Here is a 72,089-nt window from a genome sequence, read left to right on the forward strand (position 1 = left end):
CTGAGTTTTGTCTGCCCACATACATATTCCATAGTGGTTGAATACACAGTATTAGGAAACACTTTATACTTACTGGACATGTTATACTCATTACATACTGTATATAAAATATGACCAAGAATGTGAGACAACTTTATAGAAATTCATATCACATCTGTTACTGATGCCATTTGTCATACTTTGTTAAACTCACACATAATAAAGTTCCAAAACTTCAGTTGGGAACAGAGACCACACCTTATCTCCCCAAGGCAATTTCCCATCCAATAGGTGTGCTATATAGGTGTGTATAACCCTTTCTCCCGTCTGTTACTCCCTCTTTCAGCACAAGAACCAGAGGGGGATTCAATGGAGCCTGAATACCTGCACTGAGACCCTCACCCTGCACCCTGAGTCTCAACTCTGTGTTTTTCAAGCCTTTCCCTGTTTTTTTGTATTAAACAAAACATTAAGCTTTCCCAATGGTGTGGTTTTCGTTTTGTGAAAAAGTGCAAATGCAGTGTTTGTATATAATTACATCACATATTTTTTTGCTGTTGGTCGTGAAATTGAATTTGATAGTCACCTGTCGGTCTCCTGTCCTTTCTGAAAGCCATAAAGAGGACATTAGTCATTTAGATAACTTGTGTCCTCAATTACCATGGGATTACTGAAACTACCATGAATTTAAGAAAATGGTAGAAATTAATCTAATCTGAATTTTAAAGCATTACTTTAGATCCCCTCCCGCTAAATAGATCAATAAACATTAGAAAGTGATGCTCCTGACTACCATAGAAGTTTAAGAAGATAATATTGGTTTTAAAGAATTCAAAGCTATACATAAACAACAACAGGCTCTTTAACCAAGGCACTGTTAGTAACATGTAAACTAGTTGTTCACACTAATCCTAATATTATCACTTAATATTAGCAAATTCTATTATTTTTTAAAACATATTGATGTAAATACATACACATATCGATTTGTTGTATAAATATTGCAAATCAAAACCTTTATTCACTAATAATTACCAAAAATCATAGTTCTATCTCCTGTTATCAATGCATTCACATTGTCCGCCATGAACATCCGGGGAACGATCCTCGTCTACATAGATATATATAAACACTAGATGGTTCACACGCGCTGCTGGCCAATAGAGAGGCGAAGTCCCTCCCTTTCCGGGAGCCTCCATGGGACCCCGGAAGCGTAAAATTATACATTGAAGTCAATGGAGAGAGAAAGGTTATCTTTTGATCCTGTTTGAATTGTGCCACGAATGACACATATGATGTTTGTCGATTTAAAAGAATATTTTGCAAGTCAAAAAAATTAAAATGTGTCTTAAAACTGTGAAGTTACACATTTTTTTGTGTGAAACCGCTGAGTGAACTACAGGTCTCTTGGTCTCGCACAATACGCGTCACCATCACAAAGATGGCCGTCACGTTAGCAAATGTCACCTGTTTCTTTCAGAATGAGAATAAAAGTATAAAACGAGGTGACTACAAGTCTGGACACGTTGAGAGCTGTACATACACGAAAGGGGAGTTATTCGGTTCTGTAAGAGCAGCGGGACCGGCTTTACAAGATGTTGGTGAGTAATATGAGTGCAATGTGTAACGTTAATGTCAGCTAGCTAACATTAGCTAACAAGGTACACTAACGTGTTTTGTTTCAGTAACTAGTGTTCTCCTTTAGAACTTCGTGGTCTGTGTGTGCTGTGGATAACATTAGTGTTCACAAGAACAAGGTATATTTTAATTTTTTTAATTTATCCTTTATTTATCCAGGAATGTCCCATTGAGATACAAGATCTCTTCTTCCAGGGAGTCCTGACCAACACGGCACACAACACGTTTCAACATAAAACAAAGGCATTAAACAAAAAAAACATACAATTCAAATATAAATACAGAAGGCCATTTGTGCAGTGGCAAGAAACATAATCACATCAGCAATAGCATCAGGTAAAACAGTTACATGTTTCATGAAGGGCTAATCGTAGCATACCTTTAAAACAGTAGGAAGTGCCTCTAGACAAAGTTTTACTTGCAGCGTATTCCATAAAAAGGGAGCATAGTGGGAGAATGCAGCTTTACCAAGCTCTGACTGCATCAAAGGAACATTTAAAAGCATCCCATTTGCTGCTCGTCTAGTATTAAAAAAGCAAGTATAAAATGACAGAAGTCTGGAGATATATAAGGGCAGCTTACCTAGCAATGACTTAAGGATAAAAATCAACATGTGTATACTCCCATGTTTTGTTTTAGTTGCTCTTCAGATTGAAACGGCTAGTTTTATATCGACTATACTGTATGTGTGATCTCCTTTTACATCTCGTTGTGTCATTTGAGTTTATTTGCTGTGTGTAGATTCAAGGGTTTTGGTTATCTTGTCAATTTGTTTGGTTATCCAGGCACAGCTGTGCGTGACTCTCTCGGGTACACTGGTATGTGTTTTCCTAATGTAGAGAGCATTGATTAATTAATAAACTACACACTGAGTCTAGATCCTGACCAAATCCTTTTTTATTGTTGATCAAATGTTTTTCAAAAATGTATTCATACACATTTAGAAAAATACAATGTACAATCACAACCAGTACAACACACATTACAAAAAATACAGAAAAAACAAACAATAACAACAATCAGACAAAACTATGGAAAAATAACCCCTCCCACCCCCAGATCCGGACCATCCTTGTATTATTGCTCATTCAATCTATTATAGCATGCTAACAAACATGGTACTTTCTTTATTTGTACAGATCTGCATGGGAGACGATGGCGCGATGCAGAGCGCTGTCTGGGATTGTGCACGGGGGATGTACAAATGCAGCCACGCTGCAGCATTGGCAATATGTGCCATGTGGCAGATCAGCTCCACAGATGTTGAGTGCCAGTGGAGGAAGCCTGGCACTTCCAAAGTAGTCCAGTCGGTGTCTCAACTTTACCAACAGTGAGAGGAGACATACAACCCACTGGCCAGAGACATCGCCACTCAGGATGTAGACTGGTTCAGGTCTGCACTGAGGGGCGCACAGTGTGGCATGGCATGGCTTTTGTCACCTGAGCCAGAGCCGCGGCCTCAACATCAGGCCATTGTCACCGTGCCGGAGCTGGTGAAGGGGGTCGGGGGCTTGAGGCAATTCTTGCCTCAATGCGACTGAGCAGAGACCAGCAAGCTGCCATCCAGACAGCCACCGGAGGACAGCGGACAAAGTGGCAGTTACACAGGCGGGGCAGGTTGACAGCCAGCAAGTTTGGTTCTGTGCTGCGGTCGGGACTTTCATCCACTCCATGCGCGTCCCTCATGAAGAGGGTGCTCGGGGGGTACAACTTGGACGGAGTCATGGCTGTCAACTGGGGGGTTGTAAACGAGGCCGAAGCGGTGAAGGCTTTTGTGCAGGCCTATCAGGAGACAGTGTTCGAGTCTGGTCTCTTTGTGAGTGAGTCGGTGTTTTGGAAGCATCCCCCGATGGACTTGTGCAGCCATCTGCCCTGCTGGAGGTGAAGTGTCCACCATCATTATACATGATGGTGTATATAGGATATATATATATATTTGTATACATATCTGTAAATTGTATAATTTTATTTGATTTAAAAGTATTTTTGATCTCTGTCTATAAACACAAACGGAGTAAGATTGACAATAAAGTTGACTTTGAAAAATATATATATTCTTTATGAAAATAGTTGACTGTTGGAGAAATGAATCCAAATGAAACGTTGGACTGAACTACAACTACGCCTTTAAATCTCTACGGACTGTTTTTCAGTGGGATGGCAAGTTCCTATCTTTAAACATTTATTAGTTTTTTCTCAGAACAGATTTGATTTTCTGAAGTTAATTTAACTTAACCATGTAAGGTCATTATTAAAAAGGTACAATCAATTTGTTTAGGGTTGAATAAAATAATGATAAACATTTCATTTGGATAATTTACTGACAGAATAAGAAACTCAATAATGCTCTACTCACCTGTTCCTTTTTATAAAGTGAAACAGTTGAAACGATAGATTTTAGTAAACTTAAAAACAACCTTCTCCAAAAGCTATCAAGGAATATACCGAATACTTGTTTTAGAACTTTATTACATATTTTTATATAAATAGTTTGAGTGATCCATAATTGACAGAAGCTTGTGTTTACACTGACCTGTCACTCATATATTAATGTCTTTGTAACTTCAGTAAACCACTACCTCACTCATTTCTTTCATCACGGTTCAGTAAACTAAGTGACACATGAACCAGTTTAATAATTATAATAACGTAGGATTGCAACTCTTTGAAACTGTAGGTGGCTCTTAAAAGAGCCGTTGTATTTGGGTGTGCTGGTCTCAGGTCAGTTTAAGCCCTCTCTCCGCGGATGCAGCGGGCCAGCTGGATGTCCTTGGGCATGATGGTGACCCTCTTTGCTTGGTTCATCTTACTGGGGGGCAGCTACATGGATGTCGGTGCAGTCCACAGTCATTGTGCAGTTGAAGGCAGAATGAATTTATTATTGACTCCGAATGAAGCACAACTTCATGTCATACAACACATTGACTTTATTTGTAATTGTGTAAAAAAATAAAGCATTGATTAGCAAGCAGGACCTGCAGGAACAGAGCACGGTGATGGATGGAGCTGGGAAGAGAGAAGAATAAAGAAAACAGATCAACTTTATTATCGGATATTAAAAATTCAATTTCAAAACAAGTTGCCGCTCCTACAGTTTTCTAGTATGTAAAGATGATTTCACTTGACCTATGCACAATATCACACTCAATACATGTGTGTCTCTGGGGGGTGCATTGTGCCTTTGATGTATATAAATAATATACCATAACCAAATACTATTACGTACAGTGGAAATCAGGTTGCCAGAGCAGGTCAGTGGGCATGTTCCTCAGGGTCTCAGCAGTTACAGGTGAGGTAAAGAAAATAAAAGAGAAAAAGGTCAGTAAAGTAACAACACTTTGAATAATTATCTCTTTTAATAATGTTCTATCAGTAATCACTCAACTACTGTCTTTCCAACAAACAGATTGACTCACTATCATCACAATGAAACACGTCCAGAAGAATGGACCACAGATGGAAATTAGCTATTAGCTATAATCTGGCATATTGCATCTCTTCTCTTTGCTGAGATTAATGTTTGTGTATGCATGGTCCTTCTATAAATAAATACATGTCATGCAAAGCTGCCTGCCTGCCTTCCTTCGACTCTCCCTGAACTGCCTGATCTTTAATGTTCAATGTTAACCATTTGAGCAGATAGCATTAAGTAGAAAAGATCGCAGATGCTAATCTGCCGTTAGCCTACCTCCCGCCCCCTTAGCACCTGGCGATAGGTTCCTCTTCAAATGTTTCACAAAATACTTAACATCATGACTACTCTTACTGTTTAACATTTGGGTTCACTTCATGTTAAGGCTAATACAAATGACAAGGCTAAGTAATGTGATGCTAACTAACATGCTCGCTACTAGCTATGTAGCTAGCTTGACTGTGTTCCATGCACAACATGTGTATTACCTGAGATCTCTGATCCAGCGACTCCTGGTCCTTTCATCAGACGGGAAGCGATAGAACGAGCTATGATCTATAAGTATGATCACTTATGTGATTGCAACCTGGTACAAAGCACACAGGCATCTTGTAAAAGTGAATTTATTTTTAGCAATCTCTTATTTATTGGAGGGAATAAATCAGTTATGAGATCTTCTTCTTCTTCGCTTTAATTACGAGTCGCAACCACTTGGAGCATTATCGCCTGTGACATCACTTACGCGAGCCAGAATGGGATTTGTAGTCTTTGTAGTCGCGTATTTTTCATAGTCTTATATTTCAACAGTTTTACGACAAAATGTGACTTTTTTGACATGGAACTTATTGTTTAAGATTGACAAACATCATATGTGTAGTTCGTGGCACAATTCAAACGGGATCAAAAGATACGTGTTCTCTCTCCATTGAATTCAATGTTAATTTTTCGCTTCCGGGGTCCCATGGGCCGGAAGTAGATGGGCGTGACTTCGCCTCTCTATGGAGACCGACGTTGCCACTTGGCCGCCATCTAGCTACAGGCAGTGCTCTCATTCATAACATTTTGGGTTCTATTTAAATAACCATAGCTTGCTCAATTTTCAACCGATTTTCAAACGGTTTGGTTTTTTATAAACATCAAAGATGTAGTTATGATATGAGACTTTCATATGAAAATAACATTAATCAGATAAAGCAATAGCTATACACACACACACAAGGTATTTATATTAAATATTTGCCGGTGTATATATTTCCATTATTTTATTATATTGTCAATATTTAAAATAAATTATAAAATTAAAATACATTTATATTTTATATATAAAAATCGGTCTCATGTTACCACTCTGTAAACCAAGAGTTGTTAATTGAGCAATGCCTTAGCTTGAAGAACAGGGACACAACTAATGACAATAGCATATGTTGGTATATTATTTAGATATTCACACCTTTATCAGAAGAACCAAACCAACATAAAATGTGCTCACAGACAGGCCAGTTCTGTCTAATTTATCACAATTATTTTTGACATGAGATCTTCATATCATCCTAGTTTTGTATTTAGTTTCTAGATTTGTAAACAAATCCAGAACCTTTGAAATATGTTATTGAAAAAAGACCAATAATAATATAAACTGTACCATATGTCCTTCTGTAGTCCATTTGTGGTTTGTCTTGACTCACCCCGGCTGATATATCACAAAATCCACTGTTTAAATTGTTCCCTATATTGCCCCTATGCCCATGTAAGGTGTCCTTGGGTGTTATGAAAGGCGCCCCCCCAACATAAATGTATTATTATTATTAAGAAGAACAACTTGGTGTGGTGTGGAGGGGATGTAGGAAGCAGGAGCAGGTGGGGAGAGATGGGGCTTCAAGGTTCAAGGTTATTTGTTTTAAATGTGTCTTGTACACAATAAAATAAAATACAGTATACCACAAAACCAATAAGACACACAGTGACACATGGCACACTAACAATCAATCATCGTCCAGCCTCAGCTTTGGTATTCTTTCACAACCATATTATGGGTTTATTAGACTGAGCAAACATAAACATATGTGGTGATCCCACGGGTTCTTGTTTGCAGACAGCGGCGATTGGAGCATCCGTAGGCTACACAAAAGTCCGGCATAGTCAGGTACTTCTGTAAACACAAAGCCAGCAAATTCCTGTATCATAATGCAAGATGTTTTTAACAAGCCAAACCACTTGGAAGAAATCATGTGTAACTTAAGTTATGTTGAAAAGAAAGAGCAGTTCTGCCTCTCCCACTGGTGTAAAGTTGCTGGGTGAACTTTGTAATACTAGGTCTCACTGACAGCCTCTTGTTATTAGCCAGCTAATAAATACAACCACATACACAAAGAAAAGCTGCAATTTCAACATGTCCAAGCATCCTGTATCATAGCCATGCTAATAATGTTTATAATAAACCAAACCGTTTGTAAATCAGTCAAGATTTCAGCGAGTTAAGAGTATTTTTGTGCAGATCACTCACCTTACAACAGTTACCATAACACGAATCAGAGTAACTGTTGACTGTAGCAAGATGGCGGCCAGTCAGCTACGCTGGAAAATCTCCCATGAGCCATCTAGTGTTTATATATATCTATGCTCGTCTACAAGAACCACGTGACGATAACCGTTTTTGGACTTCCGTTGTCGTAACTCTTCTATTATACAGCTCTGGCCCTGACTAATCACAGGTTGTCAGTTGCATGACGTGAGCCTTGTCTGATTGGTCAATCCCTCAATTTTTTTTCACCAAGGTGCAATCTACTGTTTCAACATAACATCTAGAGGGGCGCTGTTTCACTCTTTGTAAAATACTCAATGAGAATGGGGCATGGAATGGGGGAGCAACACACAACAAAGAATTTCCGAAACTAAACTAAATGTTTTTATTTATTTATTAAAATTATAACTACAATCCGAAAAAACAGGGGAAGCCTGGCTTCCCTTGGCCTCCAGGAGAAAACGCCACTGCTCTCCAAGTAGCAGTCCACACTCCATATTTAGGTCTGGTCGGGGACCTATGTCGGGGACCCTACGGCTCACAATCCAAGCCCCTATCAATCAATCAATGTTTATTTATATAGCCCAATATCACAAATGTTACATTTGTCTCAGTGGTCTTCACAGTGTGTACAGAATATCAGTACTGACTGAGCCACTGCATAATACATCTCAATATATAATCGTTGGTTTATATTTATATTAAACAAATCTAAATCTGCAAGGTCACTAGTAACTAATGAAATACTTTTGTAGAGAGGACGTATACAAACTGAAACACTTAAACATCAAATAAACATCAACAATGTACTCATACTGTTAACTGTACGTGCTGTTACCGGCCTCGGCCGCTATGTGGCAGCAACTGTCTTTTGAGCTCAAACTAAAGAAGAAGATCCACTTCCTGCTCAGGTCTAAATAAACATGAAACATGGCTGCTTTCGACGAAATAAAACGTCTTGAGTATTTATCTTTGGTGTCAAAAGTGTGCACGGAGTTGGAGAATCATCTGGGAATATGCGAGAAAGACCTGGGGTAACGTAAAGCTACACAACAGCATTGTTTTCTTGTTAGAGAGCTAGCTCATAAGTTGCCATAGCGAATAAGAATCAGTTGCTACTGCCCAAGTTAGCATCAAAGCTAAACAACAGTTTATGTTTTACAGCTGAATTATCATCAACCTCGCCGAAAAACACACAACCTTTGAGGAATTTAAGACAGCTCTGTGTGAAAATGGAGCTGACTTTACAGTAAGTTTGCAGTTAAACACTTTTTTTTAGGGTTTGTAAATAATAAATTATGCTCTTACACTGAACAAAAATATAAATGCAACACTTTAGTTTTTGCTCCCATTTTTCATGAGATAAACTCAAAGATCTAAAACATTTTCTATATACACAAAATAACCATTTCTCTCAAATATTGTTGACAAATCTGAAAAAATCTGTGATGGTGAGCACTTCTCCTTTGCCAAGATAATCCATCCCACCTCACAGGTGTGGCATATCAAGATGCTGATTAGACATCATGATTATTGCACAGGTGTGCCTTAGGCTGGCCACAATAAAAGGCCACTCTGAAACGTGCAGTTTTGCTTTATTAGGGGGGTCCGAAAACCAGTCAGTATCTGGTGTGACCACCATTTGCCTCACGCAGTGCAACACATCTCCTTCGCATAGAGTTGATCAGGTTGTTGATTGTGGCCTGTGGAATGTTGGTCCACTCCTCTTCAATGGCTGTGCGAAGTTGCTGGATATTGGTAGGAACTGGAACACGCTGTCGTATACGCCGATCCAGAGCATCCCAAACATGCTCAATGCACCCATTGCACATGTCCGGTGAGTATGCTGGCCATGCAAGAACTGGGATGTTTTCAGCCTCCAGGAATTGTGTACAGATCCTTGCAACATGGGGCCGTGCATTATCATGCTGCAACATGAGGTGATGGTCGTGGATGAATGGCACAACAATGGGCCTCAGGATCTCGTCACGGTATCTCTGTGCATTCACAATGCCATCAATAAAATGCACCTGTGTTCGTCGTCCATAACATACGCCTGCCCATACCATAACCCCACCACCACCATGGGCCACTCGATTCACAACATTGACATCATAAAACCGCTCACCCACACGACGCCACACACGCTGTCTGCCATCTGCCCTGAACAGTGAAAACCGGGATTCATCCGTGAAGAGAACACCTCTCCAACGTGCCAGACGCCATCGAATGTGAGCATTTGCCCACTCAAGTCGGTTACGACGACGAACCGGAGTCAGGTCGAGACCCCGATGAGGACGACGAGCATGCAGATGAGCTTCCCTGAGACGGTTTCTGACAGTTTGTGCAGAAATTCTTTGGTTATGCAAACCGATTGTTGCAGCAGCTGTCCGAGCGGCTGGTCTCAAACGATCTTGGAGGTGAACATGCTGGATGTGGAGGTCCTGGGCTGGTGTGGTTACACGTGGTCTGCGGTTGTGAGGCCGGTTGGATGTACTGCCAAATTCTCTGAAACGCCTTTGGAGGCGGCTTATGGTAGAGAAATGAACATTCAATTCACGGGCAACAGCTCTGGTGGACATTCCTGCTGTCAGCATGCCAATTGCACGTTCCCTCAAAACTTGCGACATCTGTGGCATTGTGCTGTGTGATAAAACTGAACATTTTTAGAGTGGCCTTTTATTGTGGCCAGCCTAAGGCATACCTGTGCAATAATCATGCTGTCTAATCAGCATCTTGATATGCCACACCTGTAAGGTGGGATGGATTATCTCGGCAAAGGAGAAGTGCTCATTATCACAGATTTTTTCAGATTTGTGAACAATATTTGAGAGAAATGGTTATTTTGTGTATATAGAAAATGTTTTAGATCTTTGAGTTCATCTCATGAAAAATGGGAGCAAAAACAAAAGTGTTGCATTTATATTTTTGTTCAGTGTACTAAACCCATTTTCTAATTTCAGGAAACCTTTATTGCTAATTTACTTCGACTTATTCAAACTATGCAGTCTTCACCATCTACAAGTAATGGTACAGACACTTGAATTTATTTTATGTGTTTATTAGTGTAATGTTAAACTCTTTTCGTGTTTAACATCGTTATCTCTTCTTTCGTATGACTGAAGCTCATCGGCCAAGGGGTGAAAAGGACGAGTTAAAAGAGAAATATCCCGCTCTTTGTAAACCAGATGATCCTGTGTGGAGGGTATGGCTTCTTTAAAAAAAATGATGACAGAAAAGTAAAGCATTGTGCTTTTAACCTTTATGTCTTCTTGCAAACATCTAATGTAAAATATAGCCGTTTTTCAGTTGGAAAATAGTAACTAAATGTTACTTCTTCATCAGATTCCACCCGGCAACACAGCTAGAGGCGATGAGCAGGTAGCAGCAGCCGCCATGAAGGAGCTGGAGATGCTCATGCCTAACTTCTGTGGAACAAGCTCTGATAATGGGTAATTTAATAAAGTGTTGTGCCATTTTGAAAATAATAAGCTCTCACTGACAAAACATTGAATTATCTCTTAATAACCACAGCACATTATCAACGTTAAAGTAAACATTGTACTTCTCTTTTCCTCATTTGCTCCTCAGGTCAGACCAAAAGTTGCACAGTGACGGAGGTCAAAACACAGACAGACATGTTGGTGGTCATCGCAGTCGTTCGCCTGACAGAGAAACAATCCCAAAACCAAAAAGGAAACGTCGGTGGAGTGACAATCCTCCGAGTCCTCAGAAAGACGAAGACAACAACAACCAGAAAGACTCTCGCTTGCGAGATACAGCTGTAGATCGGCCTCCACCAGAGGAGCCCGTTGTGGGCGACATCTACAACGGAAAAATCAGCAGTATTATGCAGTTTGGCTGTTTTGTGCAGCTCGAGGGCCTCAGGTCAGTCGGATACATGTTTTTAATACAGCAATGGAAACCAATGCACACCACCAATGTTTTTGAAACATAGAATATAGACTAACAATTGTATAGTATTTTTTTTAATGATGTTCTTCTTCTATATTTTGTTTAGCTCTTTAAATCTCAGTTTGATTGCGTTTTCTTTGGACTATTCGCTATATTTGTATACCTTTTACCATATGGCACTTTAGTTGTCAAAACAGAAACATTAAGGTTATATTGTGTAACTGTGCAGGAAACGCTGGGAGGGCCTGGTGCACATCTCAGAGCTGCGCAAAGAAGGACGGATAGCCAATGTCGCTGATGTTGTTACCAAAGGCCAAAAGGTGAAGGCTAAGGTCCTGTCCTTCACTGGAACCAAAGCCAGCCTTAGCATGAAGGTGAGTCATGTGCAACACGGTAAGACACATCTATATTGTTGGTATGATGTGCGGTATGGAGAAATCCATTTACCAAAATGGAAACGGTGAGAAAATAATGTGTGAAGAGATGAAATCCTATCACTATGTCCTGTCTGTTCTTTTCCCCTACACTACTTTTTAGAGTAATATAATATTGTTTTTTTCTTTAGATAAGTTAGTTTCTAAATGGGATCATAAATCATGCATTGTTCTCCTCTTTTAGACAATGTAATACAATCAAATGTTTAGTACAATGATTTATGGTTATTGAAATGTGGATTACACTTACATTTTCTGAAAGCTGCTAGTTCCAATGAGAAACTTAGTTTGAGAAACTAAAAAAATAAATGTATTTGCATACAATCCAATAATTGGTTTGGCCAGAAACATTTGAATAATGTTTGACATGTTGCCAGGATGTGGACCAGGGGACCGGAGAGGACCTGAACCCCAACCGGAGAAGAAACCTGGACCCTGCGGTCGGAGAGGAGGCTCTGAGGAACCCAGACCGCCCTGTGGAGGCCATCGTGCTGGACATAGATGAAAACCCCATGGAACGCAAACGCCTCTCCAAGATAACTGACCTTGAGAAATGGGAAATTAAACAGGTATTCATTGAAAACATCTGCAACAGATTATTTCTTTCTTGGCTGTTTCTCTAAACATTCACTATAAAATGCTTTCCTCCCGTTTAGATGATTGCAGCCAACGTACTTCCTAAAGAAGAGTTCCCGGAATTTGATGAAGAGACGGGGATCCTTCCCAAAATAGATGAAGATGAAGGTAAAACTGAAGACCTTTTTCTCAAGGTTCTGTGAAAGGAGAGTTACACAGCATGATAATGTTTCCCTGCAATTATTCCTTCAACAAGATCAAGAGCTGGAGATTGATCTGGTGGATGACGAACCCCCCTTCTTGAGGGGACAGACGAAATGGAGTGCCAATATGAGCCCCGTGAGGATAGTAAAGGTATGTCTTTTTCTGTCCCACAGCAATTAAAGCACCAAATCATACACTTTATTATACCAGGCTCAGAATTGTGGTTTGAACTATTTTCCACAGAATTAAGCAATTTTCTCAGGTTACTTTATGGGGCGAACACATCGTATATTCTTGGTTTCCACTAGTGCCATTGTTGCTTTATTGTGTGTTTGGTGCAGTGCATCAACATCAATGTTCTAATCATTTACTAGACTGTAAGAACAAAATACCGTACTTTTCGGACTATAAAGCGCACCTGCATATAAGCCGCAGCAGCTAAATTGTCCGTCTGTCTTGCTCTCGTTCTGTCTCTCGGTTCCACTTTTACTTTGGCGCGCTACCTGTCTCACTCTTTTCCGGCCTCCAGCTTTTCCTGCTGGAGCCCGCCGCTTAAAGGTGGCGGGCGCGGACCGGTCATAGAGCCCATAATGTTAAAGGTGGTTAACTTTACCTGTAAAATCCATAGATTTAGGAGGTTCCCTAGTGGCCGTTAGCTGTACAAAAAAAATGGGGGAAAAAGTCGCGGCTTATAGTCCGAAAAGTACGGTAATATTAATTTCACCCAGAAAAAATATACATGTTTGTGGCATTATTTAAACAATATGGCATTTGTGAAAGTGGAAAATAATATTGTGACACTCAATTAATTCCTATTACCTCATTCACACCAACGCAACTCCGGTTCAAGCTCCGTGCTAGAGCTTTTCATGTTCAGAACCGGTTCTTCGGTTTAGCTCCGGCTCTTTTCACACTGCCCAGAGTCCGACTGGTGCTGCGTCATTGCGTCATCGTTTGCGTCATGACGTAACTGTTTACGTGCCTGCTTCATAAAGCCAAACCTCGCGGAAACCCCTCACAGCTGACACCGACAACAACAACAATGGCTGATTGTGCTCCAGCTTCCTCTGTACCTCTTCGGAAGACCAGATTCCCAGTAAGTAGTAGGTCTCTTCAGTTGACCACTGCTGCTTAAGTTTCTCCATCGTTGTGTACAAACTGGATACAACGCCGGCTTTTAAAACCCGGTGCTTTTCAAGCTCCAGCTCCGAACCGGCCCTGAAACACCGTTGGTGTGAATGAGGTATACGAGAACACCAGAGTGCAATGACTTTCATTGCCTGCAGAGGGTGCACTGAAACACATGCCTATCTGCACTGCAGTGCTAATCTACTGCTGCTGTCACTCTACTAACTTGACTACATGGATTTTTGGTTTGACTGGTGGTTCTGTAGTTGGATGATGAGGATTTATTTTAAATAATAGATTAGATACCTATGAGTACATTTGGATTTGTATGTTGGTGCTTTAACATACGATGCAGTTTTAAAAGATTGTTGTATTTGTTTCTCTTTCGCACCAACCACTGTTTTTATTCTGTCCCTCAGAATCCCGACGGCTCCCTCTCGCAGGCGGCCATGATGCAGAGCGCCCTGGCTAAGGAGAGGAGAGAGCTGAAGCAGTCGGTCCGCGCTGCAGAGCTGGACTCCATCCCCACCGGCCTGCACAAGAACTGGGTCGACCCGATGCCTGATTGTAAGCAATGCACATGTAATGATGAACACCCTGTCTGTACGTTCTACGAGCATCAGTGGACCACACATCTAACCGGACGAAACCAATCCGTGCTGAGTCAGAGATTTAAAATGTAGGAAATTAAATCTGTCTTGCCAGGCCTACTGCACTGTTACCATGGCATGGCTGGAGATGATTATCTAGCTTCCACACGAGTCTGCGCTGGCACACAAAGCAGTAATGCACTGTGACTCTGTCTCTCATAGCCTGAGGGGACGTCGGCTAACAAGTTTCTTCCAGCCCTGCTCACTACCTCTGACTCATGGTCTAATAAAGAAAAATGCTTGTTACAAGTTTACTATCATTGCAGTTCATCTTGATTAAACAATACAGTAGGGTCTTGCCGGTAACTTAACATCAGTCCCTCTTCCTCTCCTGTCCAGATTTAGGAAGGCAGATTGCTGCCAACATGAGAGGCATCGGCGCTATGCCTGCTGATCTTCCAGAGTGGAAAAGACATGCCTTCGGAGGGAACCAGGCGTCGTACGGCCAGAAGACAGAGCTCTCCATCCTGCAGCAGAGAGAGAGTCTGCCTATTTACAAGCTCAAGGAACAGCTTGTTCAGGTAAGAACCGTGGTAGTCACCAATGATTGGGAAACTGAATGAGCAATTCATGCCACACATGAGCAATCAATACAAACATGTTTAATTACAGCACTTATTATTTAATACTGTACCAATCATTGTTTCCGCTTTACAGGCTGTCCACGACAATCAGATCTTAATTGTAGTCGGAGAAACAGGGTCTGGTAAGACCACACAGATCACTCAGTACCTGGCGGAGGCCGGCTACACCGCCCGGGGGAAGATCGGCTGCACGCAGCCCCGCCGTGTGGCCGCCATGTCCGTGGCCAAGAGGGTCTCTGAGGAGTACGGCTGCCGTTTAGGCCAAGAGGTCAGTGATGTTCTAAAAGGGCAGTTTAATTAAATATATTTCCTCCTTTCACCTGACAAGTACTTTTTATCAATCTACATAGTTTTGCTTTGAGTTGCAGAGTGTTGGAGATATAAGCTGTACAGATGTCTGCCTTTATTTTCCTGCCTTAATATAGTTGAACTACATGACAACTGGTTTGTGTACACCCAGTCTCCCCAATATAATCCACAGACCTTGATGTGAGCTGTTTCATGTAGGAACTATTTTCCTTCTACCAAAAGACACTCGCCAACTGTAGAAGAAAGCATGCATCTACTCAGCTAGCTAACATTACAGCTCAGCAGAGGACGCCCTAAATGTTAACTTACTTGTGCGGTGGTATAGAAAATAGGTCCTGCTTCCCACAGAATATATATATATATATATATATATATATATATATATATATATAAAGTGATTAATTCTGGAAAAATACATTTAAGGATGAGTTCTTCAAATACATTGGGGCGCTTTGAGCACCACAGAGTGCCATCTAGTGCCATTATAATGAGAGAAGGAAGAGCTCTCCACGGCCAATATCTCCAACACTAACACAACAACAATCAGGAACTGTTTTTAATATGTAAAATAAATTCTTAGCAACTCATATATATTTTTTAATTATTATTTTTAGGTTGGTTACACCATTCGATTTGAGGACTGCACCAGTATAGAAACAGTGATCAAGTACATGACCCACGGCATGCTGCAGAGGGAGTGCCTGCTGGACCCAGACATGAGTCAGTATACCCTCATCATGCTGGATGAGGCCCATGAGAGAACAATCCACACTGATGTGCTCTTTGGTCTTCTCAAGAAGGTATTTCACATTCTACAAACCATGGATATTTTTTAAAGAATAGCAAATCTATACCCACACAATAACTTCCCATGTCTCTTTCAGACCATAAAAAAGCGCAAAGAGCTGAAGCTGATTGTGTCCTCTGCTACACTGGATGCCGTGAAGTTCTCTCAGTATTTCTGTGAAGCGCCCATCTTCACCATCCCAGGAAGAACGTTCCCAGTGGAGGTTCTGTACTGCAAGGAGCCTGAGACGGACTACCTGGATGCCAGTCTCATCACTGTCATGCAGATCCATCTGACTGAACCTCCAGGTACGATGCGGTCACAAACTCTTTTCCTTACACGAACATGAATAAGCTTTAATGTTAATGTAACATTCCCTTATCTGTTCTTTATCCAGGAGACCTCCTGGTGTTTCTGACGGGACAGGAAGAGATCGACACTGCTTGTGAGATCCTGTACGAGAGAATGAAGTCCCTGGGGCCGAATGTTCCTGAACTGATAATTCTGCCAGTTTATTCTGCGCTGCCCAGTGAGATGCAGACCAGGATCTTTGACCCCGCACCCCCCGGCAGCAGAAAGGTGATAATCTGCTCCGGATAAGAGTAAAGATGTGACTGTTGGGCAATTTATTGAGTGAAACTGATATTTTATAAGTAGGTTTCATTTTGTATTAAATTTAAAAGCTAAGAACACATCATATACCTGGAAGACTAAATTATCTCCTAACCTCGTACTTTCTTTACCACCAGGTCATCATTGCCACTAACATTGCAGAGACATCTCTTACTATCCATGGAATCTACTACGTGGTGGACCCTGGCTTTGTTAAACAGATCGTTTATAACTCAAAGACCGGCATCGACCAGCTTGTTGTGACTCCCATATCACAGGTTCATCCAATTTACCTGAATTCTTATAAACTTGAAGTCAAAATTGTACATATGTCCTACTTGGTAACCTCAGTGTTCTTATCTTTTTCTAAAAACCTTAAATTGAGAATCATTTAATTGACGGCCATTTCTTTAAAACTAATTCTCTACACACTCTGGATCTGTTTCCAGGCGCAGGCCAAGCAGCGGTCTGGGCGGGCGGGCAGGACGGGTCCGGGGAAGTGTTACCGGCTCTACACTGAGAGGGCCTACAGAGACGAGATGCTGACCACCAACGTGCCGGAGATCCAGAGAACCAGCTTAGCCAGCACGGTGCTCTCCCTGAAGGTAATGCACTGAGATTAAAATAATAATATCTTCCTCTCTCCAACTGCATTTGTGGTTTTGATAAAACAACATTAAACATTCTGTATGTAAATTATTGAATTATAAGTGTCTTATTGATGCTTTTGACTAGCTATAAACAATAGGCTGATGGATGGGGCTTACACATAATGCAGGGTCCTTCAACTTTTTTAATTAATAATGTATATTAAATATTCATATACAGTACATACACCCAGTGGTAGCTTCTTTAGGTGCGCCTTTATAATCTATTACAATACAACTTCCTAGTCTCAATAATATTAATACTATTCCATACAGTATCACAAGCTATTATGTGTTAAACATTTATTAACTAATCTTAAAAATGTTTGCTTCATTAATTTTGTAAAAAAGTCATTTATGATGCTCCAAATTCTCTACAGCCCTCCTACTGGACTATAGATGTGGTCATCTATGTTGCCTGATTATTATTATTTTCTTTTAGACATACGATTATATTTCTATTTTGTTATGTCCTTCTCTCTCCAGGCCATGGGCATCAACGACCTCCTGGCTTTTGACTTCATGGACGCTCCTCCCATGGAGACGCTGATCCTCGCCATGGAGCAGCTGTACACTCTGGGAGCGCTGGATGATGAAGGCTTACTCACACGGCTGGGAAGAAGGGTGAGGAGAATAGGAAAATCTATTTCCTTTATCTTTTTTATACTTAACCAGGAGATCTCACTTTGTTTTCTACAAAAACTGCTCTTCAGAACATAAAATAGTGAACTATGGTGTCCCCCAAGGCTCTGTGCTTGGCCCCATCCTTTTTTCCATCTACATCCTCTCGGTTTACTACTACTAATGAATAAATATCAATTAGGTTCCCATTTTTATGCAGATGATACTCAACTGTACATTTCTATTAAGCCGGACAACTCTCAACAACTGACACAACTTGAAAATTGCATAAAAGAAATCAAACTATGGATGTCATCAAACTTCCTCCAATTAAACACAGAAAAAACTGAAATGTAACTTCTTGGTCCACAACATATCGGGGACACATTCTGCGACCTCAGCCTGAACATAGCTGGGTCAACCATCCACAAAGTCCGTTGATCAAAAATCTTGGAGTTGTATTCAATCCAGATCTGGTATTTAAAAAATCACATTACCAACATCACAAACACAGCTTTTTTCCACCTTCGGAACATTTCAAAGATTCGTCCGATGCTTTCCTTAGTAGATGCTGAAACTTTAATCCACGCTTTTGTTTCATCTCGGTTGGACTACTGCAATTCACTTTTCTCCGGGCTACCAAAATCAACCACCGCCAAACTACAACTGGTTCAAAACACAGCTGCCAGAATATTAACCAGAACCAGCACATGTGATCATATCAACCCTGTTCTCATTTCATTGCATTGGCTCCCGATTCACATAAGATCTGACGTCAAGATTTTACTATTAACCTTTAAAATTGTACATGGACTAACACCTCTGTATCTGTCATCATTAATTACCCCGCGAATATCTACCAGGCTCCAACGATCACATCATGCAAGTCTCCTTTCCATCCCCAGAATTCAGAAATCATCCGTAGGTGGCAGAGCCTTTTCATTCCGAGCACCTCTCCTTTGGAATCGTCTTCCATTTCCGATCCGCGAAGCTATTTTCGTTGAATCCTTTAAAAGCAAACTCAAATCCCATCTCTTCGCATCTGTCTTCCTTGTAAACTCATTTCCATCACCTAGTTTCCGTTCAACATTACCATCACTTCAGTCACATGCTTTTATCACATGGCAATACTTATGTTGTTGTATAATGTTTTTATAATTTTTATGCTATGAAGTTTGTATTTTGTTTTTAAGGCCTTTCTTGTGATTTGGGGGTATAATACAGTTTGATTTGATTTAATACCTAAGGTTTCATATGTTTGTCTACACACATATTTTTGGGATTTGGGATATCCATCGTAGCCAGGGTTTACGATCAGTTTTTGGGTGATTTGTACTGAGGAACAAGTATCATATCACCGACGGGTGAAAAATAGTGTTTTGGTAACACGGGGTGTTCAGGTAACACTTAAAGACTTTGTTATGGAACGCAAAGCAGAGTAGGGGGCTAGTACACCCTCCTGAGGGTCCGATTGTGGATGTCATGCGAGCATAACATGGTGAAAACAATCAGTCTAAATTAACAATCGGGACGGAAATGTTCGGATTTCCAAGGGGAGGTTCTGTGAATAAATAAAAAATCAAGAACCGAAATAATTGAACTAGTCATATCTTAGACTGCACTGTAACTTTTATCTTTTAATGTTTATTTTATTAGCTTTTCTTTTTAATGACTGATTTTAAATGCCATTTTCTTAATGTCTTTCATTTTTTGTTTTTCTTTTAATGTTTCTTTTATTATCTTTTACTGTTTTTAAATGCCTTTATCTGAATGTCTTTCATTTTTGTAAAGCACCTTGAATTGCCTGGTGCTGAAAGGTGCTATATAAATAAACTTGCCTTGCACCTTTTGGTTTGATCTTCTGTTTACTTTGTTTACTGTCTGTATTTGTTTGACCAATGTCTCTGTGGTTCAGATGGCGGAGTTTCCTCTGGAGCCCATGCTGTGTAAGATGTTGATCATGTCCGTCCATCTGGGCTGCAGTGAAGAGATGCTCACCATTGTCTCCATGCTGTCTGTGCAGAACATCTTCTACAGACCTAAGGTATGTGGCTAACACACAACAGGGGTACAAGCCAGATAAGGCTATACTTACCAATAACTACTTTTGCCTCACATTTCAAGGTTAAAACATGCTTTAGACCAAGACATGTTTCAGAATCACTGTTTCTTCAAAATAGATATACAAACTAAATTAAATATCTTTACATTTTCAGGACAAACAGGCCCAGGCTGACCAGAAAAAGACAAAGTTCTTCCAGCTGGAGGGAGACCACCTGACCCTGCTGGCTGTCTACAACTCCTGGAAGAACAACAAGTTCTCCAACCCCTGGTGTTTCGAGAACTTCGTCCAGGCTCGCTCCTTAAAGAGAGCCCAGGACATCCGCAAGCAGATGCTGAGCATCATGGACCGGTAGGTATACACCTCAACTAAGGCTGCAACTAGCAGTTCATGTTACAATCAATGAAATGCTGGAAATAGCATTGGCATCAACCTCTTGTTTTGTCCCATTTTTTTTTTTCCTTTTCTTTTTTAGATCCTAAATAAAACCGAGAAATACAGGAATCTTCCTATTATAGAGGTTTACAACAGCTTTCTGACATTTTTTTATGAAGAATAACTTTAACCAATTATCAATGGCGTTGCCACTTATCAATGAGTCAACTTTTTTTCAGTTCTAATTTCGATCATTTGTTAAATGTATCTGTGTATTTCAAGGATGTTTTAAATGAGATGTTGGGTAACACTGACTTTAGATGTAATCATAGTACTTAATAGGCAGCAATTGATCTAAAATGATGTCAAAGTCACACATTTTTAACCTCGATCAACATAATCCTTCCATAATGTTTTGTGAATACAGAATACACATTTTGAGTGCTGTATTAAAATATTAACACTACATTTTCCTCAGACACAAGCTGGACGTGGTATCTTGTGGAAAATCTACAGTGCGGGTCCAGAAAGCCATCTGCAGCGGTTACTTCAGGAACAGTGCCAGGAAGCACCCCCATGATGGCTACCGTACCCTGATCGACCAGCAGGTGGTGTACCTCCACCCCTCCAGCACCCTCTTCAACCGCCAGCCTGAGTGGTGAGTCCTGCAGGGCTGATCCCAGAAATCTAAAATATATCACAAACATCATCTGGTCCTTACTTAGACCTTGGATTACTCGTTATTATTTTTTCTTAAATGAATCCGTTATTTTAATTCATTTATCAAGTAGAATTTCTGGATTTTCCTTAACTGTGATTGGCATGTTGCTCTTTTTTCTGGAAGGTTTGAATCATTGTATCTAGTAAAATAATTTGTCATCACGACAAATGATTAGTATTGAAGGTTTTTAGAGCCAAAGATGACGTCTTTTAATGAGTTACCTATCCAAAAAACCCATTGATGTTCAGTATTATGATGAACAAACATACACTTCAAAGTAGAGAAGAACTGGAAGCAGCGTATTTTAGTTGATTTGCCAAAGAAAAGTTACATTTGTGCAGAATCTTTGAAAGACTGTTTTAGTTCTTTTGGTGATTTAAAATGAATTATAAGCTGCAGCCCTAGTAAATGCTAACTGTATTTTCCTAATCATACTTCCTTCAGGCTTGTGTACCATGAGTTGGTGCTGACGACCAAGGAGTACATGCGGGAGGTGACCACCATCGACCCCCGCTGGCTGGTGGAGTTCGCCCCAGCGTTCTACAGAGTGGCCGACCCTCATCGCCTCAGCCGGCAGAAGAAGCAGCTGAAACTGGAGCCTCTGTACAACCGCTACGAGGAGCCCAACGACTGGAGAATCTCCCGCGCCTTCAGACGACGCTGAATACTTCCTGTGCCTCACATTATTATTTCATGTGGACAATCTGTGTAGTTAATACTGACTGAGCAATAGACTTAATATTGCTTTTCCAAAATTGCCTTTTCTTGGATTAGAATTTTATATTCATTCAGTAATGCTTTATTTAGCCTTGATATCCTTATCTTAAATTGGTCAACACTTCCTGTATTACATTTTCTATTAGGGTGACATTAGGGTGTTATTAAGAAATTGCAATATTGATAATTGTTTTTCGTAATTGTAGATAAACACTGGATGCACTTTTAATTGCTTTTGCCTCTTAATTGAATTACTTATTCAAAGCTGTTTTGATTAATGGAATATACCTCTTTGTCTGTACAGTAAATATAATCTGCTGATTAGCTTAGCTTTGCACAAAGATTAGAAACAGCTAGCCAAACGCTAACAAAATCCAGTGAGCCTCTTGCCTTTATGCTATGCTAAGCTAATTGGCTGCAAGCAATAGCTTCATGTTATGCACAGACAGGCATACAAATTCTCACATAACTCTCAGTAGGTAAGCAAAGTAGGTATTTTGTCGTAACATTTTAAGAAATGTAGTCATTATTACGATCAGTTTGTTTATGCTTTCCATTAAATTCCAAAATCCAGTCCTCACTTATAAGTAGGGTTAAAGGGGGTATCCATGAACACGTTGAAGTTAAACATTACCCACATTTGCCTCATAACATGAAGCAGCAAAAAAGACATGTACAAGAATAGCTTAAGAAAATATACAATACTAAGTATAGTTTGTCGAAAATATGCAGAAAACGTTCTATACTGTTTTTGCATACTTTCGACATACAATACATAAACATACTATGTTGTTTTTTTATTTATTTTGGACATACTATTTTTTTATTTATTGTGGACATGTCGTTTTTTTAAATGTATTTTGGACATACTATGTTTTTATTTTGGACATACTTCGTTTTTTGCATATTTTTTTGATATTTTCGTCGTACTATACTATGCAGTTTTTGGGAATATTTGGACGATGTCGTTTCTTTCAGAACATTTTGTAATTTCGATATTTCTTCAACATTATATGACGGCAAACATGTCGAAAATATGCAAAAGATTTATTGAACAACTGAAATTCAGCCATAAGGACCTAGTATATTCAAATAAATATGACTAACACAAAAACTGTAATGTATGGCGAAAAAATCATAGCAAAGTATTACAAAAATAACAATAAAAAATGTTTAAATTATTAGATAAAACAGCATAATAATACGACAAATATCAGATCACGAAATATTGCAGTATGTCGAATATAATTAGAAAAAATGACATCAGCAAAACCATAGTATAATAAGTCATGTGTTCTTAAAATATCAGCAAAAAAATTATATAGTATAGTTTGTCAAAGATATCAGAAAAAGAACCCATAGCATGTCGGAAAATATTTTATAACCTAATTTTAAAGCTTTACCATTACATATTTCCCACATGATGCTATGATTTTTTGTGACATTTTTATTACATACTATAGTTGACTTCTTAATAGCTTTTTAAAACATTTGGATGGCATACTATACGGCGATATGTGTATACAATTTGTATAACATAACTTTTATTTAATAACTTTTTCTTTTATATACTATTCTATAAATGTTTGACATTTTGACATGTTATGTTACTCATACCATAAGGCAGAAAAAAGAGCCTGGACTGCAGTTTGGGTATTATGAGTATTTATTAAGCAATCTCTTCAACCACAGTCATGTTTATGGATTGAATAGGCATCAGATGTGAAAGGAATGCAGCTCTTAAAAACAAAATAAAACAAAAAATCCCTTATGAGATTAATTTAAAACAAAAACACCATAGCCTTATTATATACAAGTGGATGGGGTGGGCATGTGCAAGAGGTGCATGGGGTTTCAGGATGTGTATGATGATGGGTTGATACAACAGGAAGATATCTGAAGGGGGGAAAAAGGAGGGAGGGTGGGGGCTGGCTGGCTTTAGTACATGTAGCCTTTGGAGTAGGGCTGGGGGCCCATGTTTTGGGGGGCTTGTTCTGTGGCGTAGGGCACTCCCTCGTCCAGGTGGGACAGGGGCACCGTGTCCTCCTCGTTGACGTAGCGCTCAAACTCGGCCTTCAGGCTGGGTCGCTGATTGTCGGGGAAGGCCAGGGAGATGAGAGCCTCGGGCTCACACACAAACTTGTAAACATAGCGCTCCCCTGCCACCTGGAGAAAGAGCAGGAACTTTAGGAATGCATACGAAAGAACACACTGGTGTACAAAAGTTTCCCTTGTCTATTTCAGTCACAAAAGGTGAAGGGGCTTATTTTTTTTATGGCATTTAGCATGTCACTTAAATGTCACAGGATTGGGTAATACATATTTATTGGATATATATTGTGAGTAAGGCATAAGTACCACATTAAAATGTCCTTAAACAAAGTTATAGTATAGTATGTAATGGCTTAAATGCCCTTTAATTGTGGTAATAAAAAACAAACAGCCTTAACATGTTCAACTCCATACTTGGGGGATAGTTGTAAAACCCCTTTGTGCCATGCTTAAGAAACTTCCACACCAGGCATATTGCTGTTTTTGCAAGTACGACAACAATAAATAATTTTCATTAATATTTAAGAACTAATCTATAAAGCATTAGCACATGATTAAACTGAATACATCTTTATAAAGGGTGTGTTAGGAAGAGAAAGAAAGTGGTACCATACATTGATAAAGGTGGACTATGGACTATGAACACATAAGGAGGATACACCTCAGCAATGCTGCTTTATCATCTAAAAATCTGTATTTATTTAAATTAAAAGACGGGAAATGGTTCTGTGTGTACCTTCTGCATGATTCCTTTCTCGTAGTAATAGCGCAGAGAGCGACTGAGCTTGTCGTAGTTCATGGCTGGACGGTTCTTCTGCATGCCCCACAGCCGGGCCACCTGAGGAGAGGAAGGAGGAAATGGATGTGGTTAAACCTCTGGCTAAGTTCAGCGTTGTGATGTTTCTATGCTTCTGACAGACTTCAGAATAAAGCATTGCTCAAATGACACCTGTAAAGAAAAGGAGCGTCTGCTTTAGTATTTCCCCCTTGCATTTCCTATTACCTCGATACTAGTTACTGTATGTTATGCTTAAACCACTAGGGGTCCTCGGTGATAAGCTAGTGCCCTCTTTAACTCGACAACATCAACATGCCAAGAGCAGGGCGAGTCCCCACATGTGGATTCACTTCCTTTTTATGTAACCCATTACCATTTGAATGCAACCAGAGTCCCACAGTGTTCACAGTGAAATAAGAGTCAGGTCTGGTTGTCAGGCATGAAATACACTCGCAGCCCAAAGCTGAACTCTCAGCTGACGAGGCACCGCTACATTCTGATCAGACATTAGTGTCTGACAACCTCACACAGGCAAGGCGCAGTAAATCACATAATTTTCACAACAGTGTATGATCATAATGTTGACAAACATCTAAGATAGTGGAGTAAAGTATAAAGCTGGGGGGGGGGGGGGGGGGGATTCATGACTCAGGTTGTATCCCACAGTGGCCATCCAGCCTGCAGCCCGGTTTGATCTCTGAGTGTGCTCTCAGCCCTAATTGCTCTTGTAAAACTCCAACCCCATTCATTTTTAATGTACAGTAAAAAGATAATGGAAAACACACTGTAGACCTCTCCGTATTAGGTCCCACCTAAATGGATGCCGGCTGAAACGTCCAATCAAATTGCAGACTTAAACATTGCCAAAAGAGATGGCTCGACGTAAGAAATGTGAGGAGGTGAGAGAGAACGGGGGTGTTGGGTGATTCTGTGATAGAGCGCGTCCTACATTCATCAACGCAGCGTTTCACGTGTTGAATAATGAATGGCGGGCTAATGGGAGATGGATCAGTGGAAGCATGAGGAAAGCAGACACATCTCACTTCTACATCGCTCTAATCTAGGTAGCGCCCTAAAACCCTGCTAACATCAATTCATTCCGAGAATAACTCCTGTATCAGATGTATGTTAACGTTGTGATAACACTTCTCCTCTATCTGTGCAAACGGCCGTCCCGTAAGAAGGACTACAAATAGTGCAGATGCGTTTAAAAATTGTGAATTCAAACAATTGAGGTGATATCATTATTAGCGTTATAACAGAAAGGCTTTGTGGGTATATCACCTAGAGACGCCCTTATGCTGTTGGATGAGACTGTGCATAAACATACCTTTCATTTCTGAATTGATACGTGCCAAGCATCTTTGAAACCTTGACCTTAGTGCTTCAAATACTGTGGGCTACTAATGGCTGCTCGATGCAAATACAACTTGTACATTTAAGTGGGCCCTGTTATGCTCATTTCGTGTTTAGGTTCATATATTGTGTGCCTCTACTGTGACGTGTTTACATTCTTTAATGTTGTTTTATTAGTCTCATACTGCAGCACCTCTTTTCACCCTCTGTCTGAAACCAGAGTCTGCTCTGATTGGTTTGCTGGTCGGCTCTGTTGTGATTTGTCAACCGCTTAGAGATGTCCCGCCCCTTAGCCTATGACGTAGAATGTGTTGGAGCGCTAGCCAATAGCAGCGTGAGTGTAGCCAAAGACTATGTTACATAGTGACGTCACTGTTATGGAAGGTGTCGAGTCCTCTGGAGGGAACTCTGGGATTGAAACCTTTGCAGAGCATTTACATGCACACACACCTATAACACACCACAGGAGAGGGAAACCCTTACGGAACAAACAAACATCTTATCTTAAAGAAACGGTTTGGACGTACCTCTTCGGGCTCAATGAGTTTGAACTCCATGCCGCGGCCGGTCCAGGCGATGAAGTTGGCGTTGCTCGGGTCGTCCAGCAGGGCCACCAGGAACTGCCAGAGCTGCAAGGAGCCTCGGCGCTGGTAGGGTGCGCCCTCGCGAAAAACACTGCCGCCCTCCTGCTTCACCTCAGCTGGAGCAAAGAGAAAGGAGACGAGGATTATGGGCGATGATCACACATGGGCTGCAATCTTTTGATGCAACCTAAACATGTTTGTAGCTTCGGCAAAGTTCATTTGATACATGTTCTGCACTTGACCCGGCATCCGGCCGCTACGATTCAATCATTAAATGAGGGTCTTATATTACATGTACAAACGAGGACATTTTGAACGGCTACTTTTAACTGTGAGGTCTTTGAATTCTAGTACATCATTAAGTCGTCTTATCTTGATGTTTCATGTTAGCATACAGACATAAGTTGAATCAAACGCTTATTAAATTGAGCACTACAAGGGCAGCAGTGTGCTTAGCTGTGAGTCACCGGGAGAACACACTGAAGGTAACACAAAGCAAGAAGAGGATGCATACTACCCGTGATAAGATGAGGACAACTGATCAACACCACTGGGTGAAGCTTTACGTCGGTAAATGGACACTGATTAGTTCTCTGTTGTTTCCCGGTTACTTGATCTGTTAAACACAAGTACGGCAACTTGAGAAGCTCAGCTAAGTTACTGCTCTCAGAAAAGTTGCACACTTCACTGGTTCAACCAGTGCGGACACCCTCAGGCTCTCCACTCAATCTCCTTTAGCGTCAATCACCAACAACACCATGGGAAACGGCTCGTCTCTCTCCTGGGCGGGACAACGGAGCGATACACCGTGTGCAGAGGAACCACACACACTAAGTACACAGAGAACCTTTAGCTCTTCCACAAGGATCCCTGACGTCGATATGAGATGGGAGTCAGGTATATAGAGTTATATAGAGTATATAGAGTATATAGAGTTATATAGATTTATATAGAGTATATAGAGTTATATAGAGTATATAGAGTATATAGAGTATATAGAGTATATAGAGTGAACTGCAGAGTGCACATGAAACAAAGAGTTATGGATGCAGCAGCTCACCTTCAAACTTCTCTGGAACCACGCGGGAGTCGTTCTCAAACAGATAACCTGGGAGACAAAGAGAGAGTTGTGTTAAGAGTTTCTGGAGGCCTTGATCTAAGTGCAACTGGATTGTTCATGTTGGATACGTGCCAATCTCTGAATAACATCCCAACAAAATACAAGACTTCATTCACGCATGAATAGCCAACAAGTGTGTACTCACAAAAGTACAAATGAGCAGTTCATTAACAGGGAGAGGCATCTTTGAAGAAACTAGGCTCTGTCCTCACATTCCCGTGGCCAGTGAACTTATCGTTATATCTTTGGGCTTTTAGAATTCAGTTTAAATCTTTAACATGCTGAAAGCAATAGGTGAACAACAATTACAAGTTCCCAAAATGGTTCTACAAACAATGAGGATGAAGGAATATATTATTTTTTCTGGAGGAACATTTTGCTTTTTCCAGCCGTTATGTTTATTCAGGGATTCATGAGGCAGGGGGGGGGCGAGGGCCTCTGCCAATGGAAACACAGACACACCGACTCTCTACACTGGTTAGCCAATGACCGCAGAGGAGAGGAGATTGGATACATGCAATTGAACTAGAGACCATTTGATGATGGGATTACACCATGTGACGCCAAAACAGGGCAATAGCCCCTTTCCCCCTCTCGACCCGCCCCCTTGTTTAGACCACACCCATCTTAAAACTGGGGCTTCATGTCAAATACACATAGGTAACATATGGTTGCATTGTTGTGACGTGTTGACAACATCTGTCCAAAGACACACCGCGGCGCTAACACCAGAGTCCACGAGGAGGCCGGTAAATATTGATGTCCTTTAGATTTCCTTTACCGAAAAACAACTATAATTCAATTTCTGGTGGAAAAATAAACTGTATGAAAGTATATTTTACGTTCTCGTTGAATCTAAAGTGAGATTACCTTCATTGCTGTGCTGGGGGGTGGGGTAGCCCTCAGTGTGGTGGTACATAGAGGGACATCCAGGCACATCTGTAACGGAAACATAAACAGCTCGAGTTTATCTCATCAACCATTGGATAACGGTCCATGTTTACATTCTGTGAATAACCTCCGTCTAAATGATCCCACAAACAATACATTAGATTAGATCGATCTTCAATTCACTGTTAGAGTGGAAATGTGATACAATGTTGAAGAATAACCACATTAGGCTAATCTTCTTTGAGTAAATGAAAACCCCCTTGCTAAGCTAGCAATAGCACGACAAAGTATGCGTATTATATGGATATTGTGTGTGATGACGAACGCTGCATCTATCATATCGCTTCTCTTGTCCGCTGGTATCTTTAGGCCACGAGCGAGCACCTCCAACAGACAGAACAGTGCTACGGTATACAGTGTCTGCACTTCATCTGGGTACTATTGACTGACACCGAAATAGATGTTCCATTCCTCCTTAAAGCAAAGTGCAAGTTGGAACACATATGTATGCTATAAAGACAAGCTTAGTGCTTCCTATCGTGACTGCTCTGCTCACCTTGTCTGTCTGTCTATTTGGCTTTAAAAAATAAAGGTGCAACACTTATTATTATTGTCTGTTTTTATGCGGTCTGTCAACTGTTTAAAGGAGACGGGCATAAAGAGTGAAAAGGTGCAGCTTTGCCTCTGGCTCCGGCCGTGACTCACGCGTGGGGAATGCAGCTGCAGCGCTGCGACCGTGATAAGATGCCACTGGGGGAATCAAAGGGAAGCAGCGCTCCATCATACTGTAAGGAATATGTCTGCCAGGGCTCCACCAGGGAGTGATCCGTGGAGTGGGTGTGAGGGCGGCGGGGTTAATAGTGCACTGAGTGGCATTATGGTTTTGTGTCTTTCATTCGACACCATAGCAGTGATTAAGCCACGGCATGCCAAACTACACTGGTCTCATTCACAAGCCTGCTTTTAAAATACGACGGTGAACTTGTGGCTTTTTGCTTTCATTGGTCCCATAAAAAAGAAAGAAGAAGAATGTTGTTATTTTAACTCGTCATCATCAATACAATTCTTTTGTATGCTCCAGTGCTGTTTCTCCATTATATACCCATGCGTTTACACTTTCATCAACGTATAAAGGACACAACAAATCAGCAGAAAATAAACAATAATCATTCAAACCAATTTGTCTCAATGAGCCGTATTAATGTGTCCTTTGGAGGATGCACGCATTCAAAAGCTCTTACACACATAGCGTCCAATGAACTACCCGAGAGAGGCCATACTTTCTACCGTCTGCACATTAGATTTACATTACTCCATTTTAACGGTGGAGGATTAAGATTTCCTGTTCGTGCTAATGTTCGTAATGGGTCTTTTTAAAGACTACCTGGAATCCCACGACTAACCCCTTTTAACAAATGCATCACTTTATGTAAGCATTCTACTTACATACACATTACCCTTACAACGAGAGATCTCGAGGTAACCGTTAAGACAGGATAGACCTTTGTTTGGCATGTTCCAGACGGATTCATTCGACAACATTATGTCACGCAAAGTGTGGTGTGTTGTATAACTGTCTACGAATGGGCGATACACTCTGATCCCGAGCGTCTGCAGAGTCATATCAGAGACACTGCGACGGAAACCCCACCAAATGCAACGTTCTCCTCCCCGTAGTTATCTACAGAAAAACATCCTTTTGTACTCTATTAATCTTTCTTTCTGAAGGTCGTGCTATTCCTCGTCAGAGCTATCCGGTCCCCCTATCAAAGGGTGTGAGTGTAAAAACACAGAGTGGGAAGCATCAGGTTGCTTTTCGACCATAGTAGGATGCTTTGCAGCCATGCACTATGTGGGACTGTGGGACTCTCAACAGCAGATTGTTCTGCTCCACGTCCGACAGCAGCTTTAACACAAGTGAGTGAGGATGCAATGTAAACTGAGCGTTCTGTTTCTCTCTCCTTGTCGTTTCACATTCAGAGAGGCAAGCAGAGGAGCTGCTTTCTGTGCTCTCAAGTGGCAGGGCCTGTTCTTAAAGCGTCCGCGCTGGCTGCCCCCCCCCCCCTCACCTGCCCCTACCCCTCACCCGCTCCCAAAGCCCAGCCAGTGAGAGGCTCGGGTTACTGCGGCCATGCTCATTTCTCCATTATGAGTTCATCTGCCTGCAGAAAAAGGAAGCCACTGGTGCAACCTGAGACCCTGGAGCACTCCACCGGGGACTCTAGTCTTTCCAGTGCCCTCCATTTTCTCAATGAAATTCCTCTGCCTCTCTCACAGAGAGCGCTGGGGGGAGGGAGGGAGGGAGAGGGTAAGGAAGGAGGGAGGAGTGTAACTGCAGCAGACAAAACATACTTTTTTTTCTTTGCAAAGTGTCAGAGAGTTGAAAGGAGGAGTTTGAGGCAGGGTGGGATCTGGATACAGTGAAGAAGTTTGTTTGCCTTTTGGACATTTTGTTCTTCAGTTAGCTTTGCAGTGCACACAGGGGAAGGTTGGTCTTGGAAGGAACCTTTTTTGGAAAGCACATTGTAATGCCAAATAATCCTTAGAAATCATCTCAATTGTGAGTCAAGTTTCTGTCGACTGACACATCACCTCTTAAATATGATCTGATGAACACAAATCTAAACTGGTCATTCCGTACACAATTCAAAACTCCTTGTTTGCCAGGAGGATGACTTTTCAGCAACACCTTCGTTCATCACATGGGTTTTATCGATCAACAGATAATGAATTGTGGCTTAATGAGTAACTGTTCTGCACATTTAATCAATAACAACTGCCAAAAATGTGCTTGTGTTAAGCAACTCAAACGTGAGAAGTTGCTGGTTCTGTTCTAAACTAACGTCTTTAGGTTCATGACGGATACGATTTGATTCTTATTCTTCAACCAGTCACCTTCTTGTATGGAAGCAGAGGACAGAATAAGCACGTTTTAGTTGCCAAATGCTGGTCAAATATGCAAATGGGAAGTAGATATGCATCAATCACCTGCCAAAGAGACATTGACAATCTATTAAAGATCCCATGTCGTGCTTTTCCGGTTATTACCCGTCCCCTTGTGTGTTATGAAGGTTTTTATGCATGTAAACGGTCTGTAGAGTCACAACCCTCAAAGTACACCATGTACGTCATCATCCATTTGATTCTTCCGGGTACATCAGGACGTCATGTTGTAACCGGAACGAAATGGACCAATCCGTGGAGCCGTTATGTTAAGTCCGCGGAGCCGTTACGTTAAGCCCCCGCTGATTGGTCCAAATTGACCAATCCACGGACTTCCTCACACACACGCAGCTCTGCTGATCTCTCCTCCCTGGCTGCAGGCTGATAACAGACAGTTGGGATCGCGGCGAAATTCTCTCTGCAGACCCATTCTCACAGCGTTTATCAACCTTTTTCTTACTCAATATCAAGCCACACTTATGGTTTTTACTTCGGCTGTGACTTTGTGTGTGCTCAGGGTGAGTTTCGCTGTGTATCGCTAAACAAGGAAATCACACCTCCACGGAGCTCAGCGCGATTCACAACGTGAAACAATCGGACGTTGTGAATCACCCTGAGCACACACAAAGTCTCAGCCGAAGTAAAAACCATAAGTGTGGCTTGATATTGAGAAGAAAAAGGTTGATAAACGCTGTGAGAATGGGTCTGCAGAGAGAATTTCGCCGCGATCGCAACTGTCTGTTATCAGCAGCAGCCCGGAGGAGACATCAGCTGAGCTGCGTGTGTGTGTGAGGAAGTCCGTGGATTGGTCAATCGGAGCACACTGGGCTCACAGGTGCGGCTTTCACACCAGCGCTTTTCCCTTTCTAGCTCCGAGCGGGAGCTTTTCTGGTTCAGCTCCGGTTTCTCTTTTCAGCTCCCGCTCTGTGCACACCGCCCACTGGCGCCCCAGAGCTGCCCCTGCTGCGTCATGACGTCACCGTTTACATCGCTGATTTGCCCCCCAACTGCAGCCATTACGGCGCTCACAACAACAACAACTGCGTCGGGTCGATGATCGTGTTGCTTTTAATCACACGAAGCCAGAATAAATTGAATAACGACTTCTCCAACCTTATACTTTTCTCCAGAGTGCCGTGGTTCATTGTTTATTAATGTGTTTCTGCAGCATTTACCGACCGCTGCAGTGCTGCTCTTCCACGGGAGTTTATTCTCCCGTTAGCTCCCGGTTAGCTCACACTGCAGCGGCCGCTCTAAAGTATTCACTGTCCGACTCACACAAGCAGCTGATGCATATCCCCAGTTCCCCTTAGCCTAAGTGAATGTGTGTCAGTCTGAATTGACACTGTTTGGCATCACAACGCTGTTATGAAAGTTTCTCTGATATAAAACGGGTGATGTTAGCATAGCAACCTAAGCTAAACTGACTACTTGCATCCGATAGCTGCAATAATACAAAACAACACGTCTGCCTCTCTACACAATGATCGATAACAGTGAACGGATGGTCAAAGTAAGGTACAAATAAACAGAATCACACGAAACCTGGTTAGTGCTGCCTGACTTTATAAAGTGTGTTTATAGGCACTACTGCTTGTAGGCAGGCATAACAGTCGACCCATGGGAGGTGGGTTTAGTTTCCTGCACGCCTCGACGTAAGAGAGACGTAAGCGACGTCGCCTCTTAGCTCCAAAGCTCTTGCCTCTGGACCGACAATTTTTTGGAGCTGGAAATGAAGCGGATTCCGGAGCTAAGAGCCGGCGCCGCTGCGGTGTGAACTGGAAAACCCGGCGCTTTTCAGGCTCCAGCTCCGAGCCGGAGCTGAAAAGGCGCTGGTGTGAAAGGGGCAAGGGAGGGGGGCAAGAGCCCCAACGAGCCGTTTAGTGGAGAGAGTGAATACACGTAGTTTACAGAGATGCTGTATGCGAAACAATGTGAGTTTGGAAAATTGCACAGTATTTTTCTATTGTAATATCCCTCAACAATGGTATTATGATCAGTAGAAAGGACCATGACATGTGACCTTTAAGGCTGGAAGTACTTGAACATTCACTTTCCATTTGGCAGGTGGACAATAAAAGGTAATTTTGCATTCCGACTAATTATTGATTCTATAACATATCCATGAAAATACTCATCATTCTCACAGGCAGTTCTGTTGATTAGAAAAGTAAACATTTCCCTACTTTACGAGTGCACTCCTATTGCATTATCATTAGTATCACTCACCAGGTTCGTAGGTGTAGTCTGTGGGCTCCTGCTTAACCATCATGTGGGCTGGTGGGAACCTGTGTGGGTGGGGGTGCGAGTGTGGATGTTGTTGGTGATGTGGGTGGGGTGCGTGTCCCGGTCCGCCCCCGTGCCCAGGCCCTGCCATGTGAGCGGCCCTCTCATACAACGGGTCCATGTATTCCTGCTTAAAGCTCTGCTGCAGGTAGGGCATGCAGGGGTCCGAGTGCTGCCGGTGATAACCTCCGCCTCCGCCTGGCCCTCCACCCCCGCCTCCACCGGCTCCACTGTGTCCTGCCGGGGCAGATGGCATGCGCTGAAAGGCCTGGCTGGGTTGTGGTGGGAACTGGGGGCACATGGGGTCTCCTGAAGGGCCCTGATATCTGGAGCATTAAAGAAAAACGCACATTTATATATCAACACGCAACAATGCAGAATTCTAGACTTGTTTTAACAGCTGTATATACCATTTTAAAGATCTTCACCATAAGGCTTTACTTGGGTTTATAGTCTCGTTTTACAAAACCTTGGATTACAGTGACCTAAAAAGCAGTTTGCGTGTAGACAAAAAAAAACATGTACATATGGACTTCTGTTCAGAATGTAGCAGTTTGTTTTAAAAATGTATTTGTGTATGGGTGTTACAACTATACAGAGCTTTTGCAATACTGTATTTAATTATGGTCATGCTAATAAAGCTATTGAATTCAATTGATTGGGTTTTTCTCCAAAGTTGAACTATCACCCATAGAAAAGACCCTTCCCCTTGCAATGATTTCTTTCAATAATCAATTGTAAAATATATTGCACGTGACCAAGTGTCAATCACAGATACTGCAGAGACTTATGGGGTGTGTCACCTGGCGTTGATGGGGTAACTGTTGCTAGGCAGTGGCTGGGAGGTGGCAGCAGGGTTCATGTAGCCAGCATCGGGCCGTCCGGCCGTGGCAGGTTTCGGGGAGTAATGCTGCTGCATAGGGGACATGGGGGTCCCTGGGCAGGAGCTCTTGGCTCCTCCTGCAGCCCTTTTCTGATCATAGGCACTGCAAAGCATCAGCACACTCATGAGCACACGCATATATGTACATGTTGCAGCAGGTCCATGCTGGGGAGGGGTCAGTACAGCAGACAGAGCTAATGGGAGTTCTTCGGTGGTCAATAACATGTGGTAAGTGTTTTAGCTGTGCTGACTTATGCATGACAGCTGACCGGTGCCGGGCCATTGGACAGAATGGCAGAATAAAGTAATTATTGTTTCAATTGTTCTGCTCTTTCCAGAGAGATAATAATCTCAGTGCCCTAAACATTTTGAAAGATGTTTCAAATAAGAGCTGATAAATAGGTTTCAAGGAAGCCTGGCAGAGACATGAAACAGGAGGAGGAAGTGACAGACCTCTTTATTGCTCTTATCTAGAAACCAAAACTGAGAGATAGATAAGAAGCGACTGAAACAAAGACGGTATGTGAAGACAAATATAAATGCTCTGTTTATTCCCTACATACGATTGTTTTTAGATATACACAAGTATTAAATATGGATGCACAATAAACACCAGACTAATAACTGATACGCCCATAATGGAACATATATTATTATCATTATGCTGTGCTTATAAAACCGATAAATGATTGGCTTTACAGTTTTAGAGGAAGACAAGATTATAGCAATGCAAGTTCTTTTGAAATACTTAATACCAGAAAAAAAAGAACATTTGAAAAGGTACTGTGGTTATTTAAAACATTGTGAAATGATTGAGTATCTTATTGCATCGGCCATGATAAGCAGGTAATCATCTGCATTGACTAAAAAACAATCCATACGAGGCATCCCTAGTACGAAAATATATGTTTTTGTTTTGTGATTTGGGTGCAACACAGAACAGGTTTTATGTTTAACATTCAACAAGCAACATGTATTGTAGCCTTCTATGTACCTGGCATAAAGGCACTGCTCTCCACTGGGGTAGCTGAAGCTCTGCTTGTGGCTGCAGGACTGGCTGGGGTCGGAGCCCGGGCTCTGCGGCTCCTTCTTGATAGTGACGGGCGGGCTGTGAAACGCCACTGCTGCAAGAGGCAGTCGACAGAAAACAGTGATGAGGGTTGGCACACACACACACACACAAACAGCGGGCTGTATCATCGTCTCTCATTCAGCCCTGCCTCGATACTACGGTTGTTAAGCTCTAATACAAAAGCAAATACTTCTGTCTGCACAGGAATCTCTTTTACGTGCCAGCCAAAATGCTTAAGTGACTGTCAGCAGCAAAACACAGGGCAGCAGACAGACACATATTTATAAGCACACACTTTGAATACACACTGAGGAGTTGAGGCGCGCAAAAACACACAGGCACACACACGACCGCATTCCAGCAGTCATTTGGAGCACAAAGTGTCCTCGCCTACTTTTCTCCACTCTTCCAGACACAACAGCAGCCAAAACTTCCTCTGTCAAAGTCAAGCTTAAAGCTAAACCACTGCACGGGCCGGTCTGTGGACTGATGAAAGAGAATGTCACACCTCTGTCCGAACAGCATATACACAGATTCTGTTCTCTGCATTCTTCCCTATGGGCATCCAGATGTTCGCCATCACTTGCGATCTTTAAATTCTGCCTTTGAGTAAAGATGGTACAACTGGATAATGCCACGTATACCCTGAAAGTTCAACATATTAAATACGATTTTAGCATTTTCATTTCCCCGCTGAAGGACTCAAACTAAGGCTCAGAGAGCTGTCCATCAGCTGGTCTGCTGGAGGGGACCTTTGCCTCGATGGCCACGAAAACCACCCAAAGTGGAGCTTCAAACTGTGCCGAGGGCTCGTGTTTATTATGTGAGGGGAGGTTTTCACCCGGAGAACTGTACAGGATGTTTTTCTGGTCCCGACAGGGTAAACAGCAGCAGCTGTGCACTTCCAGCTGGGGAGGCCTGTATTTATGTGCGTGCATCTGTGTGAGCGTGCGTACGTGTGTGTGTGGGTAATCTCGGCTTGTCTGTTTCTATGTGCGTGCTTTGGAATGTGTGTGCTTAAATGTTAGAGCGTGTGTGTGTGTGTGTGTGTGTGTGTGTGTGTGTGTGTGTGTGTGTGTGTGTGTGTGTGTGTGTGTGTGTGTGTGTGTGTGTGTGTGTGTGCAGAGGGTGTGGAGCTGACGGAGCAGGCCACACTGAAAGCTCGATCCAGGTAATTACATACTGCCGTTCATTCACAAAAAATAAGGAGAAGAAAAAACGTCTGGCAGCCTGAATACGGCCAGAGACGAGCGCTCCACCGCGGCAAGAGATAGAAAGTGAAAAAGCGAATAGAGTATACAAAAAGTGAAAAGAGATTAAGGTGACATAAACCACAGCCGCCTCGAGTATCTGCTGTCACGCTCAGGATGTTCCCTCAACTCTCAACATGTAGCCGTGTAAAATAGTTTTATTACTAGAAAAAAGGCAAGATTGAAAAGGGTTCCATTTTAGTGCTGACTTGATTAGCCAAACAACAAAATGTAAAAAAAGGTATCTGATGATGAAAAATATTATTCCTGTTTCTAAATAATTGATTAATTTAAGTTGTTAGTCAGAAAAATATAAGCACATTTTCTGTAAGAAAAGAATTGTTTAATATTGTGTAGTATTTAATCGGTTAATCAAAAATCTAATTGCGTGTGAAATTGAAAAAAATTAAAATTGTAAGCTGCTGCCTTAATGTTGATCTACTTTTGTATTACACGCACATTTCTTTTCAACTGTGATTTAGGAGTCACTATCAGATCACAAAGCTTAAGTAAGTATTCATGAGCAAACATAACCATGTGTGATATTCAACTTTTCAAATGTAGTTTTTGCTTTGAAAGTCCCCCCTGTTGCTCGTGATGCAATCTTTTCCATTGTTTGATTTAGATGTATCTTAAAACACATGCATGAAATTGAGTTGAACAATCCAAGCGGCGCTGCCCATCATGGTAACCTTGTCTGTACTCACTCTCCCATGGCAGGCAGGCGGGCGGGCGGGCAGGTGAGGAAGTGTTGGCTTTAGCGAGGATCAGCAGGATTAGAGAGCATTTAGCCAGATTTCCCAGACAGACGCGATGGGATTCCAGCCTCCTCTAAGTCTCCGACAGCTCGTCTGCGAGTACACAGAGGGTGGCACATGACTGCCGCTATAATAATACGAGTATGTTTGTCGATTGACATTTTCGTCTCTTTCTCTGCCATGGTCATGAACTGCAAACAATCTTCAGAGAGGGTACTCTCTCGGTGCAGCCACGCAGAGCCACTGATGCGATGGCAGGAATATTTCCCTTGATGTGGATGTTCCATTTCAAACAGTCCTGCCTGGGAACGGCGTTAGCTGTGTGTGTGTGTGTGTGTGTGTGTGTGTGTGTGTGTGTGTGTGTGTGTGTGTGTGTGTGTGTGTGTGTGTGTGTGTGTGTGTGTGTGTGTGTGTGTGTGTGTGTGTGTGTGTGTGTGTGTGTGTGTGTGTGTGTGTGTGTGTGTGTGTGTGTGTGTGTGTGTGTGTGTGTTTGGTCTATTTGTGTGTGACCTTTCTGGATATTAATTAATCTGGTCAATGAGCACCAACAGCTTTCTGTGTTTGTGTTTGTCGCTGCCGCCTGTTGCACCGCTTGCTTTTCCAATTAGATAGAGATGGTTGATGTTCCGATTCAGGGGTAGGAATTACTAGGAACCAAAGAGAACAAGTAGATCCTTAAATTCCAAGTTGATTTAGGATTAAGCATTTGCCAACATGTTTACAATGACAATAATCAATCCTGATGTTTAGCAGATACGACATTGATCATGTTTACCTTTGGAAAGCTAAGGCTTATTGGAAAGTTATCGCAATGATTCATAAACCAAAGCTTATTTGACAATTTGACTTAAGGTAATTTCCATTCATCTTCTTGAATGCTCAAAGCATCTTGCACTGAGGGTTCGAAGTTCATCTTATTCTGCACTTAAAAAAATAAAAAAGCCTGTGGAGTCTAAGAACTTGTAAACTGGATAGCACAGAGAACTAGTTGTGTGCTCTCTTAAATCCTTTGTCAGCAACATGCATCCATAGACATGAACGTGAGTAGAAGAGTTTAACGCAACTCATCCAACACTTTTTCAGATATTTTATTAAAAAATATAAAAGTCAAACTCATCCTGACCCCCAGACAACATCGTCCAGATACATCATCGAGCCGCTAGCGACGCTAAAAACACAACTATTTAGTTCCACGAATAGATCTGGACTACATCTGGTCTTCAACAGCTATTCAAACCTCTCTGGCATATCACGGTAAATCTCTGTCCAGATGATGTCAAATCTGCTGCTCCAGTTTATAAGGTGGTGGCAGTCGTATAAACGGATCCAGGGAGAGTTATGTTCTTCAGGTTCCCGTCGCTTCCTGCTTTTATTTGGGGCAATATGACCTCCTCTAACGGCTTTGTTAAATGTTACATCACCCTTCACTGACATCCTCATATTTCAACGTTTCTTTCGGGGGGGAAGACGGTCGGTTCATGAACTTAAGCACAAAGAAGCAAAAGGACAGATCCAGAACACGCGAGCTGTTTCAAACAGACACTCTTGAGAAAACACAGAAGAGTGTACAGTAAAGAGTATTTATATGTGTGTGCCTGCGTACACACACTCCTATGAACTTTCTCTTTGGGTGGATCTTAGCACATGGAAGATTCCAAGCACCTCCTAAACTGATAAGGTCAAAGGCTCCTTCCTCAATCCAAACTCTGTTGTCTTATCTCCTCCTTCCTTATTTTGTGGTATCCTTCGCTCTCTCCCATTCACTCCCCTATGCTGAGCGCTACGTAAAGAGATGACCCCCCCAGCTGAAGGCAGGGTGGAGAAGGACTTTTACATATGTAAATGTTGGCTCTTTAGAGGGGGAGGGTGCGGGGTGAAAGGTGATGGTCATGGTTGAGTGCTTTAGGAAGTAGAGGGATCATTACATGGGGGGGTCCCATTCAACAGACACCCACCACAAACAAATCGCAGGCACAGCAATGGCACCCCCCCTCCACACACACACATACACTCCTCTCTACACAATGGGCCCCTCGACTGAGCCACATGGAGGTAGTGTGGGCATGTCGGAAACTCTATTGGATTCCTATGGGATTGCTTAAAAACACAAACGGCGCTGACGGAACGATAAACTATAAAAGCTAATGAAAATAAAATGGATGGTTTGCATTAAAATGGAGAGATGACCCCAAGACGTTTGCGGTATATATCAATCGAGATGATTTTGACGTGAAAATTGGAGATATTGTCCGTAGAGATGTCGTCTTTGATAGAATGGAACTTCAATAGCACATGGCTCAAAGCGGCTACATTTTTTATTTTAAAAACACAACAGCTATGTATCCGTCCAACATAAAACTGCTCACAACAAATATTTTTTAGGTTGATAAATACAACCACGGTAAAGAGGTTGGGGTGAACTGTCTTTTTATTACGAATGACTACCATCACATTTCAAATCTGTGATGCTTTTTGAAAGAGCCTGGAGTGGTTTTGATAGAGAGGGGATTACACTGTCATGTGTATTAGTCAAAACATTTTAATATCACTTGTGAATAAGCCTTTTTAAGCAGTTTGACAAGACTTCACGATGAACTCCCCCATCTTCTTTTAGACAGAGTATTTCCTACCATTAAAGGCCCTTGTGTAGGGAAATCCAATCTGAAGGCAGCAGTGGATCTGGAGAGTCTTACATTAAATGTTTATGTGCGACATGGCCAAGTCTTAAGCCTCTGGAAGTCTGCAACAAATGACAGCCTCGCTTACAATAACTCACGGACATCAGCCGCCGTGTCAAACAAAGTGACTGGATCTTATTAAACCGTAGAACCTGTGAGCGTAATGTAAATACACGCTTAATGGATCCAATCAAACAAATAAGATTCAAGCCATTCTCTTACAGGAAACATCTCAGGGCTATCTGGAGATGCTTATCTCACATGATATGCATTGTACATGTTAAGTGCAAGTGGAACGAGGCCTCAGCATGCTGTACAGAAACACTTAAAGCAAGCTGTGACGGGCTACACCTGGTTCCCACTCGGCCAATTGATCCCTCGTGTGGTGACCAATCAATACAAACAAGAATGCCAATAACGCCACAATGGTTTTAAAGGTTAAAAAGGAGGATATTGATTCACATGGCTCGCAAATGACATTAGTTGCTGAGCTGAATACATGGCTCCATTTTGGTAAGAGGGGGGCGTAAGGGAAAAGCAAGCGTGTAATTTAAAAGCATTTGACTGTCAACACAAGCATTATGTGTTAGATATAACCTATACTTTCATGGTTATTTTAACGTCCTGCAAGCAGTGGCTTTGTCAGACAAAGTCTGGGGGGCATTTCTTACTTTCTCGTTTTATTATTTTACGGGTTCTATCCTAAATGTTAGGCTGACAGCTGTTTTCCTGCACTTCTTAATCCAACTATAAAATGAAGAAGAGAATAGCTTTTGTTCCAACAAACTGAGAAATAGATAATGTCATGGATTTCTTGCCTGAATAAGTTTCCTCTAATCATATCAAACATACGTTGCTATTATATTATATATATATAAAAAACATATCTACATATGAATACTTTGAGCGTTATTGTCCTTTAACATTAAAGGGGAAATATAATGCTAATTTTCAGATTCCATAATTGTACTTTGTGCCTCTACCGTGACATGTTTATGTGCTTTAATGTTAAAAAAGTGCTTTATTTTTCTTATACTGCTTCTCTTTTAAGCCTGGTTGGCTGGCAGGCTCTGTTGTGATGGGTCAACCGCTTAGAGATGTCCCGCCACTAAGCCCATTGCGTACAATGTGTTGGTGTGCACAAACACGTATATGGCACAATACAGAAGAGGGAAAACCCCAAAAGAATAATAGGGCCCCTTTAACTTATTCTGCTAAGCTAGGCTACATGCCAATTTTGGCAAGACAAATGTGTGTTACTTTTAACTTTTCTTTCTTTTATGATAAACTACTGCCTTTTTAATGATGTGTTACAGGTTAGATGGTTTAAATGAGTTGGCAATAGTAAAAGAACAAAAATGCCCAGAGCTGGAATGTTACCTCGTACTTTTACTCAATCCCGTTCCTACAGTTTTGACGTATTTGCAGTTTACTTGGGTATTTACATTTTATGCCATTATATATATTATGGTATAAAAAGACAAATATTGTACTCTTACATATATATGTTATGAGACTAATACATTAAGATTTATTGTTATAAGTTAATAACCACCGTTGTACTTTTCTGTTTCATATGCTATAACAGATCAAAAAGTCAGCGTCTAGTTTTCACTCCATCCTGATCAAACATGTATTAGTGTGTGTTGGCTCTGTAGGTTCGAGCTCAGTGGAAAAATTCAGAGCACAGAGAGATAGAGAGAGTTAGGTAGAGTGAGAGACGGAAGGCAAGCGAGGCGATACAATATGATCCAGACCGTTTCGACCGCAGTGTATCCAGCCATTCCACTGATGCATGGAAACATGTGCTGGACATGTGTGTGCGCTTCTCAGGTCACTGCACAATCAGGAAGACAGAGAGAGAGAGAGAGAGAGAGAGAGGAGAGAGAGAGAGAGAGAGAGAGAGAGAGGAGAGAGAGAGAGAGAGAGAGAGAGAGAGAGAGAGAGAGAGAGAAAAGCAGCCAGGCCAGCATTGACAAACCCATCCTCTTCTCTGAGAGCCAACAGGCCCAAGAGTGGCTTCAGTGTCTGTCTGCTCAGGGCGCCCGGGAGTGTTGGATCCATTAGTGTCGGCTCTATCTGATTTACAGGTCGTCCTCTCTCATCTGATAATGGCTCAGGCTCCTTGAATATTTAAAGCATGGTTGTCAGATACCTGCCAAACAAATCTAACGAGATTGATGGGAAGTACCATGCCATCAGCGAGACAGACGATTGGCCGGGACTGCACCGCGGGCGGCACTTCTCACAAATGGGATTTATTTATTTATTATTGGCCGTGAAAAACGTTTTTTGGTACATTGTGTTGCGTTGGCTAACAGGATGTAGATGTGAATGACAACTGCCGTGAGAAAGGCAGCATCACAGTACATTTTGTTGCAATCATCAAAGTTTCACTTCCCTTTTGTCAACTGGAAAAGGTTTCCAGTATCTTTATGAAGTGATGATTCACCAAGCTTTCTTTCTCAGAATAAAACCTACTTTTCAGTCATCTCAAGAAACTCCATATCTACTTTTAGAATTGGTTGTTTTATTTAATTTTCTTTATTATCCCAGCATTTTGGATACCAGTTTCATTACTTATTTAGAAACTCTTGTAATTTATATCCTGAAGGCTAATCCCAGTTTTAAACCAGGCTCCTTATGTTATGTTATAGTGTAATTGCTTCTTGTTGCAGCCTAAGATGTTAATTTATTATATCCACTTCAGTTTGGCTTTTAGTTCCACTGTATATTAACACAATCCTGGCATTAAAGAACACTCAATGTGCTCTTAATATAAAAATAAACCTCACATTTCAATGGTCTTGGTAGCATCTTGGGATCATCATTTTAAATCGCTAAATTTCCGGACATCTCACGTTTTCCCTATTGTCCACTTCACTTTCAATTGTGCCGCGTTGGCTTTTTATAAATGGCTATTGAGCAGTAATAAATCTCGCTTCTCTATTGCTGTTTAGTGGACCGATACAATACATCCCTGTCCCGGGACATGTGCAGAGAGAGGGACATCCCGTCAGAGGCGAAGGGTGGATGTAATTAATCTGGCACAATATTGACTCCTCACTCTCAATGCCTCAGCCCCCAATATAGCTGTCCCCTCTTAATGTTTAATGTCGTGATCGATCCACCCCCACACGGTTACTGAAATGATATAATGAGCTCCCACTGCCCACCAGGGTATCATGGATGTGAGGGGGGGGGGCCCCCGAGTGTGTGCTTCATTTGTCTGTTCGCCTTTGTGGCAATTCATTCTGCACTGTGTTTCGAGCAGGCGTTTGGAGGTGAAATATTCCTTATCACGAGGAGATCACACACACACACACACACACACACACACACACACACACACACACACACACACACACACACACACACACACACACACACACACACACACACACACACACACACACACACACACACACACACACACACACACACACACACACACACACACACACACACACACACACACACACACACACACACACACACACACACACACACACACACACACACACACACACACACACACACACACACACACACACACACAACACACACACACACACACGGAAAGGCCCGGACACCTTGTTTGGAATTATCAGCGCACATGCCACATCCACAGTTCTTCCTCCGCTTCTCGTAACCCCCTCCTCACCCCCCCTTTCTCGATCAGGATTTCGACCGTAATTCTTGACGGCACGTTTGACCCCTTACCCCTCTCCTTCCCCTATTTGCCTTCACCCTGATTTATCTGTGCTTTATCTTTATCAAGACATCCATCATCCCCCTCCATCTCCTCTTACTCCTCTCCTAGATCAGCGAGAATCGATACGGCCGCACGCTGGCTCTCAGCTCGCTCCACACACCCAGCGCCACACACCTACTGGTCTGTGTCAGCAGGTTACTGCGAGTCCACCAACGATCAGGGTGTGTGTGTGTGTGTGTGTGTGTGTGTGTGTGTGTGTGTGTGTGTGTGTGTGTGTGTGTGTGTGTGTGTGTGTGTGTGTGTGTGTGTGTGTGTGTGTGTGTGTGTGTGTGTGTGTGTGTGTGGGACTGTCAGGAACCAGAGTGAGATCTAAGTAGGAATGTTGGACGACAAAGGAGAGTGAAAACAGCTTTAAAATATATATTTGAAGGGTTATGACAACATTGCACCCGCTTAAGTAATTGCTTAGATATGGGAACATGGTAGCATTGCTAAAACTAATTCAGATGAGGAAACAATGGGATTGCGGTTAAAGGCCATGGTTGAAACGTTAAACTGTATTTAGAATTTTGAATGCGGCCATCTTGGTTTTTCTCTTACCAAAGATGGAAACATGGGAGACATCCCAACAGGACAGCGCTGTGGCAGCGAACTGTCAATCACAAGGTAGCCCCGCCAAAATGCAGACATCACTTTATTGACTATTTTACTCTAGAAGGCCAATTATTTGCTACATTCTGTATTTCTTGCTTCATCGTCTCTTCTTGTTACGAAACTGCTGCATTTCCAGATCTCACCAACAACCAATAGAAAGAGTGGTGCAATCTAAAAAGCCTTTAAACAGGCATGGATGTTTTTGACGTTTGATTTAATACATTAAAACATTTACACACAGACTGTGGATATTATGAGGCGAAAGAACGTACATAACAACACGGACACCCGAGAGGACAACCTATATCTCCATTACACTTTGAAAAGACAGAGCCCACCAGATCCTCTCCTGCCTAAAGGCCCGCCTTGTATTCGATTATCCTTCAATAGGCAACATGTATAAACTGAATGTACCATTGCCATGCCATGTATGCATGGTTTACACACTCGCATGCTTTTTCTTAATGAAAGCTTCAAGTTCAACGACTGTTATTTGTATGGCCTCGCCCCTTCTCTTCTACAGCGTCTGTTCCCCTCGTTGGTCTGTGCTAGCGTCAGACAGAGAAAACATTCCAGCCGCAGAAAGCAGAGCCGTGCCGGGGTAAACACAGCAACACGGACAGAGAAATGCTAAGGCACGCATATGAGCATCGCAGGGATGTACCAACACACACATACACTGACAGAGTCCCTTTTTTCTGCACACACACCTCCCCTCTCTCTCCTGTAATAAAACACACACTGCCGTCCATTCACAAAGCTCTGCTGCTGACACTCGGGCTGCGCTGCCTGGCTCAAATCCCCGCGGCCCCCTGGCTTTGACAGGCTGTTCTGAATCAACACGCAGGAGTACAGCTTTTACTTCCCCACTGGAAGCTGTTAAACGCCTATTACTCCACATGCCTGACCTTTACAATCCTATTTCCATTGGCTTTCATTGACTAAAGATGACTAAATAATGCTGTAAACTAGCAGTACACTTTAGTTGTTGGAGAGTCTTTTCTTTTAGGTTCCTGATTGGAAAACAAATTCAAGAGAAACTTTTGGCCAGTTTGCAACTACACCAAAAAAAGGGCACAACTATCCAGATTAAACCGGAGTAGCATGATCCCCGAAAACTGAAAAGAGTTGTAGTCAGGCTGACAGAAAAGATAGGTCTGCACCTCTCATAGGTGTCGTTGGAATAACGTCCCCCAATGTCATGAATGAAGGTTCCCCCCCCCTTAACTCAATGTGCTGCCTCAGCCAGTCTTTCACAACCAACCCATTCATAAAACTGCAGAGCTGAAGTGTGTCCGTGTGTGTGTGTGTGTGTGTGTGTGTGTGTGTGTGTGTGTGTGTGTGTGTGTGTGTGTGTGTGTGTGTGTGTGTGTGTGTGTGTGTGTGTGTGTGTGTGTGTGTGTGTGTGTGTGTGTGTGTGTGTGTTCGCCAGGGCCAAGTGTGTTTATGTGTGCGCAGGAGTAAGTGGATGAGAGGCTGTCAAAAAAAATCATCTGTCTGCGTAAGAGAAATCAACCATTTTACTCGTAAGCAAAACAAAACTCTGCAACAAGCACAGACGTGGAGGAAGACGAGCGGGGGTGTGCACGCATGTCTGCCAGGCACCTGGCTGCTTTTGCGCACTTTGTTGCATAGCAGCTGTATTTTGGAAAGAGAAGAACACAAGGCTGCATGTTTCTCTTTAGGGGAGAGAGGGAGTTGGAAAAGGGGGCGGGGGAGGGGGGCTCCATTCGCCCATCGCCTCATGTTTCGAATAGGGCCTGATTGGGCCGGTTCTGATCCAGAAAAACAACCCAAACAAGACGAAGGCTGTGAATTCATGACAAAGCAGAACACGCAGAGCCAGAGAGACACACTGCGGGGAGGATTTGGTTAGAGCTGGGTTACTGGAACCTTTCCTTTATGTCGTTTCCTTTATTCTGTCCTTGTTTTGTTCCCTCTTTCCTTCTTTTGTTCACTTCTTTTGTTCTTTGTGCACCTTTTCTGATGGTCAATCAATAATTTAAGTCATTTTTGACACAAACATTCTATATTGACGCCCTGTTATGCTTTTGGTTTTGTTTTCCTTACCTGCAGTGTGTTATATAGCTTTTAGTGTATGTTAATGGTCTGCAAAGGCTAAAATATCACACTCGCCCCCTGCCTGAACCGCCTCTATTGTAGTCCTTTGTTTACATAGGCGACATTGTGACATCACTATGTAAATCTCACACTTCTATTGGCTAGCGCTCTGACACATTACGTGATAGGCCAAGGGGCAGGACATCTCTAAGCAGTTGATCAATCATAACAGAGCTGACCAGCTAACCAATCAGAGCAGACTGGGCTCTGGTTCCAGACAGAGGGTGAAAAGAGGTGCTGCAGCACAGGCAGTATGAGAAAGATAAGGAGCTTTTTGAACATTAAAGCATGTTAACAGCAGAAGCACAACATATGATTATGAAACCGGAACATTTGCATAATAGGTTCCCTTAAAACAACCTGTTCATACCTCGTCAATTGTGAGTATTGCTGATGTCTTATTTTATTCAGTATAATATTTTAGGATTCGACTTTATGGAACATCTTATGATATGTTATTCACCAAAGGTTCAGTTAAGGATACAATTGTGCAACCCCATTTCATTTTATACAATGATCAAAGAAAAGGCGCACAAAGACTTGACTCAATAAGGTGAGATGTGCTTTAACGGTTGAATGCGATGTAATGGTGAGATATAATAGAAGAGGCAGACTTTGAAGTCCTTTCTTTTTACTCTCTACATCCTCTTCCCTCTTTTCTTAGCTTTCTCTCCTTTTGCTAAACTTGCTTTTTGAAAAGTACCGTAAAGGCATTCTATGGCCACAACTTCCTATATAATTACTGCAAGGCACAAAACTAAACAATCGTCCCACACAGCTCCGAAATCGCTGGATTAGTTCACATCTTGGAACACTCAATGTGTGTGTGGAGAGAGACACAGAGAGGTAGAGAGAAAAGAGATGGGGGGGGTTTAGTCCAGATTTTTAAATTCGACTTAGTTTGTACAGACACAGGAAGGGAGGGAGGGGTTTGGGGTATCCACTTGGAGAGGAGGGGGTGTCAGAGAAGGGGGATCTGTAGTACTGTAGGGCTTTTTTATGAATGAAGAGCGAAGGAGGGAGCAGCGGAGGACTGAGAGAGCAAAGGAGAGAAGGGGGGAGGGAGAGGCACACTTCCTCTTACGCACGCAGGGAAGAAAATTTATGAATGGGTCACATCTCTCGAGCAGCTCCAAGTGTAAACAACATGCTTGGACAAAGAAAGACGACGGCAGGGCCCCGCTAAACGCTCGGGAGCTGGCTTTTAAGTGGTTATTCAAACACAAAAACTTAAGTAGTGACATGTTCAAACTATTTTAATTAAGTATCTGCGCCATCAATTTGACTGACACCTCCATGGTGTTTCTTCCCCGCGGGCAGTAAACAGACAAAGGAATCAGTCCGACAGCCTAGCGTCAGGCGAGGATAACCCCGAGCGGCTGTCAGCGGCCCCAAAATGAAGCATTAATCAAATTTCAGACTTGATCTGACAATAAAGTAATATCGTATCGTATCGTATCGTATCCTCGTCTCCTCACATCAACATCCTTCTTTTTCCATGCGAGGGCCAATCACATTAGTTTGATGGGGAAAATACGGTGCGTTGTTATCACCAATGGCTCAATTACCTTTCAACACACAGGCAGGTCAGCAAGTACATAAAAGTTGCATGTTGGCATAACCTCCCCTCAATGGCAGCCTGCACACAGAGGGCGCTTGTTAGCGGTGAACCGAGGGAGAATGGACCAGATGAGATAGATTTACCAGATGTGCAGGTATTGCACAATCCCCTCCTTTGCCACCCCCAGCCCCCCCGTCCTCTTCCCCAATCTAGCATTCCAACATGTCCTAGTGTTTTTGCCTCTCTGCTGTTTTCTGATTTCATCTCCTTCAACACCACGCCCATGCAGGTAACAACCTGACTCAGTAAACAGCAATGTTTCATTTTAACAGGGCGCTGTTTTCAATGCAAACCTCAATTATATTCCGGTCACCTGGGATTAGGGCTTTGCTTTACGTTTTCTTTTTTATGTACCACAGTTTCCAAAACAGGTGAGTCACCTTGTTTTTAAAAAGAACCCCATGACAATGAGAACGCATTGTAGCGCAGTCTGGGAAAGACAAGCCTGTGTATGCTTTTAACACACCAGATTGAAACAAAAAGATGAATATGTTAATGGTCGCTTGTCAGATTCAATTTCGCCTAAATCAGAGCTGAATAGAGATGCTCAAAGTGGACTCGGAGCTATTGACTGGGACCAGCAGGGACACTGTCTGTCAACGTGGGACTGTCTCTGCTGCGTATAAGTGAGCTGCCCGTCAAACTCAAGCCCTTGTGACCCTGCAAATCATACACTGGTCAACCGTTAGCAGAGGCCTGACAGCTGATTGGCTGACAGGTCAGGGGGTTAAGTAGACATGACCCCTGTGTGCCCTGGGGTTCATCTGCACTTCCTGCTTCGCATTGTTGGCCAACAGACAGCGACACCGCGGCACAGAGCATGTGTCACCGAGGGGCTGAGCCGCTGTGACTTGGAGCTGGTTCAGTCACATGATGTTTACACACAAAGGACACAGTGGCTTCACTGAGAAGACGTGCCTTTTGACTGGGAACGAACGCTGTCAATTTTACTTTGGGGGATGAGATTATTCCTGACGTATTTCAAGTTTTCTCCCTAAGCATTTCAGTGTCATTGCTAAAGACGGGGAAGCCCGCAGTGCGTTGAATGGGACTGAAAAACTGTTTGTACTCCCACCCAGATCCTGAAGCGCCATTGTTAGCGCAACAAGAAAGGGAAACTCATTCAAATAGCCGCTCAGTTGTGCAGCCCAGGAATTTGCTTCTCTATTTTACACCTTCCGATGTTTCACTGGTTTCCTGGGCCGTACCCATTCAGCTTTTCAAAGGCATGCAAATGGATGACGGCAGCACATAATGCTGGCATCCAAATTGACTTCATGATGACTGGCTCATTAGGCCTTGTGCAGCTTTGTCTGCCAAAGAGATTACTGTGACATCAGCGAGTTACAGTATCCCTACCTAAGCCTCTGGCAGATTCACAGTCACTAATCTGACCGCCAGATTCATCCTCACTTTCTCAGGACATGCACACTTTGGCTGAATTCACCAGACGGCCTACAGTCCACAATCTGGAAGATGGCTGAGACAGTCCATTCACAGATCAATGCCTGATTGAAAAACAATTAAAAAAAACATCTGATCTGTGTACTTTATATACAGATACTCAAATGTTTTGGCATAGACACACATAAGTTCAGAGGACGCATACATTGAAAGTACTCACAGTTCTCAGAATGGAAATCAGGAACAAACTGCTCGTCACTGTCGGGAACTTGAGCTGAAATGAGAAAGAAAAAAGAACAGCCATAAATTTGACATGACAATAGTTTTGACAACATGTGACCTTTCTCCGTCTCTACTTTCCTCCCTTGTTCTGTCTTACTGTTTCTCTTCTGGAAATCTGAGTCAGGGCCGGTCTCTGCTTCTCTTGGTGGGTTTTCGCAGCAGGTCAGCACTTTGCTCATCTCATAGATCAATATGCAAGAACACGGAGATCCTGAATAGCATGATGATAACCTGCCGTCCTTGTTTCCTTTGACTTGGACCGAGACATTTCTGCCAATTAAAACCATGAAACTCGACTCTGCGTGTTGTGTTGGACAGTCCCTACTTCTAGGACCCTAATGAGCTCAAGATGTGATAAATAATCAAAAACCTAAACGTAGAATTGTAAAAATATTTACTACTTTTCAAAATAAAAGTGTTTACTACAGGTTATTTGTTTGCCGTTATTATTGCGAAATGCCTATTCCAAAGTATGTTCACATTTCACAATTTCCCCCAACCACAATTTTCTTTGACACTTTGTCTGTAAATCCCAACAGAGAGGGGAAAAACAACATTTGTCAAGTCCAAGTTAGGCAACGTCTTTTCTCCCAACCTCTTTTAAGGCATCCTATTCGAGACATGTAATGACTACTGAACTAGCCAGACATCTGTACACCAGCGGTCTAGTTATACAACCAGCTGTTAACCTGTTTCTTTCTATCTCCTTTGTAGATATCCAGACAGACTAACAGGCTGTTCTGGCTATACGACTTAAGAAATCTGTCAAGCAGTACAAACCAGTTATTCAGATGCAGCTTGTCCCAACGTGGTGGGGACTCTGCTTAACAATCTTAAGGTAGTCTGGATTCCATCTGCTGCGTAGATGAGGATTCGCTGTAACTTAGCTGATACAGAACGAGTAAACTAGACTCAAATCAAGAGGCGAACTGGGACAGTGAAAAAAGTCACATATTCTTGGATGTGCAGTGACTTTACTAAGAATTGATCCCACCACAGTTCATATCGGTTGCTATGCAGCACTAATGTAAGAGTCACCCAGACAATACGTAGCCAGATTTCAATGATTTGTAAAAATAGACGAGTCACTACAGTGCTACCGTTTGTGTGATATCTTGATCTGATCTATAATTACTTGCAGTGGTGTTCGATTTCAGAAGCCCCATCGGCCATAATGAAACTCATGAAACTGATGCTAAACCCAGGTGCAGCTGGTAATTACGTCACAAACTGGTTCGAAAAGCCAAAATTCATCTGACTCCAAAACAACCGACTGGAGGTGAGGAGGTCAAAGTCACCCACTTCACCATGCGCGTGATGGCTACCCCTGAATTAATGATCTAACCCTACATTGAGAGCAGAAGCAGGGCGTGCAACCTTTTAATCTGGCACGACTCGAGCTCCACAACTTTCTGTGTTTCCATTGCTCGGGCCTCACACTTACGTCATGGTACAAGTGAACTGGCAGGGAAAAGTTGATGGCTATCATTAAATATCACAAACTCAATCAGGGGCGTAATGGGCTACAAAACAAAGTGGTACCATGTTGCGGGTACTTTAGCACTATTCACTCGGTGGAAATGGACAAAAGAGTCATAACTAGCAGATTTAGCAAATCTGCGTTGACTCTGGAGCAAAGGATGTGATCGCAACCTCACACAACAACTGAAATCTGACCCAACATGCGACCTCAACAGCCTATTCTCTCACTTCACCCGACACTATGCTTTCCAGATACACATGACCAAAACTCAAGAGAGCAGCAGACACAAAAAGAGGAAATAAGAAATCCAAATCCACTTTGGTGTTGTCACACTCCTCCTTCCTGTGCAAAGGAAACCGGATGATGGCGTTTCGGAGCATGTTCAGATAAATGACATTGATTTCTTATACAACGCCACATCCTGTGTCTTACTATCCTAATAATATTACCCCCTTTTAACTTTTCAGTCTATCGCCCTCGGGGGGGGGGGGAGAAATAAAGCTGCTGCATGAGACAGAGCAGGGGCCAATATTTAGTTCAGCACATCTAACAATCAATCATATCCGCTAGTTTCAACATGTCCAAAGCGGAACACGCTGGACCTCATAAAGACAGAAGACATGCAGATGAAGAGCATCAGACAGTATCTGCTGTGTGTATTTGTGTCTGTGCACTTTCCTGTGTGTGTGTGTGTGTGTGTGTGTGTGTGTGCGCGAGCGCGCGCGTGCGAGTGTGTGTGTGTGTGTGTGTGTGTGTGTGTGTGTGTGTGTGTGTGTGTGTGTGTGTGTGTGTGTGTGTGTGTGTGTGTGTGTGTGTGTGTGTGTGTGTGTGTGTGTGTGTGTGTGTGTGTGTTGTGTGTGTGTGTGTGTGTGTGTGTGTGTGTGTGTGTGTGTGTGTGTGTGTGTGTGTGTGTGTGTGTGTGTGCGTGTGTATTTGATTTGTTTCCAGGAACACCTCGTCAGGGGCTTTGGGATGCAAGTCAGCACAAGAAGGAAAGTGTGTTTATACGAGCACAGACGCATGTTCTCCCCGATGCTTCCAGGCACCTTGAATGACTTTTTTTTTCTCTCAGTGGGAGATCCTGGGAGGAGCTAAGCAGCCTCAGTCGTATAAACCTAAAGGCCAAAATGAGACAAGATGTGACAAGCTCCTGAACTCTTGCCATTCAGTACTTCACCCTCTCCGAGTTCCCTTCCGCTCTCTTTTGGCAACAAAAAAAAAAGGAGAAGAAAAAAAACTCCCTCAAGCTACCCAGCTTTTACAATCTTGGTGAATCCCTCACAACTGCAATCAGTCATGATAAGGTCTTTAATTAATGCCACAGGAAAGGAGAGGTCTTAGTCGGGGAAGCTGAAAACAAGCCAGTACTTAGGGTTAAATAACACTTTGATAAAGTTACACTTCCATATTTCTGCTTTTCACCTGTGACTCAACAATAAGCAACCACCCAATATGTACATCAACATGATGTCTCCTTTCACATCTTCTGTTTTCCAAGAATAAAGTCATGTGGATATTTTTGTTATTTTTGCTCAGATTTTAAAATATCCAACTTTGTTTGATGCCACCGCCTCACTACAATGTTGGTGGATTTAATGTGGTGCTCATACCTATGAAAATGACCAAATCAGATTAGAAATGCAACAGCAAGCCCTGTTGTGTGCCATTTCAAATCATTCACGTGGCTGCTTTCATGAGTTTTTATAGGGACTTTTTATTTGGTCAAAAGTAGTCGGAGTGAAACAGTGATTTAGAGTCACAGGGTAATTGTTTCCTTGGAAAACATGTTTCTGATCTATTATTTTAACTTTTCAGCAGCACCAACTAAATACTAAGTCCATTCTAGTAATGTGGTGGCATACTCTCATGTTTAAGCCCAGGCAATTAATCCAAAATGATCCCAAAGACCAAACCACTGTAAGGGAAGTGAGAGAAACGGAGCCTTTAAGGGTCGCTTTTACTGTAAAATCTGTGAATACAAATGGGCTCCAACTTTGATGCGACACCCATTGTTGCAGTTTTATGGGCTCTGGCTCTTGTCTCTGTCGATGTGAGACACTGGTGTGAAGTGAACTTGCTGGTTTTGGCGCTGCATGAGAAAAGGTGAGAAAGCTACATGGATACCACATTGTTTCCCATAAACAGTAGCTTGCTGGGGAGCATGCTGTCTTTAAATGTCTGGCCTACAGGTCAGACACAACCGCTTCCGCATAGTGTCCTACTCTCCTATCGTGTGCCAATCTGCTGTACACTGTGACTCAAAGTCAATACTGGCTCTGTGTACTGTTTTAAAGTGATGTAATTCTGCTTTACACATAACAACAGAGCACAACCCATTCTCTTTATACTTGATTTAAGAAAATAGCATTTATATAGGATAAATAATCTGCATAACCTGTGTTATAGGCACATCTTGTGTCAAATTAACATTCTGAATGACCTATTGTGGCTCTGCAGAGATGTTCTGGCCCACAAACTGATTCTACAGTTTTATGAAAATAACGTTGTTTGTACAAATCATGACAAGAAATCCCAACAAGAACGGTAAAAAATTCTCATGCCTTCTAATATTTTGAATTATATCGCAACGATACAGCAAAATCAGCCAGATATTTGCAATTAGAGATTTGTACCCAACATTTGACCAGTGTAATATCAAACCAGCTTCCAAAAGAGTTGTGATGTCACAGAATCGCCTGTACATGCACAATTTAAACTCAGGTAAGAACAAAGACAATTTCCCCCTTCAACAAATAAAAGTAAAAAAAAGCCCTCAGGTGTAATACTCTGAAATCAAAGCTCCAACAACAACTTAAGCAACTTTAAACCGAATTTATCAAGTTGATGTGGTTCACATTAAATGTAAAAACAGAGCAAAAGTCTTTAACTTCCACATCAAAGCACTTCAAAGCAACAGACACAACTGAAATTCACACCTCTTGGGTGCACTTCTCATTTTAACTCGCGTCTTTAAGCACCTTTCAAACCAACACTGCCCTGCCACTGGTGTCCACTAACTGGGCACAAAGACTCACGGCCCGTGTTGTTTTCTCTCTCTTGACAGTATAATTACTCCATTTGGGCTTACATCATCATTGCACTTATTAAGTCTACTGGCTGACAATTGCCTGTGGCTGGGCCTTATTTCATCACTATGTGCCTTTGAGTGACACAAGCCAAATAGCCTGTTTGTATTGGCTGCTGGCTGGCACGCATACTACATGCCAACATGGCCAAAATAGGACATGCTCGAAGCTAATAGTGTCCCGTCTGTGTTCTTTCTGGACCCCTCTTTTTTCTTTTTTGGTGTTTTACGGTTTATGAGCATGTGGGCTGCATCAGGCAGTTTGGGACAGTAGCTCAAATAAGTGGATTAATAAGAGTTTGGTCTGAAAGGAGAGCTGGAAGCAATGAGTGTCCTTAGTCACAGGATTTCTAATACAACATTTTAAATATGTGTGTAATTTAAGGTCTGTGTTAACCAACATTTCAAGCTTATCAAACCCCATGACTGTCATTAACAGGGAGATCTTCACAGCAAAGTAGAAATTAAGAATAAAAAGCAGGCAGATCTCACCTTCTGTGAGCCATGTCTCTTGGAGTTGGCTTAAATCCTGGAAGAGGTCTGAAAAGAAAGATACACATATGAATATTCAGAATGAATGACAAGTTAACTATATCAATAGTTACTTGATATACATATCATGAGGATAAGACAAATATTAGTGATAATATTTGTCTTATCCTCATGATATGTATACCAAGTAACTATTAGCCTCATACTGACATTGCCTGCACTTGAAAGATGTCAACATGCGTATTCAATTACTTTACCTTCGGATTCCTGAGGGGGTAATTCTGTGTCCATGTATTTCCTTTTCGCTGCCATCAACAGTCTATTTAGGGGCCCATTTCCATGCGACTTCTACAAAACCCATACATGTTAACAGAGAAGTGAGAAACAGATTCCAACGGAGCACATCAGTGTCAAAATCTTTAATATGGCATGTAAAAATCACTTGGACACATTTGACCAAACTAGACACAAGTATGTTAATAATAATAATAATTTGTAATGAGTTATAAATAAGAGGCATGCTATATGTGAACATGAAGCTACTCAGAAAACAACACATTTCTCTGTGGTGGAGGAAATCTGTGAAAAACAAACGCGCAGTTTGCGCCTGAAGAAAGTGGCCATTTGGTACACATTGACACGTTCCCCAAACAAAGTGACGATTAGAAGAAAGCCACAGACAAACATGACTATGTGCAATACTTATGCTTTAGTTTGTAAATATTTATGTTAGTTTAAAGCGGGGTTAGAAGTAGTTGTATATCCCGCGCACACAGCTGCTTCAGCCAAAACTCGTGCAGCAGACGGAGAGATAAAGCCCGGTAGCAGTTATTTACAAAGCAAAACATATGAAAGTAACAGAAAGATTTCATCCATACGTACATTTGCTAAAGTGTAAGGCACTTGCTGGTCCAAATATCCATCCATCTTATAATCCATCCGTTACCCGTTTGTGGTCATTTAGGCAGAGTGGATCCACGCAGGCTGCAGGGAGAGGAGGGAGCGCTGCTTGTGAATGGAGCAGCGTGGAGGCTGCATGCATAATGAGCTCCATTCACAAAAAATGCCGAAAGGAAGTGATGGCGAGTGATTACCCAGCGGGCTGCTGCCCTCTTTACAAATCTCTTATTTGTGTGTGTGACAGGCAGACAGCTCGTCACATACCTATAAGTTAAGGTAACGTTCATTTTACACCTCAAGCAGCTCTTTCTTCACGTTTTTAGCAGGACATTTCAGTTTTTGTTTTTGTTTGTGTTGTAGGCTACCTAGTGGCGTGGTTGATAACAAAACATGTCGGACGGGTCGTAAAAGCGTGTTTGAATGAGTGTTATTTAGTACTGTTTCTCGTTTTTTTTGCCACGTCTGCCCACATTGCCAGGCTCCACTTTCTTTGGGAACCAGTCCAGCGCTGTTATAGCTGTGACGGGAAACATATAGCGAGTTTTAGTGGTGTCACAGCCACAAAGCTCAACTATATATTTCGACGGAAACAACTTAACATTGGCAGGAAGAGTTAGTTTGAACACGTTTTCGTTTAAGTGAGGGGACTTTTGAGCCAGCTGTGTTGTCAATTCTGCTACGGACATGATTTGGGGAGACTTGCCTTTTGTTGCTCGAGCCAGACGAGGCTCGTGATTGGAGCATTTCCTCTTTCAAGGGCTCAAATTTCTTGCCTTTGTCCGCTTGAATACACTGACTTATGAATGAAGTCTCGGTTCCCCGTGTGAGCCAATCAGAAGCGTGGTAGTCGGGTTCCTAGCAACCGTAGGCGGAGCTTGTGCCACAGCAGCCAATCATCTCCCTGTATACTGCAGGCTTTTATACTGGATTTTCCAGTTGTTTTTCATTCACAAAAAGAGAGAGGGAAAGTTAGAAAAAAAACTTCCATTCATAAAAACCTGCCCTGGCATGAATGTTCTGACATGTTTTTCTTTTCTGCCCAGACAAACTCAAAGAACCTGACTTTGTTTACTTCATTTTATGCCTCAACCCTCTACTTATTAAGGGCAGTGTTCACAGCCAGACAGGAAGAAGTGGCCCTACCTCAGCAGGAGCCCTGTACCTTAACATGAGCATTAAAGAATATGCATTCTTGTGGTTTTAAGTTTATACCACAAGAAAGCCACATCATTTAAAGCTCTCGTCAGGAAGCTGTGTACACAGGATGGTGAAATGCTTGCTGCTTATTGAAACTAAAGTGCTAAACTAAAGCCACAAAGACTGTTTTTTAAGGAGGAGTTGGCAGTCAGGAGCCAGGAAACAAAGGTTCTGATGGGATTTGAGATTTAGTTTCAGTGGTGAATATGAATCATAGACGTACACAACATAAAGTTTAAGAGCATTTCTATTCCTCCTCTCTCCCCCTGTTGATATCAATCTCCATTATTTACAGGTGATACTGCACATGTTATTTCCTGCTTAATGATAGTTAGATGTGCATTTAGATGTACACAACAGGCCATACATGTTACATCAGCCCTGCTCTGTACAGCCATCACTGAGCAGGAAAGGCTAAGGGATATTCAAGTAAGTAAACATTATGGTTGTTTAGCCACTATAAACTCTCTTGAAACCATATATGCTAAAATAGTCGTTCCCCAAACCACAGTGGATATAAAGGAATAAAGATGAAAGGAAAGGGGGGTGGGGATATGTTTTTTCTTTGGTTAAATACTGCTTAGTTTAACCTCTTTTAAATGGATTTGTGCCAATGGTGTTAGACTGTTTTTCATCACCATAACTTCCTTTTTATCCCGGACATCAAAGCACAACTAAACTAAACTAAACACAACTTGTTTTTGCCCATGAGTCATGACAACCCACATGTGACTTCAAAGCACGTGAACTTTGGACTCAAAATGTCCCCTTTTTAATGTGAAGATAATGTTGTAGCCACACTTGTGGGATGGCGATGTTGGACTGTTGGTTGGTTGGTCAACCACTTTGGTCAAGACTTAAATATTACAATAATTTTATATATATAATAAGTATTACTATTAGATTTTTTACAGAGGTTTAATGTACACATGTGGATAAATCCTACTGAATTTTCTTTTAGCGCCAACACAAGGCTGATATTTGTGGTTTTGAGTGAAATGCTTTGACAAGTTTAACAACTCTGATGATCCACTGAACTTCCTTTTAGCAACATTAAACATTGGTTTATGACCATAGAAGTACAAAACTAATTACTTCCAGCCTCAACTGAACTGTAATATAAATGTATTCCCGACGTAAGCACGATGAAACAGCCTAAAAACAGCTGTTAGCTTAGCAACAGATGCTTGTTTTTATTTTTTTTTCCAAAACACTTTTATCCCATCAGACCTATACAAATCTTTGAAATTAAAATCCCTTTGGTTTAAATACTCCCTTTCTATATCCATAAAGGTTAGTTATGCTCGGATCTCCTTATTGTATGTTCTGCGAGAAAAACAGAAATAATGTTTTATTGTTAATGTTTCCACAAGCTTTTTTTTGTCTCAGATATTAAAGAACGACTCAACATGATTGTGTTCACCACCACAAAGTATTGGCAAATAACTGGCGTTGCATAAAAAAATTGCACATGAAAGCATGTGAGCACGAAATCCCTAATTTTCCATCTGAGTATGTCCTTTTTTATGCTTGTAAATCATTTATCGCTCTATTCAGTTCTTAAACACTTCATCCATGAGGCATCTAAAGTTAAAACTGTCACATGTGATTTCAGACAGCATACAAAAGAATTGACTCCTGATCTGCGGCACGTGTTCGGGACGCACATGTGTTTTTAATCAACATGGTTGACATCTTGAAAAAAAAAAAGAGAAAGGGGCAGAAGAAGGCGCCTTAAATACCTCCTCACACTATAGTGCGGATAAAGTCATGCCGTTTCAGGCACAGGATTTACAACTTCTTCCAATCGTTTAGGATGAATGGAAACTGTAAAGAACATAGGCCGTTGCCATAGATCACCTCTGTGTGTTTCATTTACATTACACACAGCGCAGGGCCGAAATGCATTGTGAAATCTATTGTAATAGTCATCCACCCCTGAGTCTAATAAAGCTTTGTCAGCAGAGAGATAAGTACTGACAGAGACAGAGGGGAGACATTTGAAGTTCAGTGCGGTGCTCTGGAGTGGACTCAAAGTGCTTATTGATCAAAGCTGTGCCTGATGGATGGCTGAAATGTTATTATAGCTACAGCTGCTATTGAGAGGCAGAGCGAGATGTGTCGAAATGGAGAGAGATATTCTAAGTGAAATAGTTTATAGAGAGATGTTAAAAAGAATGGATGGAAAGAATGAGGAAGAAAGACAGAGTGAAATGAATGTGGGGAGACAGAAGGAGCCAGAGGCCGTGGCGTCTGACTGCGGGGGATGGTGTTTGTTTGGAAGGCTTGTCGACAACACCTCTCCATCTTTCCTCTCTGTGGAGCTTCGTCTTCCTCCCTCGTCCCTCCTACTCCTCCCTCGCTCCTGATAAGGCTGATGGTGCCTGATAACAAATGAAGATCGTTGGTCAAACAAGGGCAACGCACAAGGACTTACTGGAAGCACGATCAAAACGTCCAATTGCACTTACATTTCTTTAGATATATTTTGTATACAAATGGTTAGATCTCCATTAGTTTTAATTTAAGCGTAGTGAGCCACATTGCTGTTGTCTTCTGGAGCATTTGATCACACAACACAATATGTGTCAGCACATGAAGTGCTTCCTGCTGTCATGTAAATGTAAGTGCATTTTTTCACCGCCCTTTTATCCATGTTGGCTTTAGTTGAGTTCGGCCAACATGGACAAGAAGGTCAATCGTTTTTCTTTTCAAATGGTCTATGTGAGTTAATGTGGCTGAACATATCGTGGCATTAGTTTTACAGAGTGAATGACGACACGTTTGCACCAAAACAGGCCTGAGAAAAATCTCTGTGATAGACCCTTCCATGTAAAAGTAGTCACGGGATCCAGTGTGTGTACAGCATTATTCACTACTGTTGCTTTAAATTAAAATGCTGGTTTTCTTAAACTAACTCAAACTGTAATAAGGGACATTGACTGTACATGAGTGACATGACAACCAGGCATCGGAGCAGCATTAAAGCAAACAGGACTCACACTTTGTTTGGAGAGTGGAGCGAGCTTCCGAGGAAGAGCTGCCTCTCTCACGTGCCATTCCAACTGAAAAGTGATTGCTAATGCAAACAGTCGACGTGTGAAACACAGGGCAGTCTGTGTGTGTATATGTGTGTGTGAGTGGATGTGTTTCACTTGCCCTTGCGTAGGGACAAGCCTTTTCCAGTTTCACTTTCAGGTTGACCAAAAATAAAACGTTAGTTTCCTTTTCCCTGTCACATCCTTACTATGCCACGTTGCCAAACCTGCCCCCCACCCCACCTCACCCCTCTCAGGACTACCTCATCTCCTCCCAGATTAACATCCAGAAGAATATTTCCATAACAAACAATACACACCTGAAAATAGAGCCAGCAATGTTTGCTGCACGATTCTTTAAAAAGAAAAGGGGCACATCCTTAAAAAGGTCAAGCTGGATTATTTGAATGTTGCCCCTCCCTGGAAAGATCCCATTGTTTAGTGCATTTCATTTGATGTTGCTTTTTGGAGAGCTGCCTGCACAAACATGCAATGGTGCTTTATTATGAGCGAGCACCTACAACATGAGCATTTCAACCCACACGTGCAAGACAGTTGATTTCCGAGTCACCTCTGTTGACGTGATTGGTTGTTAGCTTGGAGATGTTCCAGGGTCTGTGATTTACACCTCTTGGAGTTGTGCTCCCGAGGCTGGTGCCGGGCTGCAGACCACAGAGACACGTCGAGGGATGATTACCCACCCGGGCACCACCCTGCAGAATTCCTGGCAGAGATGTTCAGTCAGCACCCCACAGGCTTCGCTCGCCTCAGTTGAGCCTGCTCTAAGCAACAGATGAGCTTCAGTGGAGGTGTGTGTGTGTGTGTGAGAAGAAAGAGATCTTTATTAGTGTGTTTATGAGCAAGTGTGTCATGTTTAATGCATACGCTCCCATACATGTCCTCCTCCTTTGCCTGCGTGTGCTGTAAAATCCACCCAGGGCCTGCCCTTCATTCTCTCGGGACACTGGCCCGTTGCTGGGATTCCTGCTTGTGTATAGCCATAGTCAGGAAATGTCACCGTTGGCATCTTACGAGGGCCAGTGCGCCAACCCAAGCGTGCCTCCTAGCCACCTGCGGCCCAACCTCCTCCGCCGCAGACACTAACTCGCTTGTTTGTTCCCCGGCCATTCCTCGCCATTCCCCTCCAAAGTCAGCCTGTCTGGCCTGCTCCGGGCTTGTGAAAGATCAATCAGGTGAGCACAATAGCATTTATAGGGGTGTTTTTGACTGGCAGCCCTGAAGAGAGGTTGCTGCCATGCAGCTGCACCGGCCCAGCTGAGCTGCCAGAGAACACACAAAGCTGACTCGAAACTCTCCCCCACACAGACGGGCACAACAACTATTTTAAAGCTTTGAAACGGGGGGAAATAAATGCTTCAATGTAAAAACAACTTTTTTTGTCTGTGATATTTAATATTTCATTTTAAATAGCAACAGTCTCTTATTGTTTTCATTTATATCTTTTTTTAAATAGTCAGTGGATAAATAACAGAAAGTCCCAGCCTTTAAGCGTTTTTTCTACAGAACAATGTTAAGATCTGGTGCAGATAATGTGCACCGCTTGCTTTGCAAATGATCCGCTTTGCTGTGTTCCATTTTGGTTAGTCAGGCCAAATATATTCCCTCTAAAACAGAGCCCAAGTCCACAACAAAACCTTTTCATACAAAACATCTACTTTGATGCATAAGTGAACGTGGCAGCAGGACGGCCTATGCAGTACTTCCTCGAAATAAACTACAGTGTGTGTGTGTGTGTTCATTCCAGTGAAGGTCACACAGGGCAACAGTGCAGTAAATTGATGTATTTTTGGACTACAACAGAGCTCTATAGCACAGAGGAGTGGATCTATGTTAAGCATTGGCTACATTTGAACTGTTTTTTTCTTTTCCTGACATCTGATGATAATACAAACAAGTAATGCCGCCAGTCCTTATACTTAAAGGGAAGGAGAACAATAGGGTAAAAAACCCATAAAACGTTCCTGTATTAAACGTTTTGTGAAGGATCATGTTTGCATATGTGGATAACGCTAACTTTTGGTGACTTTAGGAGAAATGTACAGAAAAGAAACACCCACATGTATATTCAGATGTGTTCTTTCCACTCGTTTTAACAAAGGGAATTTGTATTGCTACAGGATTTTGAATATTTTACAATTATTTATTCAAATGGCGAAAACTTTGTTGAAGACGCATGCAAATATCCATGTTTTCACATTCATGTGTTTTCACACATCTAGCAATAAAACCGGCCCTCTACTAACAGCCAATGGCACATGGCGGAGACCAAAGAGTGTTTTGGGAGTCATTGTTTTGTTCTAAAAGCAGGATGACTTTAAGGAGACACAGAGGAGCCTTGTTGATGTCTCTCTTCTCTCAGTCTCACTTGTTCGCTGGCCACATAACGCTGGTTTTGTGAAAACCCTCCCATTGTTGCCACCAGCCGCCTCTCCACCCACATTTCCATTGATATCCCTTTTCCCATTTTATTTCCATGCTAATTTGGGGTGAGGACAAAATCCTCATGTCATGTCATTTTTAGTGATGCAGCTGGTTTATCTATCCATACAAGGGGAAACCCAGTGGGGCTGGCCCGGGGGCATGCTCCTCAAAACTGCCTCTGTTCAATCAAAGGCAGGATATGTAGATGGTGGGACTGTTTGACATACTGAGGATAAAGACGTCTCTATTTCAACATAAAGGGACACTCCGTTTTCAAAGTCAAACAACAGCTGGGTTAATAGCAAGTTATTTTAGCTCTTCTGAGCTCAGCTCCAAATATTCTGCGGTGGTTTCATGGTTTGCAATCCTACATTGTAGTGTTTTCCCAAGGGAGAGGGTCTGATTTTGTTGGATGCCTGCTTTGTGATGACTCTGGATCCCTGTAAACTCTGTGGTGTAAACAATGCCCCCAGATTTTTCCACCAAAACAATACACAAGCGTGTTTGGAGGCCTGAACAAGTGGGCGGTTGTGTTTAGTTTGGGTCTATCCGGTACTAGGAGACCTGACAACACAAGGTCTCTCTGCTTGACCGCAGATGTCCCACAGATGGGTGACAGTGGATTTAAGAGGATGCGAAGGCTACAGATAAACTCACTTTGACATGTTTCTCTATATGATCCTTTTTTTGTGATGAGGCTGATTGGTTGTCAGTTGGAGATAAAGGTACATAAACATATTTACTGGACAAACAAATGTTATGATAGATAAATAGTTGGGGTGACCTATGTTAATCTGTTCTCTGGGGACCATATATCAGATCCAACAGAAAGAGGAGATGTGTTGATATTTTACTGGATAAGTACACATTTGGACTCCTGGTGGAATAAGATAAGAAGTCATGGTACAACCAAAATCATTAGGTTTCTTCCTCTGGGGACCATTGGTAACTATACAACATTTAATGACAATCCATCAAGGACTTTTCTCCCCAAACTAAAAATGTCAACTTTCCGGCTGAGGCTAAGAGTGCACCCTATAGGAACCACGGCTATCTGTAGCACACGAGGTGCCGATGCATCCTTAAAAGGGAATCTTCAGTATTTAAGTATAACATTTGACCTGCTGGTGGTAGATGAAAAGTGGAATCCCTTGAATATGCGCACATTTTCATGGCATCCCATCAAATAATTGGTGATATATTTCTCTCGAAAATAATAAATGATTTTACCAACATATATGTTTTTCATTCATAAACAATAAAACATCTTCAGTGTAAATCAAATCGATTTAAAGAGGGAGCTATTATAGTCCAAAATGGAAATGATGGTACACTTATGTTCCCATACAACTTGATTGCCATTTATGTTTCAAGGGATGCACGTTGCGGTTTGTTTTGTAATACAATCTGCTGAAGTCCACGGCGTAAAGGGGATTGAGTGGATGTGAGATTTGACTCAGGACTATTTTAAGCCAAACTATGACCTTTTCTTCTAAACATAACCAAGTTGTAGTTTTGTGTTTCAATTTACAATGTTAAGTGCAGGAGAAAATATGTTGCCGTACTTCACGTTATTGTTTGGGAACTTGATTGTGTAGTAGACTGTTTGACTGTACATACCTACATAACATCTGACTAAATCAACACTACGATCACGACACAGTCATAACTAAATGAAGAGATAAGAGGGGACCCTCTGCCCCCGTGAGGCCCAGCTTAAGGCCACACATGTACGCAATGCCTGGCACTCCACACTGTCTTTGAAGTGAGTAAACAAGGGGACAGATATGTGGGTGGGACTGGCACCCGTGCCATCATGTGACTTTTGATGGAAGTGCATATCATATATGTGGTACTGATGGTACTGCTGGTACTGATGACATGGTTTAAGGCCTATTCACATAAGCTCTGTCCTTGGGGGAGATGTCAGTGGCTCTCTGCGGTGCGGCCCTAATGAATGGTATCCTTTGAAAGACACTGGCTGTCTGTCAGTGATATTGAGCTGCATTTATGGTAATTGCGGGTTCGTTTTAGTAGAGGCTGGTACCTCTATATGAGCACGTACTGTGTGCTGAGCTTAGAGTTCTTTAATAGTCTCATCACAGCAGCTCAAACAACAAACTTGTCAGTCTGAATGTAACTATGCAGATTCAAAAATCCTTGTTGTACCCAGTGGAAGTGTACATCTGTATTCAGATACTTTACACAAGAGGTACATTATATTATAGTACGAGTAGCACACTGTAAAGACACTCCACTCCGAGTAAAACTCATTAAAAAAAGTAAAATAAGTATTATCAATAAAATGTGGCAATAGTAGAAGTACTCATTCTGTTTCCTATGGTATTGGATGTTTCCAGATATCTGACGGCTGCATTCATGTGTCAGGTTGTGATCATTTGAACTCCATATATAGTGTTGGCGACTGTTGTGAAGTTTAATCAAAAGCAATGCACCCGTATTATATCAAATCATTATATGTGTGTAGCTTTGGTGCTGTCCTGTGAGAAGCACACATTTCTCAGAAAAAACACCCCCTTTCTCAGCTTTGTGAGAATGCATTTTCCAGCCGATCCAAACGTTTTATTTGTAATAGTGTATTACGCTTAAAACATAGGAGAATTCTACTGAGAGACATTTGATCAGTGACTATATTGAAACCAATGTAGAGTTACACCTTTGATAGGTTTGAAAGACCAAACGCATCACCAACTCTGCTCCTTCATATTCGAGTCTCATATCAGTCACAAATAAATGCTTGGATCCTCATAATTCAGGACTTTCACGTCCGTAGGGTCACGCGTGTTTCTTACATTAGAACATCATGAGGCTATGGTAACCGCCTTTTACACATATTGGGCAAGAAGGAGTCCTCAAGCACTTTCGACTTCACAGTTGGACCTGAGCTGTCGTGATTAACGGCTAGATTTGGGCCCTTAGAATATTCCGTGCTCAGCTTCTCTAAACAATTACCATTTACACCCACTCACATGTTTACAACCAACTTGAGGAGTACAGAAACAGTTTGTTCCAGGGGGGCCTACTTATAAAAACATTCCCACAAATAGACTTGGTACGCTTGGTATTTATCAACATATACAAACTGATGTGATCAAACCTCTTATATTTAAAGTCAATTGAAGTTCTAGTACTAATTTGGTACTGACGAGTCATTTGGAATGACTTTTAATATCATTGAGTAGTTTTATGTTTACCCGAGTATAGGATCTGAATATCATCACTGGCAAACATGCTGCATAGTATTTTATACAAAGCAACATATTTGGAAATGTATTCCAACAGCCTTTACACGTCGACACCATTGCACTACTGTGTTACTGTTTACACATATCATTGTGTTTAAAGGACTCTTGTTATGTGTACAGACTTACTTTGACCTTAAAGCTTTATATCATTTTTGAATACTTCATCCACCAAAGCCCATTTTACAAAGTGTTTCCAGATACTAGAAATTACTTTGTTTATCCCAGCCAGAAGATGAAAATTATGTCCAAAACAAAGACAAATAAGAATATGAATGAATGATCCTTTACAAGGCTGCATAGCTCAGATGTCAGAGCAGGAGAAGGTTGCTTTCCTTTCCCCTCTGCACATGTTTTGAGGGTCGAGCGCCATGCAGCATGACGTGATCAAAACAATATTCCATTGAGAAGTCTTTGGGCCCGTATGGCGGGCGATGCTAAGCGACCGCTCCCTCGTCGTGTCATGCTATATTTGCTCTGCTCAGGTAGCGCTGCACTGATGTCAGCCCTCTCACACCAGGGGATGAAGTCAGCGGTGTTTGAGCGAGTGAGATCATTTTTCCATTGACTGCAGTGGGCCGGTGTAAGGGACACCTCAGGGCAATCAGGGAGATGCTGGTGTGCCTGTCTGTCTGGTGTTATACTTGCCTGCCTGCTTGTTTCTCTTTACGCTTTAACTGTCGGGAGTGTCATATAAAAGATATTATGAACATGTTATTGTTAATATGAATTATATTAATAACTATGTTACTGATGGTGATTTTTCTGGTGACATACAGTAGGGATTCAATAGAAACAAAATGCCTATATGTTTGATCCATTTAACACGATAATAATATGGGCTGCTTTGAACAGGGACTGACAAATGAAACTCATAGACAGAGATTATAAAAACCAAGATTTTGATTAATTTAGTTTTTCATACGATTCTTGTCTACTGATTAGGAAGTTATCCTGCTTCCTTTGTTGTATTTGACTAAATTAGCTACTTTAGTTGGCTTTTTTTGTGTATTATTTCCCTTTCTTGTAAATCTTTTTTTTTCTTCTAAATTTGGGAGGTAGACGGTAGGGCCACATTTTCAAGATTTCTTTTAGGTTTAGTTTTTATATTAAAATGAACATTTGTAAAATGATTTATATCATATGAAGTTAACTCTCTAAAACATTAGGACATTTTAAAGAAAGGCCACAACATACACATGGTTGTGTATTTATGAATGACATCCACTTTAAAGATGGCCGCCTCTTGATACTAATGTGCTGTTCTGCACGGATAGTGTTTAGTGTAGTCTCTGCCTTTGTCTTGTCCGTCACTATATCTCTGTCACACACACACTAACAGTTGTTGGTTGCATATATGTAAGTGTACACATGTAGTAATTGACATGACTGGAGCACAGAGGTGATTGCTCAGGCACATTACACCTGTGAGAGCACACTTTAACAAACAACATGAAACTAAACACTCACACTGCTTCCCACAAACAAGCAGGGTTACACACACACACACACACACACACACACACACACACACACACACACACACACACACACACACACACACACACACACACACACACACACACACACACACACACACACACACACACACACACACACACACACACACACACACACACACACACACACACACACCCCTCTGCATGACATCAGCTCGTCCTGGGTTACTCGGCCTCCCGAGTGTCCTGATGGCAGAGATAAGGCAGGAAAGTCACTGATTAGCTGGGAATCTCGTTACACAGGGAGCAAGTTATCCCTCCCTTCTTCCTCCTCCTCTCCACCATCACTGATTCTAATCCTGAGCAGATGAGGCGGAAATGAATGTAACAAAAAATAGATAAACAAACTGGGTTTGCTAAACATGAAATGTAAGGCCGTCAGCAGGCCAATGTTTTGTTTTTTGTCTTATCAAGAGAAATATTTCGACATCAACCAAACAACTGTCATATCATTTAATACAGACATGCATGGTCGCCAGATGATGTACCCGAATGCATTCTTTGCATCATCTTAGTAGTAAGAGTGAACATGCTAAACTAAATGGGTGAATATGGTACCAATACAATAACAACAATTAAAAATGTTGTGTATAATGTAAATATCTTACATTTCTATCAAATTAATTTAAAGTGATTACTTTCTTACAAATGTTTTAAACTGGGCCATAAAGAAGATCTTAACTCAAGCAAGGCAAACATGTGAACAATACTCAACACTGTTTACTGTCAAACTGCTAATAAAACGTTTTCAAAATACCTTGAAGTAAGATGGGAACAGAGCCACAGAGTAAGTGTTATACTCTACCAATATGGACTCCTTTAGGTAATCACCAACATTCTGAATACTTATTGTAATTTATTTATTTGTTTTCCCCAGTAACTTTTTCCAATTACATTTATTTGTGTAATTACATGTTGTAAGAGCATTGGTCAGGTCAGGTTTAATACGAACACGTGAGTGCAACATGAATGTCTTCCAAGAAAGAACGTGTCTGTTTATGAACCCTGCTTTAGTCTTGCTCAAATTAAACCTAAACACAATTATATAAACAAAGTTAGATTTGAACTCTAAATCTTGATAAAGTTGAATACTATGTTGTTGTATTCGAAGGTCATGATTAAAATAATTTCATTTAATCGGTTTGATTAACTCATTAATCTATTATTTTTAATTACATTTATTTTAATAATGAAATAAAGTGAACTGCATTGTCAGCAGAAATAACAATAAACACAACCCTTCACCTTATTAACAATCAACCAATGGAAGACGCACAGCACGGTGGTATCTAACCTTTCGACTGTAGCGCCTGTGTGAGATGGATGTGTTGTTGACTTAAGCGGCCTATTCTTCTGATGTTACAGCCTTTCCCGGTAATGTTGCCTGGGCGTTGTGGCTTTGCTTTGCTGCCGGCGGGCTCATTGTCTCGGGGACAAGGGGAGCACACGTATGCTTGAAGGAGCCCCATTTAAGACTCAATCAGCCCTTTGGCGGGGTCCACTGACCCAGAAAATGGGTTTCCACAGCCAGAGGAAATGATACTCAGTAATCACCTTACTGGCAACACTGGGGAAGGAATGCAGAGGTCTCACATAGTGGCAGGAATAATGCGTTTAACATGAAGCCTTAGTATGTCTGAGATGATGCTATATTAACTTGAGTCAGAAGTCATTGATAACATTTTCAAACCAGTTTCTTTCAACTATTGTTTACAACTTTGGCGGCTTTATTCTACACCTTAGTTTGTCTGGAGTCCTGGTTTGATGTACGAAAGGCTGTGTTGGAGTTAAAAACAAAACTGTGGTTGGGATGGTTGTCATGTATAGCCAACCTAAATTTGACCTGGTAAAGTATGATAAAACAATTATAGATTCTTGATAAGGATATTTGTAACCATGCTAACAGCACTAATGTCGGTCCACCAATCTTGTACTTTGTATGATGACGATGGTTCGCCATGAAAATTGGTGCAGATATTTATGTTCCACTAATGATGCATTTTAAGATAACATGGTGATCTTCTGACTTATCTAGTGCCAGCATCTGGTCAACATGTATCCACTTTTTAGGTTTATGGCCTTTACGTGCAACAAGCAAAACTGCGTTTTTTTCTCTAAGTGCTAATTAAATACAATGAAGTTGAATTAGGCAGGAGATTGGGATGGACATTTACTTTACGTTTAAATTACCGTTACCATTCAACTTCATTTAGGCATAACCACAGCTATGTCCAACCAAAATAACAAAGTTGTTTTGTTTTGTTACAATTTAAAAATGGAAACCACTAACCACTAAAACTCGGACCGTAATCTGAAAATAAGTTTTTCTCGATATGTAATTGAGAATGCAGTTTTGTTGTATGGTAACATAATTCAGTAGGACCAGAGGTTGAGTCATGCTAAAACACTAAACTGAGATGATAAACATGATAAACATTATACCTGTACATTGTTGCATAATGTAAGAATTCAGCTCAAAGCATCATTGAGCCTTACAGAGCTGCTATCATGGACGTAGCAAACAGAAGTCTTTTCCAAATGTTAAAGGCTCAACAAGCTAAGCCATGTGGCCGGTCAGATGCTTTACTGCACTGCAAAGTGACCTTCCTTGCTAAACTTCAGCGTACTACATGAGAAAGAAAAGAAACATTATTTACCAGTATACGAATATACACTATGTTTATCTATGAAATGAATGATGCCATGTTGTGACACAGAGCATCTGATACGGGCGGGTTCAATGAAAACACTTTCCCTGTGATATTCAGTTACACATACCATTGCATAATCACAAGTGATTCTAAATAGGTCATGGAGGTGCTTGTTATTTAAGATCTTTGGAGGACCCGTTTTGACAGGTCTGCTTTGGAGTCAAGTTTCACATGGGAATTGTTTGTGATAAAGATAGAAAGATTGATTTACTTGATTCAGAGGGCATTATACGCAATAGACATACATCTCAATAAGCCTAATGATTGTTTAATATTTCATTTATTTTGTTACTTTTGTGGTCTTTAATAAAACTTAATTTACAGTTATTGAGTTGAGAGGTAAAATAATTTAAAATGCGATACAGTTTGGCAAACCGAACTTTTATAGGAAATTAGGAAATGTTTTAGGAAATAGTTTGTTTCTCTTTTTACAAATGAATAGATAAAAGGAAAAGCAATCAAATGCATCCTTCCCGAAATGAATACAATGTTTGCTGATACAATCTTACTTGGTCTGGCATTCTTTTTTGACACAGATTTGGCTGTGTAACAAACATGACTGAGTGGGTCCACTAAATGAGTAGGTACAATGTTCCTGTGCTACTCTTATGCTATGTTTTAATATTTTATATCATTGGAAAATGGTAACTTGTGAACATAGCCTCTACAAAGAAATATTTTAGCAAATTTGCGAAAAAACGCTTATTTGCTTTCTTGAGAAAACCTTTTTTAGAAGATGAATATTACACTAAAATGTTTCCGTTAAATAAGCTGCTATTCTCAGTTGATGGTTAACTTAGCTACATTCGATACATTGTGAAGTAGTCCTCAAACAAAGCTTTTGTTGATGCCAGATCTCATTTTAATCAGTATTTCTAAATAAACTCTGTGAATATGTGTTTGTCTGAGCTAACTTTCTAATGCTCACAACCCAGGACAAAGTAGAGAGATAAGGGGAAACATGAGGATAACACATCATTGTACTTCCATCCACTTCCTGACTGTGTCTACCTGAGTTGGTGCAGAATGTAAGTGTGCGCAGATGGCGGAGGTGATGAACTGAGAGGACGATAAGGTTTATGGGGACGTCCCCAGGCAACACAGTGTGGGGGAGATACAGTTGTGGTGCTGTGTTTGGATTGAGTAAATATTTTGGAGTGTGGATGGTGGCAACCGTGTGACAGCTCTGTCATATTCAGTGGCACTGGTTGTGCACGAGGAAGGGAACTGTGTACCCGGCACCTCCATGATTTTTAAAGTGGTGTTTGTTTTCAGGCTGCTTTCAGTTCTGATCTCTTGAAAGGAAAGGGGGGCTTATGGAGCTAAACAAAAATGTAACTCAGTGGTCAGGATGTAGTCACAGGCGCCACCATATGGTCACTGGTGGTACAGCACAATGTCTGTCCTGGCCTGTAAATGGATATTCATTCAAAAGGTCATTCAGTGAACAGAGCAGTGATTAAGTTGAATCAGAATTGGAACCTCCTTTCCAAAACAAAAATAATTAATACATAGGTGGGGTTGAGAAACTGTCATTCAGGCTGCTTTTTAGCAGCAGAGCAGTGAGTAAGATATTTTAAATAGCTTACTCGTCTGCCAACATGTCGTTGTGTTTGCA

General features: G+C 41.7%; 2 protein-coding genes and 2 long non-coding RNA genes across 5 annotated transcripts; 1 reads left to right on the top strand and 3 right to left on the bottom strand.

Moving 5' to 3' along the window:
* Positions 1 to 4,065: 4,065 nt before the first annotated feature.
* Positions 4,066 to 5,197, bottom strand: LOC139435822 (uncharacterized). 2 transcript variants are annotated; one of them, XR_011645023.1, is made up of 3 exons: positions 4,844 to 5,197; positions 4,593 to 4,623; positions 4,066 to 4,437 (listed from the first exon to the last, which is right to left on the bottom strand). It is a non-coding gene; the product is annotated as an uncharacterized lncRNA (long non-coding RNA). The 2 variants fall into 2 exon arrangements; XR_011645022.1 differs by lacking the exon at positions 4,066 to 4,437 and having other exon boundaries at positions 4,525 to 4,623.
* A 1,843-nt stretch (positions 5,198 to 7,040) lies between these two features.
* On the bottom strand, positions 7,041 to 7,671 carry LOC139435849 (uncharacterized). The gene is made up of 2 exons (XR_011645064.1): positions 7,533 to 7,671; positions 7,041 to 7,178 (listed from the first exon to the last, which is right to left on the bottom strand). It is a non-coding gene; the product is annotated as an uncharacterized lncRNA (long non-coding RNA).
* Positions 7,672 to 8,725: 1,054 nt separating this feature from the next.
* On the top strand, positions 8,726 to 22,121 carry dhx8 (DEAH (Asp-Glu-Ala-His) box polypeptide 8). Its single transcript, XM_071206840.1, has 22 exons — positions 8,726 to 8,799; positions 10,514 to 10,580; positions 10,676 to 10,755; positions 10,896 to 11,002; positions 11,142 to 11,438; positions 11,695 to 11,839; positions 12,277 to 12,468; positions 12,556 to 12,643; positions 12,732 to 12,829; positions 14,227 to 14,374; positions 14,797 to 14,978; positions 15,115 to 15,309; positions 15,965 to 16,150; positions 16,235 to 16,445; positions 16,535 to 16,716; positions 16,887 to 17,027; positions 17,199 to 17,354; positions 17,883 to 18,020; positions 19,933 to 20,061; positions 20,234 to 20,430; positions 20,933 to 21,112; positions 21,620 to 22,121. Exons 2-22 carry the CDS (start codon positions 10,553 to 10,555, stop codon positions 21,837 to 21,839), a joined length of 3,300 nt encoding a protein of 1,099 aa, XP_071062941.1. The 5' UTR covers positions 8,726 to 8,799; positions 10,514 to 10,552; the 3' UTR covers positions 21,840 to 22,121.
* A 1,419-nt stretch (positions 22,122 to 23,540) lies between these two features.
* Positions 23,541 to 56,492, bottom strand: etv4 (ETS variant transcription factor 4). Its single transcript, XM_034107067.2, has 12 exons — positions 56,283 to 56,492; positions 55,658 to 55,748; positions 55,401 to 55,448; positions 50,279 to 50,332; positions 35,780 to 35,909; positions 34,706 to 34,888; positions 33,846 to 34,228; positions 28,653 to 28,721; positions 27,723 to 27,770; positions 26,606 to 26,778; positions 24,681 to 24,782; positions 23,541 to 24,058 (listed from the first exon to the last, which is right to left on the bottom strand). The coding sequence occupies exons 1-12, from the start codon at positions 56,337 to 56,339 to the stop codon at positions 23,831 to 23,833; spliced, it is 1,566 nt and encodes a 521-aa protein (XP_033962958.1). The 5' UTR covers positions 56,340 to 56,492; the 3' UTR covers positions 23,541 to 23,830.
* Between the last annotated feature and the right edge of the window lie 15,597 nt (positions 56,493 to 72,089).

The sequence above is a fragment of the Pseudochaenichthys georgianus genome, chromosome 19, assembly GCF_902827115.2.
Source record: "Pseudochaenichthys georgianus chromosome 19, fPseGeo1.2, whole genome shotgun sequence".
Classification (NCBI taxonomy): domain Eukaryota; kingdom Metazoa; phylum Chordata; class Actinopteri; order Perciformes; family Channichthyidae; genus Pseudochaenichthys; species Pseudochaenichthys georgianus.

What these genes read in the sequence shown, in the direction of transcription:
- dhx8 (XM_071206840.1), top strand. Translation starts at nt 10,553, where the DNA reads ATGCAGTCTTCACCATCTACAAGTAATG. An exon ending in GTGCAGCTCGAGGGCCTCAG is followed by an intron (nt 11,439 to 11,694) that starts GTCAGTCGGATA and finishes GTAACTGTGCAG; the next exon opens with GAAACGCTGGGAGGGCCTGG. An exon ending in CAAAATAGATGAAGATGAAG is followed by an intron (nt 12,644 to 12,731) that starts GTAAAACTGAAG and finishes TCCTTCAACAAG; the next exon opens with ATCAAGAGCTGGAGATTGAT.
- etv4 (XM_034107067.2), bottom strand. Translation starts at nt 56,339, where the DNA reads ATGGATTATAAGATGGATGGATATTTGGACCAGCAAGTGCCTTACACT. An exon ending in AGAGACATGGCTCACAGAAG is followed by an intron (nt 50,333 to 55,400) that starts GTGAGATCTGCC and finishes TTCTCATTTCAG; the next exon opens with CTCAAGTTCCCGACAGTGAC. An exon ending in AGAAAGGAATCATGCAGAAG is followed by an intron (nt 24,059 to 24,680) that starts GTACACACAGAA and finishes CTCTTTCTCCAG; the next exon opens with GTGGCAGGGGAGCGCTATGT.